At 34.6% G+C, this 65,180-nt stretch overlaps 2 protein-coding genes, 3 non-coding genes and 4 pseudogenes across 7 annotated transcripts; 8 read left to right on the forward strand and 1 right to left on the reverse strand.

The window, feature by feature from the left end:
• The first annotated feature begins 4,691 nt into the window (after window positions 1–4,691).
• LOC120142305 (4-coumarate--CoA ligase-like 7) lies at window positions 4,692–22,399 on the forward strand. 2 transcript variants are annotated; one of them, XM_039157034.1, is made up of 7 exons: window positions 4,692–5,786; window positions 5,925–6,114; window positions 6,972–7,117; window positions 7,458–7,525; window positions 7,625–7,701; window positions 22,136–22,157; window positions 22,260–22,399. In XM_039157034.1, the coding sequence occupies exons 1-7, from the start codon at window positions 4,764–4,766 to the stop codon at window positions 22,375–22,377; spliced, it is 1,644 nt and encodes a 547-aa protein (XP_039012965.1). In that variant the 5' UTR covers window positions 4,692–4,763; the 3' UTR covers window positions 22,378–22,399. The 2 variants fall into 2 exon arrangements, with proteins under 2 accessions (XP_039012965.1, XP_039012964.1); XM_039157033.1 differs by having other exon boundaries at window positions 4,694–5,786; window positions 22,136–22,161; window positions 22,264–22,399.
• A 1,131-nt stretch (window positions 22,400–23,530) lies between these two features.
• TRNAG-UCC lies at window positions 23,531–23,602 on the forward strand. The gene has a single exon. It is a non-coding gene; the product is annotated as a tRNA-Gly (tRNA).
• A 977-nt stretch (window positions 23,603–24,579) lies between these two features.
• LOC120142319 lies at window positions 24,580–29,758 on the reverse strand (annotated as a pseudogene).
• A 3,336-nt stretch (window positions 29,759–33,094) lies between these two features.
• LOC120142312 (probable protein phosphatase 2C 25) lies at window positions 33,095–43,886 on the forward strand. 2 transcript variants are annotated; one of them, XM_039157037.1, is made up of 6 exons: window positions 34,597–34,601; window positions 37,860–37,864; window positions 41,938–42,461; window positions 42,764–43,105; window positions 43,199–43,378; window positions 43,479–43,886. In XM_039157037.1, exons 3-6 carry the CDS (start codon window positions 41,961–41,963, stop codon window positions 43,638–43,640), a joined length of 1,185 nt encoding a protein of 394 aa, XP_039012968.1. In that variant the 5' UTR covers window positions 34,597–34,601; window positions 37,860–37,864; window positions 41,938–41,960; the 3' UTR covers window positions 43,641–43,886. The 2 variants fall into 2 exon arrangements, with proteins under 2 accessions (XP_039012969.1, XP_039012968.1); XM_039157038.1 differs by lacking the exons at window positions 34,597–34,601; window positions 37,860–37,864 and adding an exon at window positions 33,095–33,099.
• On the forward strand, window positions 35,216–38,249 carry LOC120142311 (annotated as a pseudogene).
• On the forward strand, window positions 40,280–40,365 carry LOC120142320. Its single transcript, XR_005517836.1, has one exon. It is a non-coding gene; the product is annotated as a small nucleolar RNA SNORD25 (small nucleolar RNA).
• Window positions 43,887–51,240: 7,354 nt separating the features above from the next.
• On the forward strand, window positions 51,241–54,108 carry LOC120142309 (annotated as a pseudogene).
• Window positions 54,109–56,558: 2,450 nt separating this feature from the next.
• LOC120142314 lies at window positions 56,559–58,809 on the forward strand (annotated as a pseudogene).
• Window positions 58,810–59,145: 336 nt separating this feature from the next.
• TRNAQ-UUG lies at window positions 59,146–59,217 on the forward strand. The gene has a single exon. It is a non-coding gene; the product is annotated as a tRNA-Gln (tRNA).
• Window positions 59,218–65,180: the final 5,963 nt, after the last annotated feature.

Consider the following 65,180-nt stretch of genomic DNA (forward strand, 5'->3'; position numbering starts at 1 on the left):
TCAGTCCAAACGATTAAATAGTTGAATCAATAATGATTTTTTTAATTATATACTTCATTCTTGGTTATACACTTTTGATCAAACTGATCAAATTATATATTTTTAATCGAATCGGTTAATTTAATTTTAACAAATTTAAGAAACGTAAATTTTTGAAAATTTATTGTAAGCAAATGTAATTGCAAAATGAGAAATTTTATTATTATGTCTATTTCACTAAATTTATTATTTATTGATATAATATTGATTTTCAATTTAACATATAAAATTATGTACAACGCACGTGACATTAGAACCTAGAAATTATGTACAATGCACGTGATATTAGAACATGTGTTTTGTGATTTTTTTTATTTGGTTTCCAATATTTTATTTGTTTGACTTTCTAGACATTATGGTTGGAATACACTCCAACAACACTTCTTTTATTTATTTCATATTATGACTCATAACCTGCATGTTTTGAAAAAGGTATAATGTCCAAATTAATCATCAATATTTATTAAAATGGTTCATTATAGTCTCTATTTTTTTCTAAGAATATTTTGACTCCAACATTTCATTTTAGGACAAAAATACTCCTAATATTTGACCAAATAGTCACTTTGAATCCTATTCTTTTTTGCAATTTGATCCTTAATATTTCAATATAGGATAAAAAAAGGTCTATTTTAAAGCGTCAATCATTTTTGTTAACTAATGATTTTTATCATGAGAATACAATTCAACGACTTTTTATTTATATAATATATTTTGTGACTTTTTTATAATTAGACTTTGTCATGAAAATACAATTCAACGACTTTGTTTGTTTATTTACTCAAAAGCTCCTTTCATATTATGAAATGAAAATTTATAAACATGTTATATTTCATGTTTTGAATAATTAATATATATTTTTTAACAGTCGTTAATGGCAATATACTTCCGATAATAATAAAAATTATTAAATATTTATTCTAATAAAAATTTAAACACTTAAAATGAAAATAATATAATTTAAACACTTATTGTTTTAATTAAGGATATATATTATATCAAATTCTTTAATGTCATACAAATAATTTTTTTTTTCAATTTCATATATGAAATATTTCACCGTCAACTCTTATTTTATTCACTTTCGTCATAGTAACTAACATGGCAACAGTTGACTATTCAGAATTTGGCAAGTGGTACTTTTTTCAATGAAAATCTTCGTTTACTTAGTGTACAATAATAAGATTAGTCAATTATCCATATAATAATAATAATAAGATTAGTCCTTAATATTTTACTTATGTTCAATTTCATCTTTAATGTTTAAAAATATAAAAAATTAAATATTTATTTTAAAAATTATAAATAATATTCAAACTAATCAATGATTAACATTAAGGGATAATATCAAGTTTAGTCCTCAAAGGTTCATTATTTTCAATTTTGCGTTCAACTTTTTTACAAGGTCAACTTCATTATTTCCAAAATTTTCAAATTAAGGCCTTTTAATCTTTATATCCTAAAGGTATAATAGTAAAACTAGTTCTCAATATTTAATTAAATTTTCAATTGCTCCGTGTTTTTTTTTCAATTTCAACCTCAATATTTTAAATTTTTTTTTCAAATGAGCCGTTTTTATCATTTATATTCTCTGGGTATAATAGAGAAACTAATCATCAATAATTATTTATTATTATTTTTATTTTACTCTTATTTTTTAAAAGAACAAGAAGACTAATTTGAAAATTTTTCGATATCAAAATTTATGCTAGTAAATTAACATATCAAAACAATTTGTTCTTTGTTAATGAGCGCCACGTGGGTTTTCCTAACCCAAATCACCGTTCCTCTTTTCCCTGGATTTCTCCTTATCACCGCCTGCTTGTAACTAAAATTTGGTAGAATAGATTAAATGGCGATGTTTTACATGCGAGAATGGGATTTCCGCCTGCAAAAGTTGGAAATTTGGATATAATCGCGCGTTTCTATTTTTAATTACTTTTTTAAATAGGAAAACAGATGACTATTTAAGTTAATTTCTAGTTTTAGTTTGGAATTTATAATGTTATTTGATTGTAGTTATAATATGATTGTGGATAATTATTCATTTTTTATATCTTTACATTACGACGTGATTTGACATCAGAAAGCAACCTGAAAAATAGGTATTAAGGAAACGATTAAAGAAGATAATGGAGACGAAGACCGGACAACCATAAACCCAATTAATATTATCTATTTAACCAAAGGAAAAAAAAGAATTCAAGTTTGGTAACCTACTCCAATTTGAGGACCTCTATTTGGAGTTGATGAAATTGTGCTTCAGGAGATGAATCGGATTTGATCAAGTCCATTTTATGTTTTTTTTCTTATTTAATCATATCCACTTAATTTATTGATCGATTATTTCGACTCTGATTTTTTACAGAGATTCATTATAGAGCGGTCCCTCCAATCCAGTTTACTTCATTCGTAAACGTTAGAATTCAAACTCGTGATCTTACTTAAAGATTTAGTGTCTCATTCTGCTAGACTAACTGATTGTTGAAGCAATTATCTTTCCTAGTAGTGAAGAATTTCCAAATCAGTTCTCATATTCCTTTTTAAAAAAATTAAAGGTACAATTAAAAAATCAATAAAATAAAAGATTAATTTTACAATATATATTGAAAATATAAAGAATTGAAAGGATTTATTTGAAATGTTTTAAAAATAATGAGGTTGACATTGCTAAAAATTGAAGGTGAAAATTAAAACAAGTAAACATTCATGGACTAATCTTTTTATTACCCCTAAAACAAATATAGATTTTTTGTTTAAAAAATATCACGTTTATGCCGTGACGGAATTTAAAAAAGGGTAAAGTATATAAATGGTCACTGAACTTTTTAAATTCTTGCATTTAGGTCCCCCAACTTTTAAAACTTACAATACAGTCACCAAACATTTAGTTCGTTTGCAATATGGTCCCGACGTAACGGCCATTTCACTGCCGTTAGGGTAAATTATATAAATGGTCACTAAAATTTTTAGGCGCTTGCATTTAGGTCCCCCAACTTTTAAAACTTGCAACACAATCATCAATTACATTCTAGACCCCAAATTCCAAAATGCTTCAATTACATTCTAAACCTCAAATTCCAAAAATACTTCAATTACATGCCCAAACCCAAATTCATAATTCATTCTCAAAATCTGCCATAACAAATTGAACTTGAAGCATCAACCATAAACCCTCAAAACATAACCCTAAATGCTAAATTTCACCACCAATTAACCCAACATAATCAACAACATTTAGTTCATTTTGGGTCCATAACAATAAGTGATTATGTTAGGTTTAGGATTTAAAAGTTAGATTTAACCAACTATAAGTGAACAATACTCAATTCGATTCGAAAAAAATTATTTTCCGACTTGAATTGATTCAAAAAATTTGATACAAATTGACTTTAAGTTGTAATTTCATAAACTAAACTTAAAAAATTTCAAGTTAAAATTGAGTTATAAAATACAACTCGAATATCTCAATTTTTTTTAGTAATTAGTAGATTATTTTTTAAGTTTGATTCAAGTCCCTTGACTCTGTATGATATATGTATATCACATATGGAAAAAATATGAAGAAATATATGTATTGTATATGGTTAAAAACTATTTAAATTAGAATAAAATAATATTGTAGTATTATAAATATTTATAATTAAATTTAAACAGAAACTCAAAAATTCAATTCAATTTGACTTGATTTAAAATTTATAAACTCAAATAGAAAAAAGTTTGAGTCAACTATTTTATAAACTAAACTGAATTAAAATCAAATAATATTATAATATGATAAATATTTATAATTAAATTTAAACAGAAACTCAAAAATTCAATTTAATTCGACTTGATTTAAATTTTATAAACTCAAATAGAAAAAAAAATTGAGTCAACTCAAATCGAAAAAATATTCAAGTCAACTCAAATCGAAAAAATATTCGAGTCAACTATTTTATAAATTGAATTGAGTATTTAGGTCCAACATAACCCTAAATTCTCAACCCAACATAATCACTTATCATTCACTTATAGTTGATTAATTTTTTCCGAAACAATTATGTTTTGAGGATTTAGGATTGTTGCTTCAAGTTCAGTTTGTTATGGTAACTTTTGAGAATGAATTATGAATTTGGGGTTGGGCATGTAAATGAAATATTTTGGAATATGAGGTATTGAATGTAATTAAAACATTTTGGATTTTGGGGTTTAAAATGTAATTGATGATTGTGTTGTAAGTTATAAAAGTTAGAGGGACCTAAATGCAAGCGACTGAAAAGTTTAGTGACCATTTATATAATTTACCATAACGACATTGAAACGATCGTTACGTCGGGAACCATATTGCAAACGAACTAAATGTTTGGTGACTGTACTACAAGTTTTAAAAGTTGTGGGATCTAAATGCAAGAGTCTAAAAAGTTCAGTGACCATTTATATACTTTACCCTTTAAAAATAACGAGAGTAGCCAATCATTTTTTCTTAAAGGAAAACGAGACTATCCAAAGAGTCTAACCTTGATCCTCGCGTTTCGTGTAAGTTGAAGTTAGTGCCAAATTTGTTCAAGTCTTTTTGTTTATTTCCGCCATTAATTGTCAACTACCCCCACTTGGTGTCACTTCCTCAGCCAGAAATCTTTTGGATATTATTTGTCAGTAACTCCGTTTTGTTTTAATTCATTCCCAGCTTCCAGCTTTCATCATTCCAAAGAATAACAAACAAGACCAAAGATCATATTTTGATGGAGAAATCTGGGTATGGAGTAGATGGCATTTACAGGTCTTTAAGGCCTCCAGTTGTTCTTCCCAAGGAACCAAATCTTTCCATGGTTTCATTCCTCTTGAGAAACGTCTCCTCTTACCCCGACAAAACAGCGCTCATCGATGCAGATTCTGGTGAAACACTCACTTTCTCTCAGTTTAAATCCACTGTCATCAAGCTCTCCCATGCTTTTCTCAATCTGGATATCAACAAAAACGACCGAATCTTGATCTTTGCGCCCAATTCAATCCAGTTCCCTCTTTGTTTCTTTGCTGTAACAGCCATCGGTGCCATCGCTACAACTGCCAACCCAATTTATACGGTCAACGAACTCTCGAAACAACTCGAAGATTCCAATCCGAAGCTTATCGTCACTGTCCCTGAATTGTTCGACAAAGTTAAAGATTTAAAGATCCCTTTGATCCTACTTGGTTCTAAACGTAACCAGAGACCGTCTGATGTAAAATACACCCCCAAAATTATTTCTTTCCACGATCTACTTGATTCAGCGGGGAACGTAACGGAGTTTCCCGCCGTGTCTCGTTCTGTTAAGCAGACCGACACGGCAGTGCTTCTGTACTCTTCGGGCACGACAGGTGTCAGTAAGGGAGTCATTCTAACTCATAGGAATTTCATTGCATCGTCTTTGATGGTGACAAAGGATCAAGAACTTGCTGGGGATATGCACAGGGTTTACTTGTGCATTTTGCCTATGTTTCATGTGTTTGGATTGGCTGTCATCGTGTACGGACAGCTGCAGATGGGAAACACTTTGGTGTCAATGGCGAAGTTTGAATTTGAGACGTTTTTGAGGAATGCTGAGAAGTATAGGGCAACCGATTTGTGGGTTGTGCCTCCTATTGTGCTTGCCATGGCTAAGCAGAATGTGGTTAACAAGTTTGATCTTTCCTCATTGAAGCAAATTAGTTCTGGTGCTGCACCTTTGGGAAAGGAATTGATGGAGGAGTGCGCAAAGAAGTTCCCTCAGGCTGTTGTTATGCAGGTACATTAGCTTTCAAGTACTTTGCAAGTTCATATGGTCCTTTGTATGCATATAAAAGTCGCAGTAAATAGCAATATTGTGTTAATCACTTATCTTCAAGAAGTTTTCTTCTCATCATGTAACTTCCTGTGGTTTCAGGGCTATGGAATGACTGAAACTTGCGCGATTATATCGATGGAAAGTGCCGCATTCGGTGTCCGACATACTGGTTCAGCTGGATCGCTTGCTCCATGCATTGAAGCTCAGATCATTAGTACACAAAATTCAGAGCCTCTTCCTCCAGACCAATTAGGGGAAATATGGGTTCGAGGGCCTAATATGATGCAAGGTAACGTTCTTTGCTTGTACTTTCCCCGAGGAAATAAAAGAAGATTGAATATTTGGTATGAACAACATCCAAGTAGTTATCTTCTGAATACTAAATTGCTAAATTCCTGGATGTATTGAATTGAATGATGATATGCACAGCTACACTCTGTTTATGCTAGTTGCTAATCCTCTTTGATATTATAATAATAACTTCAAGCTATGCATCTCAAATGCAAATCAATAAAATTCTTAATTACCCTTATCTCTTTATGATGTAAGAGTTTGATATATGGTAAAATTATATGTACTTCGCAAACAGTTAAATCATCTAGGCACAAGTATTAACTAGTTAATGGAAAGTGGAGGGTTTTCACATCTACGTGCATGAATGGATGGAGGGTGCTCGAGAGTGCAATCATATCCCCTGAAAATTTCAAATTCCTATATGGTTTAAGTATTTTCTTTGTATTTTTCATTGATGGTCTAATTTTGCACTACTAAATTTTTTTAATTCTGCACCTCATATATTTCTAATATAACTTCCTAAGTATGCACTCATGACATAAAATTTTGTGTTCGTCAATCATGTTGTTCAAGTTAAACATTATTGTTTCGAACAAAGTTTTACCATAACATTCCTTTAGATTGGAACATTGATTCAATTATCGAATCATGAATGATCATGGGTTCAATAGATGCATAGTAATCTATCTATACTTGTTCATTCAGTATGAAATCAATTTCTTTCTATATGAAACAAATCGATAGTTCAAACTAATCCATGTTGGATGAATGTTGTATACTTTTTTTATTTTTTAAAACTTTTCTTACAACTTCTGCTGCTTTCTCTCAGCAATTTCCAGTGACTATTTTCAGGTTACTTCAACAATCCAGAGGCAACTAAACTGACAATTGATGAAAAGGGTTGGGTTCATACTGGAGATCTTGGATACTTTGATGAGAATGGGAATCTCTATGTTGTTGACAGGATTAAGGAGTTGATCAAGTACAAAGGTTTCCAGGTAACTTATTTTCATTGCATTAATAGAAAACTAAAGGTTTTCCTTGAGTTCCATATTCTTTCTCATTCGTTTTTCAGTCGTAATTTCACTGTTTTATTGCTGATTTTCTTCTCAACCACATCAACCTCTTTATATCGATGCTAACCAGTTCTACATGGAATGCTCGTTCTTATGTAACAGTTGTTGTTGCATTGAAGTTTTGATCGAATAGATTGTTCATATGCTGCACTGTTCGTGTTTTTAACAATTTATAACTTTTTTTTTTCTGGTGATCTTTCAAAGTTAACGTGTTTCCCTCTAAACTAAAAGCCTTTGCATTTGCTTTATCAATATTCACCAGGTTGCACCAGCAGAGCTTGAAGGGCTACTTTTGTCTCACCCTGAAATATTGGATGCTGTTGTTATCCCGTAAGTTATGCCGAAAATCCTGTAATTGTTTGCATCATCTAAATCTGGGATCGTAAAGACATCATTTAGAGTTACATTTTTGCCACACTGTCACCACAGATATCCCGATGACGAAGCCGGTGAGGTCCCAGTTGCATACGTTGTTCGCTCACCCAACAGTTCGCTAACCGAAGAATGTTGGATATATGAACTGCAAAACTACACCGTTAGCACTGACTGAAAATATAAACAGTAATTAAGAAGAACAGATTCGTAAACCGTGTCGTGGTAAGAACCACTGCCTTAGAAACGAATTCGCCTCGATGTGTGTAATCGCTGCAGTAGGCGGACCGTCCCCCGAGGTTAACACGGTCGCTCCGAATTCCGTACACCCGAAACCGGAGTGGACTGCTGGTGGTATTGCACTTCTGATCGGAAAGCACTCAGAGAGAACTCACAGAGAGAACTTTAGAAAACACTTTGGTAAGTGAATTGTGAATGTTTTGGAGTGAGTTGAGAAGCTGAATATAGCTCTCTATTTATAGGCTAGAAATAGGGTTAAAGTCGTCCATAAAATTTCAGGATTAAACCTCTTATTTGTAACAGCTGAAATGACTAGATGAACCTGACTCAGAAATAGTCCAGGTTCATTGTATCATTATTCAGCTGTTATAACTCCCGAAATTATATCATGTAACCCCTGGAATTAAATCAAATAACTCCTGTAACTCCTGATATTAACAGCTTGTCTCCTCTGTACAAAGCTGTAAATCAGTCCAGGTACATCTTAACGTTTCTGATTTAATTTAGGAATAAACTGTTTAATTTCTGATAAAAAATAATTCAGCTGTTATTATTTGAAATTCAAACAGTCCTCAGCAGCCTATAAATATCAGTTGATATCTTTCACATTTTCCATTTGTTTCTTTCAAAGAGAAATTCCTCAAGAATTTTCTCTAAAAAGATAGTATCCGCGCGGACGTGTCGAAGACACGTATTACCACGACCACGACCACGACCACGACCTCGACCTCGACCTCGACCACGACCACGACCACGAGCCGAGCCGAGCCGAGCCGTGCCGTGCCGTGCCGAGCCGAGCCGAGACGAGACGGACGGACGGCGGCGGCGGTGCGCGAGAGCCCCCCTTGTTCTCTATCACTCAACAAGGAAGTGGAATGTCAAGCCTTAAATACCATTCCCAATAGTGTTTCCAACACTATGTGGGATTGAGCATTACCAACATTCCCCCACTAATGCGAAAGAAATCTTCTGAAACTCGAAAACAAGCTTTCCAGAAGAGTAATAGCGAGATTAGTTGCTTAAGCACTAGTGAACATATCTGGAACTAGTACATAGTGATGATGAGCAATCCTTCTCTTAGATAAGTGAAACTAGTCTGGAACTTTCTAAGATCAGGGTAAACTCATAACACACAACTAACCCCTTCATCCACCTGAGTCCTCGATGTGTAAGATATATATACAAAAGTATATATTGGCCATCTTACCTCAGGATTCTAGTAAGTGTGCTAGAAAAATAGCCCAACATTTTTCATAGAAGGCGGCTAACCCTTCTCACTTACATAGGTTATTTCATCAAGTTTATCTCAACATAAACCACCCTTTAAAAAGGAATATGAAATAATTAAGAGCTTTTATAATAGCTCAACCTCACAAAGGGTATGGTGACTTTTTTTCAAGTTCATTATAAATGAACCACCCAAACTCTGGGCTAAGAAGTCATTAAGAATAAATATTCAACCTCATTATCGGTAAATTCAATAAGTCCTTCTCACTAGAACCATCCAAATACTTGGATTTGAATTTATTAAGAGTTTAACAAACTCAACCTTTCTGTCAGTAAGTTCATCATTTCCTACCCACTCACTCTGGGTTATGAACTTATTAAGAATAGATATTCAGCCAAAATCGGTAAATTCATCAAGTCTTTCTCACTAAGACCACCCAAAGCCTGGGCTATGAATTTATTAAGAGCAATTAAGCTCATCCTGGGCATGCACATTATTCATCATAGGGATAGGCAGTAGGAATGTGCACTATGAGTCTTTCCATGGTTTCGTTTGACCACATGGAACTTAGATAACTAAGTTGGGTATCCACCATGAATTCCTCAACCAATGGGCTTTAGACCCATCCCCCTCGACGAATCTAGGACCAGCTTCCGACTTAACCCTTTGGTAAGTGGATCTGCTAGGTTCCTTTCCGACTTCACATACTCTAAAGAGAGCACTCCATTCTTTATCAAGTGTCTAACTGATTCATGTCTTATGCGAATGTGTCTTTTCTTACCATTGTAAGCTTGGTTCTTAGCCACACATATCGCAGCTTGTGAATCACACAACAATGAAACTGGAGGAGTCGGTCTTCCCCACAACGGAATATCTGCTAACAAGCTTCTGAGCCACTCGGCTTCTTGCCCAGCTAGGTCAAGAGCTATAAACTCTGACTCCATGGTAGAACGAGCAATACAAGTCTGCTTTGATGATTTCCACGAGATCGCTGCTCCACCCAAAGTAAAAACATACCCGCTCGTAGAGCTTACCTCATCATTATCAGAAACCCAGTTGGCATCACAATATCCTTCCAATACCGCAGGAAAGCCAACAAACTCAAGTTTCCAATTCACAGTACCCTTAAGATACTTCAGTAAGCGTTTAAGCGCAATCCAGTGCTCACCACTCGGATTATGAGTATATCTACTTAGTCTACTCACAGCATAAGCAATATCAGGCCGAGTATAGTTCATTAAGAACATTAAACTTCCGATTAATTTAGCATATTCAGTTTGGGAAACACTACTTCCTTTATTCTTAACTAGATGTATGCTAGGGTCATAAGGAGTTCGAACAGGGACGACATCAAAACTGTCAAATTTCTTTAGCACTTTCTCTATATAATGTGCTTGACATAAAGAAAATCCCTTCTCAGTTTTGGTAATTTTGACTCCTAAGATTACATCTACTTCTCCCAAATCTGTCATCTCAAACTTAGTGGACAAGAAATTTTTAACTTTGTTAATGGACTCAATGTTAGAACTGAAAATCAACATGTCGTCAACATAAAGACTTATGATAACACATTCAGTTTCAAACATCTTCGAATACACACAAGCATCCGAACCATTCACAACAAAACCAAAACTAAGAATAGTTTTATGAAATTTCTCATACCACTGTTTAGGAGACTGCTTAAGTCCATAGAGTGACTTTTTGAGTCTACAAACTTTGCCTTCCATACCAGGTGCCTCAAAACCTAGTGGCTGCTCCATGTAAATCTCCTCATCTAGATCCCCATTCAAGAAAGCAGTCTTAACATCCATTTGATGTACCTGCAACTTATGAATAGAGGCTAGTGCAAATAATGCACGAATCGTTGAGATTTTTGTAACGGGAGAGTATGTATCAAAGTAGTCTAAACCAAACCTTTGAGTGAACCCTTTGACGACTAACCTTGCCTTGTATCGCTGAATCGAACCATCTGGCCTTAGTTTCTTCCGGAAGACCCATTTGTTGGAGATTGGTTTGAATCCCTTAGGCAAGTCAACTAATTCCCAAGTATGATTAGACATTATCGATTCTAGTTCATCATTAACAGCGCTTTTCCAAAAACTAGCATCGATAGATCTTATAGCTTCTTCAAAAGTTTTAGGATCCTCATCTAATAGAAAATTTGAGCTATAGGATCTGAAATGAAGTCTAAATCATTTATCTCAGAAATAAAGGAAGTAATAAAGTCTGGTCCAAAAGAGGTTTCAACTCTTTGCCTTTTACTTCTTCTAGGCTCAAAATCAATTTGTTCAGAAGACCTAGCAGGTTTACTAGAAGAAGTTGATGGAATATATTCTATTTGTGTTTCAATATTTATTCTCGGTTCCTTTAAAGGAAAAGTATTTTCAAAGAAAACAGCATCTCTTGATTCACAAATAGAATAATCTTGTAAAAGCATGAATCTGTATGCAGCACTATTCGTAGCATACCCTATAAACACTGCATCAACGGTTTTAGGTCGATGGTGGACTTCTTAAAGTCTGGCAAGCCCACTTTAGCCAGACACCCCCACACTTTCAGGTATTGTAAATTAGGAGCGTATCCTTTCCACAATTCATATGGGGTAGAATCTAATTTCTTATGAGGAACTCGGTTCAAGATATGAGTTGCCGATAGAATGGCCTCCCCCCACATGTTATCAGATAACCCAGAACTTATTAGTAAAGAATTCATCATCTCTTTTAAAGTTCTATTTTTCCTTTCGGCTATACCATTCTGTTGAGGAAAATAGGGGCTGATGTTTCATGAATTATGCCATTCTTTTCACAAATATCTTTTAAGAAATTAGATCCATATTCACCACCTCTATCAGATCTAACTCGTTTGATTCTCCTATCTAACTGATTTTCAACTTCTGCCTTATAATAAGAAAGAAGTTTCAGCTTCATCTTTAGTTCTTAGGAGATAAACTTTTGTATATCTTGAATAATCATCTACAAAAGTTATGTAGTAGTGTTTTCCTCCTTTACTTTCAGTGTTTCTAAAATCTGCTAGATCAGTATGAATGAGTTCTAACAGTTCAGTCTTTCTATTAGAAACAGTCTTAAAGTGAGGTTTAGTATGCTTAGCTTCTACACAAATCTCACATTTGTTAAAGCTAGTTGTGTCTAGTTTAGGCAGAACATTCATATTTATTAATTTCTTTAAAGCATGAATATTCACGTGTCCTAATCTAGCATGCCACATATCAATGGATTCAACAATATAAGCAGAAGTGGTAGCTTTATTTTCATTAAATTGAGTTTCTATGACAAATAAACCATTGTTTAAAAACCCTTTCCCCACATAATCACCATTTCGGGAAAGTACAAGTTTATCTGCCTCAAAAACTAACTTAATGCCTGCCTTATTCAGAAGCCCACCACTTATCAAATTTCTACGCAAGGCAGGTACATACAGAACATTATTTAAAGCCAGAGTTTTACCAGAAGTCAGCTTGAGTAAAACCTTGCCTTTGCCTAGCACTTCAGAGCTGCTAGAGTTCCCCATGTACACACGTTCACCAGTGTTTCCATCCTCGAACTCAGTGAAAAACTCCTTCCTTGCGCAGAAATGCTTCGAAGCGCCAGTGTCAACTACCCATTCTGAACTGTTCTCCACCAGATTAACTTCTGAGACCACCGCAGCAATGATCTCATCATCTTCTTCTACAACGTGCATCTGTGGCTTGTTGTCATTCTGGCGGTCTGAGCGGTGTTGGCATTGGTAAGCCTTGTGGCCAGGTAAACCGCAGACATAACACTTGAACGTCTTTCCTTCCGGTTTGGCCTTTCCTGACTTCTTGAAGTTGGTAGCCTTCTGTGGTTTCGTCTTTTTGTCTTGATTCCCACGTTTCATGATCTTCTTAAATTTGGACTCAACCAAGTTAGCTCTAAAAGATAAATTACTCATAGAATTAGTAAGCTTATCTTTTAAACGGTTGGCTCTTCAATCTTCATATGACCCACAAGTTCTTCAAGCGAAATGTCTCTCTTCTTATGCTTAAGAGAGTTACGGTAATCGGACCAGGACTTGGGCAGTTTCTCAATGAGTACATTGGCTTGCAGCACCTCACACATTTGCATCCCTTCAGCGATGATGTCAGCGACTAAGTTCTCATAGTCATGGACTTGATCCATTATTGGCTTGTCGTCTGTCATCTGGAATTTGAGCCATTCGCCGACAACGTACTTCTTGATCCCCGCATCATCCGCACCATACTTCTTGTCGAGAGTGTCCCATATTGCCTTGGCACTCTTTTCTCTAAGGAACATATCAAATAGTTTATTTGACATGTGGCTGAGCAGATGTCCTCGTACCGTCTTGTTATCCTTCTCGAATTTCTCGTAGGTAGCGAGAGCGGCGGCGGCAGTTGCTAAGGCATCATCATTGAGGACCGCATCAGCATCATTACCAACAGCTGGGGTTGGCGGCATGGTAGGTGGTGGCTTGAGCAACACGTAATCAAGATCAAGTTGCTCGAAGAATATAAGAATTCTTTGGGACCACCTTCTATAGTTCTTTCCATCAAGTGCATCGAGCTTGGAAAGATCGGGAATGAGTTTGCTCAAAGGTGTCGACATGATTGCAGTTTATGGGAATTCGTTTCTAAATTGTTGGATATATGAACTGCAAAACTACACCGTTAGCACTGACTGAAAATATAAACAGTAATTAAGAAGAACAGATTCGTAAACCGTGTCGTGGTAAGAACCACTGCCTTAGAAACGAATTCGCCTCGATGTGTGTAATCGCTGCAGTAGGCGGACCGTCCCCCGAGGTTAACACGGTCGCTCCGAATTCCGTACACCCGAAACCGGAGTGGACTGCTGGTGGTATTGCACTTCTGATCGGAAAGCACTCAGAGAGAACTCACAGAGAGAACTTTAGAAAACACTTTGGTAAGTGAATTGTGAATGTTTTGGAGTGAGTTGAGAAGCTGAATATAGCTCTCTATTTATAGGCTAGAAATAGGGTTAAAGTCGTCCATAAAATTTCAGGATTAAACCTCTTATTTGTAACAGCTGAAATGACTAGATGAACCTGACTCAGAAATAGTCCAGGTTCATTGTATCATTATTCAGCTGTTATAACTCCCGAAATTATATCATGTAACCCTGGAATTAAATCAAATAACTTCTGTAACTCCTGATATTAACAGCTTGTCTCCTCTGTACAAAGCTGTAAATCAGTCCAGGTACATCTTAACGTTTCTGATTTAATTTAGGAATAAACTGTTTAATTTCTGATAAAAAATAATTCAGCTGTTATTATTTGAAATTCAAACAGTCCTCAGCAGCCTATAATATCAGTTGATATCTTTCACATTTTCCATTTGTTTCTTTCAAAGAGAAATTCCTCAAGAATTTTCTCTAAAAAGATAGTATCTGCGCGGACGTGTCGAAGACACGTATTACCACGACCACGACCACGACCACGACCACGACCTCGACCTCGACCACGACCACGACCACGAGCCGAGCCGAGCCGAGCCGTGCCGTGCCGTGCCGAGCCGAGCCGAGACGAGACGGACGGACGGCGGCGGCGGTGCGCGAGAGCCCCCTTGTTCTCTATCACTCAACAAGGAAGTGGAATGTCAAGCCTTAAATACCATTTCCAATAGTGTTTCCAACACTATGTGGGATTGAGCATTACCAACATTCCCCCACTAATGCGAAAGAAATCTTCTGAAACTCGAAAACAAGCTTTCCAGAAGAGTAATAGCGAGATTAGTTGCTTAAGCACTAGTGAACATATCTGGAACTAGTACATAGTGATGATGAGCAATCCTTCTCTTAGATAAGTGAAACTAGTCTGGAACTTTCTAAGATCAGGGTAAACTCATAACACACAACTAACCCCTTCATCCACCTGAGTCCTCGATGTGTAAGATATATATATACAAAAGTATATATTTGGCCATCTTACCTCAGGATTCTAGTAAGTGTGCTAGAAAAATAGCCCAACATTTTTCATAGAAGGCGGCTAACCCTTCTCACTTACATAGGTTATTTCATCAAGTTTATCTCAACATAAACCACCCTTTAAAAAGGAATATGAAATAATTAAGAGCTTTTATAATAGCTCAACCTCACAAAGGGTATGGTGACTTTTTTTCAAGTTCATTATAAATGAACCACCCAAACTCTGGGCTAAGAAGTCATTAAGAATAAATATTCAACCTCATTTATCGGTAAATTCAATAAGTCCTTCTCACTAGAACCATCCAAATACTTGGATTTGAATTTATTAAGAGTTTAACAAACTCAACCTTTCTGTCGGTAAGTTCATCATTTCCTACCCACTCACTCTGGGTTATGAACTTATTAAGAATAGATATTCAGCCAAAATCGGTAAATTCATCAAGTCTTTCTCACTAAGACCACCCAAAGCCTGGGCTATGAATTTATTAAGAGCAATTAAGCTCATCTGGGCATGCACATTATTCATCATAGGGATAGGCAGTAGGAATGTGCACTATGAGTCTTTCCATGGTTTCGTTTGACCACATGGAACTTAGATAACTAAGTTGGGTATCCACCATGAATTCCTCAACCAATGGGCTTTAGACCCATCCCCCTCGACGAATCTAGGACCAGCTTCCGACTTAACCCTTTGGTAAGTGGATCTGCTAGGTTCCTTTCCGACTTCACATACTCTAAAGAGAGCACTCCATTCTTTATCAAGTGTCTAACTGATTCATGTCTTATGCGAATGTGTCTTTTCTTACCATTGTAAGCTTGGTTCTTAGCCACACATATCGCAGCTTGTGAATCACACAACAATGAAACTGGAGGAGTCGGTCTTCCCCACAACGGAATATCTGCTAACAAGCTTCTGAGCCACTCGGCTTCTTGCCCAGCTAGGTCAAGAGCTATAAACTCTGACTCCATGGTAGAACGAGCAATACAAGTCTGCTTTGATGATTTCCACGAGATCGCTGCTCCACCCAAAGTAAAAACATACCCGCTCGTAGAGCTTACCTCATCATTATCAGAAACCCAGTTGGCATCACAATATCCTTCCAATACCGCAGGAAAGCCAACAAACTCAAGTTTCCAATTCACAGTACCCTTAAGATACTTCAGTAAGCGTTTAAGCGCAATCCAGTGCTCACCACTCGGATTATGAGTATATCTACTTAGTCTACTCACAGCATAAGCAATATCAGGCCGAGTATAGTTCATTAAGAACATTAAACTTCCGATTAATTTAGCATATTCAGTTTGGGAAACACTACTTCCTTTATTCTTAACTAGATGTATGCTAGGGTCATAAGGAGTTCGAACAGGGACGACATCAAAACTGTCAAATTTCTTTAGCACTTTCTCTATATAATGTGCTTGACATAAAGAAAATCCCTTCTCAGTTTTGGTAATTTTGACTCCTAAGATTACATCTACTTCTCCCAAATCTGTCATCTCAAACTTAGTGGACAAGAAATTTTTAACTTTGTTAATGGACTCAATGTTAGAACTGAAAATCAACATGTCGTCAACATAAAGACTTATGATAACACATTCAGTTTCAAACATCTTCGAATACACACAAGCATCCGAACCATTCACAACAAAACCAAAACTAAGAATAGTTTTATGAAATTTCTCATACCACTGTTTAGGAGCCTGCTTAAGTCCATAGAGTGACTTTTTGAGTCTACAAACTTTGCCTTCCATACCAGGTGCCTCAAAACCTAGTGGCTGCTCCATGTAAATCTCCTCATCTAGATCCCCATTCAAGAAAGCAGTCTTAACATCCATTTGATGTACCTGCAACTTATGAATAGAGGCTAGTGCAAATAATGCACGAATCGTTGAGATTTTTGTAACGAGAGAGTATGTATCAAAGTAGTCTAAACCAAACCTTTGAGTGAATCCTTTGACGACTAACCTTGCCTTGTATCGCTGAATCGAACCATCTGGCCTTAGTTTCTTCCGGAAGACCCATTTGTTGGAGATTGGTTTGAATCCCTTAGGCAAGTCAACTAATTCCCAAGTATGATTAGACATTATCGATTCTAGTTCATCATTAACAGCGCTTTTCCAAAAACTAGCATCGATAGATCTTATAGCTTCTTCAAAAGTTTTAGGATCCTCATCTAATAGAAAAATTTGAGCTATAGGATCTGAAATGAAGTCTAAATCATTTATCTCAGAAATAAAGGAAGTAATAAAGTCTGGTCCAAAAGAGGTTTCAACTCTTTGCCTTTTACTTCTTCTAGGCTCAAAATCAATTTGTTCAGAAGACCTAGCAGGTTTACTAGAAGAAGTTGATGGAATATATTCTATTTGTGTTTCAATATTTATTCTCGGTTCCTTTAAAGGAAAAGTATTTTCAAAGAAAACAGCATCTCTTGATTCACAAATAGAATAATCTTGTAAAAGCATGAATCTGTATGCAGCACTATTCGTAGCATACCCTATAAACACTGCATCAACGGTTTTAGGTCCGATGGTGGACTTCTTAAAGTCTGGCAAGCCCACTTTAGCCAGACACCCCCACACTTTCAGGTATTGTAAATTAGGAGCGTATCCTTTCCACAATTCATATGGGGTAGAATCTAATTTCTTATGAGGAACTCGGTTCAAGATATGAGTTGCCGATAGAATGGCCTCCCCCCACATGTTATCAGATAACCCAGAACTTATTAGTAAAGAATTCATCATCTCTTTTAAAGTTCTATTTTCCTTTCGGCTATACCATTCTGTTGAGGAAAATAGGGGGCTGATGTTTCATGAATTATGCCATTCTTTTCACAAATATCTTTTAAGAAATTAGATCCATATTCACCACCTCTATCAGATCTAACTCGTTTGATTCTCCTATCTAACTGATTTTCAACTTCTGCCTTATAAATAAGAAAGAAGTTTTCAGCTTCATCTTTAGTTCTTAGGAGATAAACTTTTGTATATCTTGAATAATCATCTACAAAAGTTATGTAGTAGTGTTTTCCTCCTTTACTTTCAGTGTTTCTAAAATCTGCTAGATCAGTATGAATGAGTTCTAACAGTTCAGTCTTTCTATTAGAAACAGTCTTAAAGTGAGGTTTAGTATGCTTAGCTTCTACACAAATCTCACATTTGTTAAAGCTAGTTGTGTCTAGTTTAGGCAGAACATTCATATTCATTAATTTCTTTAAAGCATGAATATTCACGTGTCCTAATCTAGCATGCCACATATCAATGGATTCAACAATATAAGCAGAAGTGGTAGCTTTATTTTCATTAAATTGAGTTTCTATGACAAATAAACCATTGCTTAAAAACCCTTTCCCCACATAATCACCATTTCGGGAAAGTACAAGTTTATCTGCCTCAAAAACTAACTTAATGCCTGCCTTATTCAGAAGCCCACCACTTATCAAATTTCTACGCAAGGCAGGTACATACAGAACATTATTTAAAGCCAGAGTTTTACCAGAAGTCAGCTTGAGTAAAACCTTGCCTTTGCCTAGCACTTCAGAGCTGCTAGAGTTCCCCATGTACATACGTTCACCAGTGTTTCCATCCTCGAACTCAGTGAAAAACTCCTTCCTTGCGCAGAAATGCTTCGAAGCGCCAGTGTCAACTACCCATTCTGAACTGTTCTCCACCAGATTAACTTCTGAGACCACCGCAGCAATGATCTCATCATCTTCTTCTACAACGTGCATCTGTGGCTTGTTGTCATTCTGGCGGTCTGAGCGGTGTTGGCATTGGTAAGCCTTGTGGCCAGGTAAACCGCAGACATAACACTTGAACGTCTTTCCTTCCGGTTTGGCCTTTCCTGACTTCTTGAAGTTGGTAGCCTTCTGTGGTTTCGTCTTTTGTCTTGATTCCCACGTTTCATGATCTTCTTAAATTTGGACTCAACCAAGTTAGCTCTAAAAGATAAATTACTCATAGAATTAGTAAGCTTATCTTTTAAACGGTTGGCTTCTTCAATCTTCATATGACCCACAAGTTCTTCAAGCGAAATGTCTCTCTTCTTATGCTTAAGAGAGTTACGGTAATCGGACCAGGACTTGGGCAGTTTCTCAATGAGTACATTGGCTTGCAGCACCTCACACATTTGCATCCCTTCAGCGATGATGTCAGCGACTAAGTTCTCATAGTCATGGACTTGATCCATTATTGGCTTGTCGTCTGTCATCTGGAATTTGAGCCATTCGCCGACAACGTACTTCTTGATCCCCGCATCATCCGCACCATACTTCTTGTCGAGAGTGTCCCATATTGCCTTGGCACTCTTTTCTCTAAGGAACATATCAAATAGTTTATTTGACATGTGGCTGAGCAGATGTCCTCGTACCGTCTTGTTATCCATCTCGAATTTCTCGTAGGTAGCGAGAGCGGCGGCGGCAGTTGCTAAGGCATCATCATTGAGGACCGCATCAGCATCATTACCAACAGCTGGGGTTGGCGGCATGGTAGGTGGTGGCTTGAGCAACACGTAATCAAGATCAAGTTGCTCGAAGAATATAAGAATTCTTTGGGACCACCTTCTATAGTTCTTTCCATCAAGTGCATCGAGCTTGGAAAGATCGGGAATGAGTTTGCTCAAAGGTGTCGACATGATTGCAGTTTATGGGAATTCGTTTCTAAATTGTTGGATATATGAACTGCAAAACTACACCGTTAGCACTGACTGAAAATATAAACAGTAATTAAGAAGAACAGATTCGTAAACCGTGTCGTGGTAAGAACCACTGCCTTAGAAACGAATTCGCCTCGATGTGTGTAATCGCTGCAGTAGGCGGACCGTCCCCCGAGGTTAACACGGTCGCTCCGAATTCCGTACACCCGAAACCGGAGTGGACTGCTGGTGGTATTGCACTTCTGATCGGAAAGCACTCAGAGAGAACTCACAGAGAGAACTTTAGAAAACACTTTGGTAAGTGAATTGTGAATGTTTTGGAGTGAGTTGAGAAGCTGAATATAGCTCTCTATTTATAGGCTAGAAATAGGGTTAAAGTCGTCCATAAAATTTCAGGATTAAACCTCTTATTTGTAACAGCTGAAATGACTAGATGAACCTGACTCAGAAATAGTCCAGGTTCATTGTATCATTATTCAGCTGTTATAACTCCCGAAATTATATCATGTAACCCCTGGAATTAAATCAAATAACTCCTGTAACTCCTGATATTAACAGCTTGTCTCCTCTGTACAAAGCTGTAAATCAGTCCAGGTACATCTTAACGTTTCTGATTTAATTTAGGAATAAACTGTTTAATTTCTGATAAAAAATAATTCAGCTGTTATTATTTGAAATTCAAACAGTCCTCAGCAGCCTATAAATATCAGTTGATATCTTTCACATTTTCCATTTGTTTCTTTCAAAGAGAAATTCCTCAAGAATTTTCTCTAAAAAGATAGTATCCGCGCGGACGTGTCGAAGACACGTATTACCACGACCACGACCACGACCACGACCACGACCTCGACCTCGACCACGACCACGACCACGAGCCGAGCCGAGCCGAGCCGTGCCGTGCCGTGCCGAGCCGAGCCGAGACGAGACGGACGGAAGGCGGCGGCGGTGCGCGAGAGCCCCCCTTGTTCTCTATCACTCAACAAGGAAGTGGAATGTCAAGCCTTAAATACCATTCCCAATAGTGTTTCCAACACTATGTGGGATTGAGCATTACCAACATTCCCCCACTAATGCGAAAGAAATCTTCTGAAACTCGAAAACAAGCTTTCCAGAAGAGTAATAGCGAGATTAGTTGCTTAAGCACTAGTGAACATATCTGGAACTAGTACATAGTGATGATGAGCAATCCTTCTCTTAGATAAGTGAAACTAGTCTGGAACTTTCTAAGATCAGGGTAAACTCATAACACACAACTAACCCCTTCATCCACCTGAGTCCTCGATGTGTAAGATATATATATACAAAAGTATATATTTGGCCATCTTACCTCAGGATTCTAGTAAGTGTGCTAGAAAAATAGCCCAACATTTTTCATAGAAGGCGGCTAACCCTTCTCACTTACATAGGTTATTTCATCAAGTTTATCTCAACATAAACCACCCTTTAAAAAGGAATATGAAATAATTAAGAGCTTTTATAATAGCTCAACCTCACAAAGGGTATGGTGACTTTTTTTCAAGTTCATTATAAATGAACCACCCAAACTCTGGGCTAAGAAGTCATTAAGAATAAATATTCAACCTCATTTATCGGTAAATTCAATAAGTCCTTCTCACTAGAACCATCCAAATACTTGGATTTGAATTTATTAAGAGTTTAACAAACTCAACCTTTCTGTCGGTAAGTTCATCATTTGAATATAGCTCTCTATTTATAGGCTAGAAATAGGGTTAAAGTCGTCCATAAAATTTCAGGATTAAACCTCTTATTTGTAACAGCTGAAATGACTAGATGAACCTGACTCAGAAATAGTCCAGGTTCATTGTATCATTATTCAGCTGTTATAACTCCCGAAATTATATCATGTAACCCCTGGAATTAAATCAAATAACTCCTGTAACTCCTGATATTAACAGCTTGTTTCCTCTGTACAAAGCTGTAAATCAGTCCAGGTACATCTTAACGTTTCTGATTTAATTTAGGAATAAACTGTTTAATTTCTGATAAAAAATAATTCAGCTGTTATTATTTGAAATTCAAACAGTCCTCAGCAGCCTATAAATATCAGTTGATATCTTTCACATTTTCCATTTGTTTCTTTCAAAGAGAAATTCCTCAAGAATTTTCTCTAAAAAGATAGTATCCGCGCGGACGTGTCGAAGACACGTATTACCATTACCATTACCATTACCATTACCATTACCATTACCATTACCACGACCACGACCACGACCACGACCACGACCACGACCACGACCACGACCTCGACCACGACCACGACCACGACCACGACCACGACCACGACCACGACCACGAGCCGAGCCGAGCCGAGCCGAGCCGTGCCGAGCCGAGCCGAGCCGAGACGAGACGGACGGACGGCGGCGGCGGTGCGCGAGAGCCCCCCTTGTTCTCTATCACTCAACAAGGAAGTGGAATGTCAAGCCTTAAATACCATTCCCAATAGTATTTCCAACACTATATGGGATTGAGCATTACCAACAAAGAAGACGTTCAAAATTTCATCGCTAAACAGGTACGATATCCAAACAAACTGACGATTTACACTTGATACCTTTAAGTTCATGTTTACTATTTCCCGAAATAGTAAGGCCTTGATTATTTTTCTCCTACACAGGTGGCACCTTTCAAAAGGTTAAGGAAGGTGACGTTCATATACAGTGTCCCAAAGTCGGCTTCAGGGAAAATTCTGAGGAGAGAACTTATCGCCAAAGTACGATCCAAAATGTGAGATTCTGTTTTATGCACATAACTATTGGATATCGACTTAATGTTTCATTACTTAAAGGGTCATTTTGTTTTTGAAATAAACTTAAATCAGTAATGTTATTTTTACTTTTAAATTATACCAATTTTACACTTAAAGTCACCATATTCATAATTTTTTCCCTGGCATTAACTACATTAGAAGATCTATATATCTATAATGTTGTAATTTATATCCTAAATTTGGGATTTGGCATTATGGTTATATTATTTGTTGTCACCCGTGTTAGCATCTAATTAGATAATTAATTCATTGAATTAAATTAAAAATAAGATCAAATTGATATAATGTATAAATAATGAGGATCAAATGTGTAATCATATTAATTTTATTAACTACCATATAATTTCTTTGTCATCAAATATTAATGATATAATTTGATTGGTATCGTTTATATAATTAAATAATTTGATTGATAAAATTAAAAGTACAACGATTAGATTAAATTATTTTATAATTAAGTGGTTACGAATATAATTTATTTATTTTAATTACTTTTGATCGACTTTCTTTCATTGTCACTATCATCAACAAGAGATCTTTAATGTTTACAAAACCAAAATTTTAAGGAGTTATAATAAGAGGATTGTAGAATCGTTCATCAATCGGTCGAGCAATAACGAAATTAAAAATAATCGTGAATCGGTGGACGGAACAACACCAAAAAAAATTAGGATGTAGTAGTAAAAATTAAAAAAAAAATATTATTTTATTTTTTAGAGCTATAGTACACATTTGAGAGACATCATAGTCTATTATGAACTCCACATTACCTTGTTTTTATGATGGATTCATTAAATAGAAAATTAAAAATTAAATCAATTTAAGTTTTAGAATATTAATGATGTTATGCACATAATATGTGACATATGACACTAATATGACCACGTGTGTATTAAATATAGATAGGAGGCCAATAAATTAGACTAAAATGTTTTAACGTGAACATAGACGGGATCCCATGGAATTTGTTTGTCTTTTAGCAATAGCATATGTTGTGATGAATGAAAAGCCAGACGAATCTTCTATATCATACCCTGTTATCCTTGAAGTGTCTATTCTGCTATTAAATATAACAATACGTGATATAAAGAGCATCACGAATAGTAAACAAATGGCGTTTGTAGTCCAACGGTTAGGATAATTGCCTTCCAAGCAATAGACCCGGGTTCGACTCCCGGCAGACGCATTAATCAGTTTTTGTTATCTTTGCGTAGTGAGCTTAAAATTTTGATGAAATCATTTGAAAAGTAGTTAATGTTGGCATCCATCCCGTGTGATTGAGAGAATTTTGTTTTAATAATGGGTGACTATATGCCAAGATTATGTGTGAATCTACTAATCCAAAAAAAATAATAATAAAATTCCTTTTACTAATTGAAATCTTATAATTAAATGTGAATACATAATATACTTTATTAAATAACAATTCAATCAATCAAATAAGATAATAAATTAATCAAATTTGAATGAATAATTTTTTTACACGTTTGTTTATTTATTTATAAATTCATTCATACTTAATTCTTATTTATTAAAAATTTTAAAATTATATTTGTTTATTAAAATTTTTAGGATATATATTTGTATTTGTACGTTTAGTAACTACATGCAAACATATTTACACATACGTGCATGAACATATAATCATGGGCATAACTAGATAGGAGAGTGTGAGATCAATTGACCACACCACACAAAATAATAAGCTTGTAGGTTAACCTTAGTCCATAAATGGAAACTCAAAATGAAATGAAGATCCGATGAGAACAAAATGATTAAACCAGATATTGTCTACCTTAGAAGAACTAGTAGGTTCCCATATAAACATTTCCCCCTTAAAAGGGTCCTACATTAGATAGGAAGACCAAGGCTCTAATCCAATGAACATGATAAAACAAAAATCAAAAGCATTACTTAACAATTCCAACATGATTTTTAAATATAGGCAGCATATTGCATTAAAAAAATCGGCATTCAAGAAAATTGGTAAAGAAATCAGCCTATCCAGCAATAACAACCTTCTTGATTGCAACCGAGAAAAGGAGTGTCTCTATTTACATTGCAAGGTTTAGAAAATGGAGTCTACCAGTCCCCTTCACGCATTAAATTATTGCTATTCACCTACCGGGGGAGGAAAAATATTGAGACGCTTATCAGAATTCCTCAATCATCCTCACCATTGTCTTCGTTATTAGTTTGATTGTGGTTTTGAGCATTATACATCTCAGCCACCTGCAAATATTCACCTGCTCTGATGATGTAGCTTGCTCTGGTGTCTTATCTTCTAGAACACAAACTAAACGAAGAATCCGGATAGATATACCCTTTTACCAAGAATAATTAGGAATTAGATGAATTCATTTTCTACTAACAGAGAAGTTTGATAAACACAACAGTTGCAGGATCGAAACTAATAATCCGCCCACCTCCAGAATTCAGAAATCAAATCATACATACAGGACATTGAGAAATAAATTAAAATGAATAAATAACACTAAAAGACTTCCAACACGTGACAACTTTTATCCCACCTTAGCAGGATCCGCAATCCCAATAGCAGCACAATGAACAGGGCTAATGGTCAAGTCTGCAAATTTTACCTCCCAAACCTGCAAGAAGTTCGAAAGGAGATTTTAAAAAGAAAGGAACCACTGAAATGAATACCAATAGCCTAAAGCAAATACAATCAGTTATTGAATGCAAAAAGGAGATTAGCAAGGTAGTTGCAACGATAATATAGGAACACAAAATCTGGAATATAATTCTTAAACCATTTAGGATCTAGAAAATGTTTGAACTTTTGTAGGACACAACAATAATCATCTCAATCGATTCAACAGAAACCATTTAATTTTTTAATGGGAGACAAAAACTACTGATATTCTATAGAGGAATATTCAGAAACCCAGATTTCAACAAATAGAAGCAAGTACACAATGAGAAAAGAATTTACTAAAGTCCAGGGAATTCAGTTTATAACTATTTCAAACGGTAACAAGAAATGGATCATTGAAGAACAAAAAGCACACTCTACAAACAGGACATGGATGGAGGCAGACAGGATGAATAGTGAACATTGAGCAAAAAATGTGATAACAAATAATGCAAGCATGCACCATGCACCATGCAAAAGAATACTGTAATTGAGAAAGTTCGCCACTCTGATCTAGACTGAGAATTCATTGCGACTGTTTATGACATATTACATGCATAGGAATGGTGCTTTGCTCAATCAGATTAGAGACTAAAGGCACACTTCCCACCAACCATACTATGGAATAGGCTTGAATGTGATCCTAATAAAGCTGTGGCAAGCAGCAAACTCCCAACCAATTGACCAAACCATTCCTTACCTCATTTGATGCATCATGCAAGCCTATTCCTTCCACTAAATAACAGTTTTGTCCATTACAGGAACATAGACATCATGGAACATGCACAAACATCCAAAAAATAATCATAGTGTAATTTTACCTCTGAAGCCTCAAACCATACATCTGGCTTTATCTCACAACGATAGTATGACTGTAACCAATAAGAAAATCGGAATTTTTATGCTTATCAAAAGATAGATTTGCTCACAATTTCCTTTCTTACAACAAAAGACAAACCTTTGGTTCAGGAATCATTTTTGAGCAGAGACTGGCAGAACATTCTTCAAGTTGTGCTTCAGAAAATCCTGTACCTATTGAGCATCAAAGAGAAAAGAAAAAAGGAAGGTTGGACAGCAATCATCAGCTGGAAAGACAACCAATATGTTGAAAAGTTGCAATTCAAGTTTCACCAACCAATTTTACATATACTCTGGAACTCTTCATTACTGTCATCATAACATGCCAAGAGAAAGGCACCCAATAGACACCTAAGGATATAAGGCACCAATAGACACCTAAGGATATAAGGCACCAATTACAGAAAGCATCACAGAAAAACTAAGATGGAAGCAGAAACAATCAGCATAAGATAAACTCTATATGAGCACCAGTCATCAGATATGATATGTAAACAAAAAGGATTACCAGTCCGTTTACCACGGCCATGGAAAGCAGCAATAGGTACTAGATCTAATGTGTCTCCGATACTACATGGAAAAGAGGAACATTAAAAGTTGCATATGCACAAAATCATACCTAATCGTAATTTGCCCCAAGAAGAAAACATATCTAACATCTTACCTTTCCATGTAATCTTTCTTCAATTTTAGCCAGTTCAGTGACCGCTTTGACGGCTCGTATGTAGCATCTCTATCCAATGTTTTGATAATTAAATCCTCACAACTGAAAACTAAGACTAATTAGCATCAATAATATTTCCCTGATTTTCTTTTACAATATTTATTGGGCTCATTCCAGCTGCCAGATAAAAGTTTCCGGAAGAATTAAACAAATACCTTGAAGAAACAGCAGAATTAAGGAAAGCTTGAATCTCCTCAAGATCATTTGATGTTAAGGCTGTTGCAAACTGAAATAATCCAGCTTCTTCCTCAAATGAGTCATAAAGCCTCTGCAAAGGGCAAATAGGAAGAAAACCCTGGTGAATTGAATAGGGCACATGATATGCAGTGAATGAGATAAACACCTCCTCAACACAAATAACACTCCCAATCAGTTTCTTAACCATGAAGGCCAGTCTCCTTGTCACAAATCTTCATCGTGAGTTCTTGGTAATGCTAATACTAATACAATTGAAATTTTGGCATTTGAGATAAAGATGATATAAGCAGTTTACCAATGATATACATTGTTGTAGTGATAGAATCACTTTATAAATCTTGACAAAAATAATTTTTATTGCCAAGAGTTCCAGAACCAAATGTGTTGTAGCTTAACCCATACCTCTCTACGAACTTTAAGTTGTTCATGAAGAAGCGATTTCCCGTTAATATATAAGATGTCAAAAGCATATATGCACACATCAACTTTGATTTCACTCTCAACCACATTTTTCTGTGCTCTTGTACTAAGGATCTGCATATCAGAAAACAAACCGTCACCAATATCACCTTTGATTCAGACAATTTCAGTAAACTTCTTCCATAACGTCCAAAAAGAATTATTCAACAGTTAACAGTGACAAAATATAGCCAGTTTTAATATAAAAAACTAATGCAAACATTTCGGAAATATGTTAATATGAAATGCCTGCTAGTAAGATGTGTTTTGATTGTTGAAGGATCACCAACGTATATATAGTATAGTAGTACTGAGACAAATGAATTTGTACACAATAAAACCAGCAGAACCAGCATTGCACAATAAATTCTAAAGCAAAGTATGCAACAAGTAACCTGAAAAGGTAAAAAAAAAATTGAACTCGATCATAAGCAACAAGCTCACAAACCAAAACAAATGATTTTACGGAGGACTTCTTGAATCTACACAAGAAAGAAAATTTTAGTAACTAAACCAACATTGTAGAAGCAGTAGCATGCCACAACAGTTTGCAAGCACCGAAAAGAGTTTAAGGGACTGTAACTGTATAAACAAATGCATGCTTATCTCAATTGTCAAGCTTCTTATTAGGATTTGTGACATCTACTGTCAATATCTAATTTTGACGTAAAAGTCAATGCCAGTCAAGAAGTTTTCATTAGGTTTTCTTTCGATGATTCTAGCAAGTCTCCTAATTACAACCTGAAGTAGACGAATCAAGTATAGAGGTTCACAGTCAGTTGCAGCAACAAGATGTTCCTTGATACGATTCTTTTTCTTTTCCTGACTATCCTTTCCAGATTCCTGTATAAGCAGACCAAAAAGGAGGAAACCAATAACATTAAATGTATAAATATACACCAACAAGAACCAATAATTAATGCATTCTCTTCTCCACATATTGGGCAAGGTTGTACTGCAGAAGGTCCCAAGAATTATAATTGCATAAGCAATAGCAATATTGGAAACATTTCACCTACTAATGCATGCATGGTGTATACCAAGTGATCAATTTATGTCAGCATGATGCAAGATAAAACTAAGGACTAACAGAAATTAAGAAGGGAACAGTAGATTAAGCAGAGATTGAGAAGAGAGGATCAAAAACGATGTTGTGCACTATATTACATAAAACAACGATGTATTAAACTATTAATGCTACAATTTAAAATGAAACATTGGGTTTAGAAATATTAAAAATGACGTGTATCACAACACAAACGGTGTAAAATATCCCCGGTTACATCAAAATGAGTCCACGTTCAAAGAAGATGGGCACATGCAGCATTCATGTAATGCAAGGCAACTAAACGGCCATTTCAACCATGGATGTCAAGATCAAAGACTAAGGTACAGTTTATTGGAACCAAATGCATCCCTCTAAAAGTAATTCCATTCGAGAAAGAAAATGGTTAACCTTAGCAACTAGCCGAAAGGTGTCAAACACTTTGACAACAGTTAATGGATCAGGCTTGCGCATCATCGATTGAGATGAACGACTAGCTTGTGCAACAAGGCCCAGGTCTCCTCTTTACAGTCAAAAAGTAAATCAACATAATTAAATGGCAAGATCCTGTGTTAGCAAGCTCTAATCAAGCCCCAAAATAAAGAGAAACTTAAAATTATACCTTGTACTGACTCTTGATCTGTGATTCAGTCCTTCCACAGGCCTCGGCCAGGGCCTTGATAATGGAGGCATCTCCAATTCCCAGCTCTACCCCCTCATGCGCCGGAGCAACCATATTTGCAGCCAAGTAAACCGTCGCCACCAAATCATCCCGTGTGGTATCAATAACAGTCCTCAGCATATTACAAACAATACCGGTTATCACAATCCGACCCGTCTCATTCGCTATCAAGTCAAACGCCAGGCTCAGAAACAAAAACGGAACCCTCTCTCCTTTCTCCCAACACACCACCATTTTTGGATCAAAATCCGCCGGCTTCTTTTTCAATAGCCCAATTTTCCCCTTCAACTCCACATTTCTCTCGGAGGCACTCCCTGCCTTTATCTTCTTCAAATCCAGGGGTTTCTTCGTCACATCTAAATTGGGCTTTTGAATTCCATCGCTGGTAATATCTGGGTCGGGTTTCACTTCAGTTGAGTCGATGGTTTTTGTAGGATTAGGATTTGGTGTTGGCGACGGGGATTTGCGTTTCTTGGTGGGCGAAGAAGAGTAAGGGCTCTTTTTTCCCGCTAAACGGCGAGCATTGGACGTGAGAGCATCGAAGGCGGAGGGGCGAGAAGACATATCGGAGTAAGGGTTTAAGGAGGAAAGAGAGGGGTTTGGAGCAAAAGAAGAACACTTAAAAGGGAGAGAAAGGGAATAAGAAGATGGAGGAATGACAAGTTTGAGAGGGCGAGAATGACAAGTACAGCAAAGGAGATGGGATGACCGAAGCTTTAGCATTCAATTCGAAGGGATTGAGGAAGAAGTACACAGAAGCGGATAGAAAGAGAGTGGGGCAAAAGCTTGAAAGATGTGTTGAGAAATTGGCGGGAAGTGGCAATGGGAATCCCACCCTTTTGCGATCCTTTGGGCTCTCTTTTCTCTCTACTTCTTTTTGCTGGGCTGAACAGAAAAATTCAGCCGTTTTAGGACAAAGTGTTTAGGGTTGCATTTCTAAACTAGTTTTCGAGCCAAGTCAAATGTTTTAGCTTCCGACTTTGAAAAAGTATATTTTATATTTTAACTGAAGTACATATTTATCCCTATTTTGTTTATTTACTAAATTATATTTAAAATAAATATATTTTATTTATAAATTAACAAACCGATACCATTAATTAGTGTACACGGAGTATACATAAATAGGTTCTTGTTTAACTAACTTTATATCCATGGAGTTCAGTCAAAATTCAATTTCTATAAATAACTAAGTACAACAAAACTTTTACACTTGTTCACACTTCTCATTGATGAATATTATCTCATATGAAATCAAATATTGTAAGCGTAAACTTTAAAAGTTTAAAATTTTACAAAAGAATTCGCTAACGGTCATAATAAACGTATTTGATAAATAATTGCTTGAGTAAAAGAATTCTTAGATATTTTTCTAAAATAAAAGAATCAATAAAAAAATAGGATATTGATCCAAAAACATAATATAAAAGACAAGTAAACACACTGACAAAAAAATATCAATCTAGCAAACAATCAAAGTAAGAAGAAAGTAATAAGGAATAGACTCTTTGAATCGTCGTCGACCTACCGTCCCTGGTATACACCACCAACTTAATGTGCTCCTCCTGATGTTTCGAGTCGACTGATGTCAAAGTAATTATCATCATCATTGATGTGGTGGGAGGTGGACTGAAGGGAGATTCGACCATTTTAAAAATCAACTTTCTGTCGTTACACATTGAGGAACAACACCTATAAGAGATTTTAGATTTAAACTTTTATTTTAAAAAATTTGACCAGTAGAGCCACCGCACGCGCCTCACACGCTGCCCCCTTCGTGGGAGCATTGTATTCAGCCTGTAGTGCTTATAGAATTGGACTGAATCGATCTAAATCGATCCAAACCAGACCGAGCTATCTTGAGCTGAGTCGAGCCGAGCCTTGTCAAGTCAAGTCGAGCTGCCATTGACCGACCATTGACTGTTGATTAATTGTTGACAATTGACCGACGTTAACTTTGATCGTTGACCAATAGTTGACTTTTTTTAAAAAGTCATATTTTGAGTTTTTCGACCTTTTTAGTCTGTTTTTGGGTATGTTTTGTCAAATTCGAACTCATTAAACTATTATTCAATGTTTTGACCTCCCGATTCAATCCATTTTTTGCGTTTAAGTTTTTTTTTGGGATGCAATTCGTTTTGTCATCTGTTCAAAATATTATGGGGCGTTGAATTCGATTTCAAGAGCAATCGAATGTAGTTTCAAGGTCGATCGATTTAGCTCGAAGTTGAGGTAAAATTTACTATCTTTTGTGTGTTTTACGGTACATGCTGGTAATTGGTTAATACATGAATGAATACGATTGATCTTGAGATTATAGTTGATTGTTTTAAATTCAAACTGAGTGCGAAAATTAGATAGTAAACTAGATAGGACTCGAATGACTTGTAGAATGAATTAGATGATTGGTAAAAAATTCTAGTGATTAATTGATAAAACAATTAACCTCGAAACCTTAAATTTTGATTATTATCGTTAAAAGTTTTAATGCTTGGAGTACTTGGATGAGAAATGACAAAAATACCCTTAAGATATAAAAAGGACATGGATTACACCTGAGGAAATAACCTGATAACTCAACTTAACCTGATAAAACCACTTATACATCTATTACACTATTGATCTATTTGGAAAGTCCTGGTAATATGTTTATAACCTTAAAAATTGCAAAATAATTAGAATTCCTGATTTCTAAATAAACATCTAAAGACCAATTAGTTGGAAGTACTATATATGACTGAATTGACTGAAATATCCCAAAGTACCTAAACGACCTAAATATCCTCACTACCTAGAATAAATGAATGCATTTGGATAAATTCTAAAAATACCAATAAATATAATGTTGTATCGCCACTAAGGGTGTGTTTGGTTGGGGAATGTGAGATTCCCATGGGAATGGAATCCACATTCCCTCGTTTGGCTGGTTGGGAATGGTATTCCCGGTAATCTTACATTACCAATAGTAGATTTTTTGGGTATATTACCAGGAATGTCATTAATTCTTTTTTCTTAGGTATTGTTGGATTATCGACATTTTAGACTAAAATGCCCTTAAAAAAATCTTTCAAAAATATCCTTATTCTGTCATTGAATAATAAAAAATTCTACGAAGGTTAAATTACAAATTTATCCTTAAACTATTTTAGATTTACAAAAAATATATATATAATTAAAATTTTATATGAAGTTCAAGGGTAAAATAAAATTATAAAATTTTACTCTTTCATTAAACCTTTTTATATTTTCAATTTTGTAAAAAAATTATATAAATTTTATGAATTTAATTTTTTTAAAGAAAATATATAAATATTTTCCAACTTGTTAAAAAACAGATATATAATAAGGACAATTTGGTCAAATATACATTCCAATAATCTTTTATTCTTTTAACCAAACACGGTAATCTTGCATTCCTGCTAAACTAACCAAACACAAAATACAACATTCCCAGTAATCTTATTCTCTGATAATCTTTTATTCTCACTGATAATTTTACATTCCGTAAACCAAACGCACCCTAAAGGTTTTGGAGTATGACCTAAGTATATCCTTTATTCCTGATATTGTTACAATATTTGAATAAAATAAATATTGTATGAATACATGTTTCTCTCCTCGAGATCCATTCAATGATGATTTGGGAATGTGATTTGTTCAACAATATCATGCAGTTGATTATAAGAAATGAATATATGTGAAGTGTCTTTGTCCGAATACTTGGTTTGTACCACGTTATTGAGATATATTTTAGTTTCCACTGAACTTGAAAATCTGACAAGTCGTCATAAATCTTGAATACTACAAATCATTATTTACCCTTATTTAGCTTAATTATTAAAAATTTCTCTTGGATTCAAAATGATTAAAATGCCATGTAGGCTTAATTAATAGGATCAATCCTAATATATCTGAATGTTAAATCCTAAATGATCCTGATGTATCAATTCTCAAAGGTCCAAGTTGAGTCGTTAGTTATTAAACCCCTCTTAATAGTAATCTCGTTTATGAAATTCAAATTGAAATTGACAAAAATTATATGTTCCCTTTCTTATAATTATCAAGTACATCCGAAAAATAAATGGTAGTGTTCTTGATGTGTATATTACACTAGTTGATAGGTTCAACCTATGTTACTCTTAAGCACCTATCTATATGTCTAAGAAAATTGAAGTTTATTTGCATGGACTTGTGACACACACATATATATAGAAGAATAGATATTACAATTAGTTACATGCCTTTTTTGTTACTTGGCATTTGGTCGACAAGAGCAGATATGGAAGAATAAAGAGGGTGGCTAATAATGTATATCTACTTTATTATTCCATCCTAACTAACGAATAACCCCCACCAACCCCGCCGACGCCTCTGCTACTCTGCCTTTCACTTTCGATACATGACCATATGATAAATTTATGTATTTAATAATAAAACCTGTCCATTATTCTTTCCATCGTCTTAAGACTTAATATATTGTTTTAGCCCTCTCATTCTTTATTCTTTGTTATACCGTTCCACTTGAACTTAGGTTGATTACAAAAAGAATATTTTTTTATCCCATAAAAGAAAGAAAAAAACATCCGAATTTAGTTACCATTAAATGATTTTATCTTCATCGACACGATATCAATAATAATAGTTCGTGATAACATAAAAATCCAATGTTATTATAATTTATATACGCTGATAGTTATATTTAAAATTGACCCGACTTTAATAATTCCTATTGAAAACTTTTTCCGATGAATAATAAATTCATATTTAAAGCAGTGCTACCCTTAGTCGAAGGAATTATTAATGTCGTGTATTCATCTTTGCTTTCAAAACCTCCAATTCCGAGTGACCATCTATTATTGGTTTTTTATTTTTAAAAAATGTTAACCACAACTCACAGGATGTGACATGATAATTATTCCAATTATCCTTTAGGCATATGATTTAAAATACAGTTCTCGCTTATGAGAATCAAATTTATTCCAAATCATTTATTTATCTATTTAAAAATATTTACGGAAAAATTAACCATTATTATCGAAGAAAGAATATTTTAATTTAAAGAGAGAAAAAAATGAACGTATATAAAAGTTCAACCCCGCATTAGACATTTTAACAAAGTACAAATATTACTAGTAACTAGTTTGTCTTATGAGTTAAAGATACTATATCCTTTAAGCAAAATCAATGATTTGAATCATAAAGTTTATGAATTGGGCAAATTAAATTGGAAGGATTGTCTTCGCTTCAACAGTACCCAATTCGAATTAGTCGATTATTAAATCGAAAATCGGTGGTTATATAAAAAACAAAGTATAAATTTATATAGAATTAATAACATTTTAAGTTAAAACTATTCACAATGTAGCATTCAAAGCTGTAACCGGATTTTTTTAATTGTATTATCTTTTAGAATAGATATAGTAACACTTTAGGTTAAAACTCATCATAAATTAGTATTAAATTTCTCCTCTGCACAATAAAATTACCGAAATCTTTTTTGTCTATGTAAGTTCAAATTTTAATTAGAGCATTTTTTTATAATATAAGGTGATTATAAGATAAAATTGTTCATAATCTTTTTTAATTATTGACAATGCACACACACTGCAAATATAACCGTTAAAACCCAATAGCTCAAGGGGAGACTTTAGAATATATGGGACACTATTTTTAATAAGTCTAGAACACAGTACTTAAAAAAAATAGATCTATATTATTTTAAAAATAAATTCAAAATATAAACCATAGCTCGGGGATGTAATGTACCAGAAAAGTTAGATACAAAATTTGTCAAAAGTAACATTTTTAAATTTCTATTGTCTAATTGCATCTTCTTCGTCTTCTTTATTCTACTCTTCGCTGTTAAACCCACTTTAAACCTATAGTATAAATGCAGCCTGCTTAGCCAAAAGTTACGATAAATCCAAAAGTTAAGCTAAGCTCTCACAGTCAAAACTGCCATCGAATCGGCCAAAAGTAGTCGAAAGCAGCCAAAGAAACAGAGTCATCTTCCTCCCTCCACCCCCCGCAGTTTACCCCCTTACCTTTTCCCTTTCGCCTTCTTTTTCACCCCCAATCACTATCACCCAAACAACAGTTTTGGGCATTCCGTCCCTCCTTTTTTTACAAAAAGCATCTGTCTCCTTTCTTTCCTTCTCCCTTTCCCAGTGTTATAAACCAATTGTTTCTCTCTCTCTCTTTCTCTCTCTTTTGGTTGGTTGATTCACGTCACAGATCTAATGTACTAGAAAAGAAGCAAGACTAGATGATTTTTTCTTTAAAAAAATGTTTGATCTAGATATTTAAAGGTGTTTGGATTTAGGGTTTTGAACCTATGTTTGGATCGGAAATGGAGTCGAGAATGAAGAAATACAGGCAAGTGAGTCCAGAAAGAGCTAAAGTTTGGACTGAGAAATCACCCAAGTACTATCAGCATAACCGGAAAGTTCCGGTTGTTTATTATCTCTGTAGAAATCGCCAGCTCGAGCATCCTCATTTCATCGAAGTTCCTCTCTCTTCTCCTGATGGACTCTATTTGAGAGGTAATTTTAACTAGACTTTCAAATTTGTTCATTCAGCTACTTTTTTTTCTTGACTGATTGATTTTTAATTTTTGTGCTCTGTAGATGTGATTGAGAAGCTTAATAGTCTGAGAGGCAGACGAATGGCATCCTTGTATTCTTGGTCTTGCAAGAGGTAACAAAAGATTTTTTAAAATAGAATTACAAAGAAATTAAATGCTCTTTGATTGCTGAGAAACCGCGGGAAAATAATAGATATAGTACTTTAAAAAGTAAATGAAAAACAAAGAAGGCTATTTTTTTCCTGTTTATTGATTCCTTAGTTTTTGGAGTATTAATTGTTGCAGAAGCTATAGGAATGGATTTGTATGGCATGATCTTTCTGAAGATGATTTAATACTTCCTGCACATGGAAATGAATACGTTCTCAAGGGCTCCGAACTATTTGAAGAATATAACTCAGGTTAATATCATTTTATGATTAACTTGTATTATATTTAATAGGAGGAGAAAAAGGAAATGTAAGCCTAAAGGGTTAATGCTAGTGAATTTTATGTTCAGATCGCTTTAGTCCAGTTGGGAATAGCAGTAGATTGCAAACTCTGAAGCAATTACCTGAACCACCCTCTTCTTCTAAAAGCCAAGATGATTCTTCGTCCTCTTCCAGTATGAATGGGAAGAGAACAAAGAATTCTCAGGATGATGAACTCTCTTCTCCGATTAACCGTCCAACTCCTGGCTCCTCCGGTGCATCACCGGAATCTAGATATGGAAAGAATTCTTCCTGGGGTTGTTCACTTAGTTTGACTGAGTATAAGGTTTGTAAAAGTGAAGAATTAGCGGATGCTTCAACACAGACTGAGGAAAACACGGACAGACCTAAGACACGGGAAACTTGTTCAAGGGGTATTTCAACTGATGACGGGTCATTAGAACCTGGAGGCAATGAGAATTTCCAGAAACACATCCCTAACCCTCGTGTGAAAGATAATTCAGAGATATGCAGGAATCCAGTTTCTCCACCGTCCATTTCTAGTGCATCATCTACTGGGGGAAAACTGAAACATTGGAATCTCTAATCCGAGCAGATGCAAGTAAAATCAATAGTTTTAGGATTCTTGAAGAGGAAGAAATCCGAATGCCAACCAATGCTAGGCTCAAGGCAACAAGTATGTTGATGCAGTTGATCTCATGTGGGTCATTATCTGTGAAAGACCATAGTTTTGGCTTTGTTCCAACCTATAGGCCTAGGTTTTCCCATTCGAAATTTTCATCACCATTGTTCTCTACTTCAATCATGTTGGGAAAGCTTGACTGCTTATCAGAGAATCCAAGGTTGATGGGCCTGAGATTGAAAGACAAAGAATATTTCAGTGGTAGTTTGGTTGAGACAAAAATGCTCAAACAAGGACATCCCTCTCTGAAACGGTCTTCTTCATATAATGATGATCGGTAAGTTTGTGTATCAATCTATTTGTGTTGGTTTATTAGGGCGAAATGAATGAACTATTTTGCTACCAAATACAAAGCATTTAATTGGTCAAACGTGCTCATGAATCATAATTGTTTACAGTTGTGACCACACTAATTCTATAGTACGGCAATGGGAACATAGTTCAAAATAACTATGAGCTTAGCACACTGAGATTCAGTCCAATTGCTTCAGATCAGATCTTTTAGACCTTTTATATTGGAGAGTCTGAATGCTTATGATTTATGAATGTAGCAAAGACCATGCATCCTCCTCCATGTATGTCTGTAATCATCAATGTAGAATTTGAAAGCGTATATGAATATTCTAGGTAATACTTGCATCTTCTTTGAGAATTGGGCACATAGGCATTGACTGACTGGTTTAGGCTTCTTTAGAATGAAATGTGCTTTGTTTCGTATGTATAATGTAGCGTCAGCTACATTTCTTTTGTAGCTCATGCTAAACTCATGAAACTAAGTTGAATTATAGGACTTGTAAGGAGCTGGAATCAGCTGAAGAAAAAGAAGAGACAAATTCAGAACACACAAAATGCATCCCCCGCTCTATCAAAGCTTCACTAAGCAAGCAGCCAAGGAGCGAGTCAATGAGATCTCCTATTTCTGATAAACCAAGAAACTCCTCTGACGGGATCGACAACCCGCCCTCTGAATCGAGTAACACATCTGCTGTTAGCAGTAGAAGAATGACTGAGCCTGTTGTTAATCACAAGCAATCAAATAGGTTGGATTCATTCAGAGAAGAGGAGCAGGTGATAAAAATTGAAGAAAGTTAAGTATAAATCCCTCCATTAGAACTTTCAGGACGTAAGATCAAGTTTTTTTTTTCCGTATGACTTTTCTTGTTTCATATTGGTTGACTAACACATGGTTTCCCTCAACAGGCTTGCTTCAGGAGCTCGTGTCATAATCCAATCCAAGGCACCTTGTGACACCGTTGTTGGTTGCTCCTAGGGGAGCGGCATGTTAAAGGTAAAGATCAAGCCTTAGATTCTTTATGAGAAATCTCGTTCAATGTAATTCAAATTGGTTTTGAATTTCAAACAGTGATATGTTAGATAATATTGGCGGGGTCAAATATGATGATTCTGTATATCTGAAAAGCTACAAAAAAGAAAGAGAAAGGTTTATATGGCTCCTGATGGAAGGAGTGAATTTTTGGTTCAGCTTTCATATATGAGATTCTTGCTTTTATGTAACTACAGTTGCACTCATGCTTTTTGCATTATTTATTTTACTTTTACCACAAGAAACTGCCCGTTTTTCGTATAACATAGCTAGTAACTACGTTCAAAGGAAATATTGGTCTTGAATGCGAGTCAGGTTGGCTTCCTAGGATGCTGTTACCTTTGAGGCTATGCTTGGAGAATGAGGTACAGTGTTGTGAGCTTAGAATCCTATGTAGTTCAGTTTCTGAGATTAAGAGCCTTTTTTGTTTGTATGTTTGTTTTGGAGAGTAAGGTCAAAGCAAAAAGACTCGAACTTCCACGTAGCTTTGCTGAGTGGGATGGCTCCACATTCGAGCTTCATGCATGTTGTTTTTCTTTAGTGGGGGTGTCGTTATCACTTTGTCAATGCAAAGTGCCTTTATTGTTGAATTTGAAACCAGCAGATTGACCCCAGTATTCTAACATTTGTCAATGCAAGGATTGAGGGGACCAGAGTGTTGAAAATATAACGGTAAAAATGAGGTGTTAGCATTGATTGAATAAATAAACAAATAAATCGGAAAAAGAATCAACAAACATTGTGTCGTGGTAAATCATTGACTTAGAAGTAAATTTGTCTTGATTAGAGTGATCATTGCACTAGACGACTGTGGTATTCCTCTTCTCAGAACAGAACTAAAAAAGAATTGGAGATTTCACCACAAAATACACATACAAATACACTTTTTGCTTAAGAAGAAGAAATCCTTAAACCGATAAAACATAATGAACGCTCACAAGTGTTTATAAGAAACAGACGAAGATTTTAAGTACGAATATGAAAAAATTAACTCCTGAATGTTGATGATTGCTTTCTTGATATTGTTGAAGTCCTGGAACTTGTATTTATAGCCTCTAATAAATTTCTAATCGTTAAAAGTAATTGTGGAAGTAAAAAGAGCACTTGAAGACATGAAACAATAACATTTAAGAATTCAAACAACAAGTATTGATACTTTTAAAAGAAGATTCATACTTTTGAAATTTAATATTACTAATACTATAAGTAAATTATCGATACTTGAAATAAAATATTAATACCTTAGGGATGATATTGATATTCAAATTATTTTTTCTTTACATCAAACTTGAAAATGGTATAATACAAGGATAATGTATCGAAATCTATGAAAAGGTATCAATATTTTCAAAAGAATATGGATACTTTAATTTTTGTTCAAATTTTCAAAAAAACCCAAAGTTTAAAATAATACAAATACCAGTTGAGGATATCTATACATAGGTCCTAATATTAATAGCCATGGAAGGTATCCATATTTTTAGCAATGTATCGATTTTACGTGATAAAAGTGGGAAAAATGTTTCGTAAATTAAAAATGATTATAAATGTTTTGAAAATTGATTTTAAAATATTGTATACATTAGAATTAAGTTAGGCAAACAATAACTAAATACATATCCAAATTGGCATTTAATGCCTAGGCTAATAACAATGAATACTTTTATATGGCATTAATACTTTAATAATAAATAATTTTTTAGATTTGTAGATTCAATTTGAAATATAGAGTATAATTTAGGGATGTAAAGTTGAATATCCCCAAAAAAATTAATTTAATCATGGTTTGCTAATCTGTGAAATAGCCCGTTTGCCAGCAACAAAGAATTCAAAGGCCCAAATTAGAGTAACCTAACAATAGCAAACCCGATAAATGGAAAAGCGCTGCCGAAATTAGGGTAAACTAGCCAATTCTACAGCGCCTCCACTATATAATTTACCCCCGTCCACCTCTTTCGTCATCCTCGTTCGCCGTCAAACCCTAGGGTTTTAATTGCGATTCAGAAAATAAAGAAAGAAGTCCTTTCCATACCTATTCGTTTTGAAGCTTCGCTATCTGGTCAGTGTGGATTCAATCCGTTCCCATATGACTCGTTCCCTTGAAGCGATATTCATTGTGTTGCCCAGTTTTTTTCATCTCCATAAATGTATTTCTCTCGGCTTTAGGGATTACAGTTGGGCAACTATATTTTTAATAATTTGTTTCTGGGAGTCTTCTCATCTGAAGAGCAGTGATGATTTATAACAGACCTGTAATGATTTGCGAATATGATCGCAGATTCTTATGAACATCTAAGGGACTGAATTCTTTTCTGATAAATACGCTCCAAATTTCCTTTTTTTTCCCCCTTCTGGTTTATGTCTAATTGACTGTCTTCTTTTTTTATTTTTTAAAACCCGATCTTAATTATGCTAGAATTTGGGTTTTAGTGATAAAAAAAGGAGCCTGAAACGATTGTTCTCCTTGTCCAATGCCTCTATTATGAGGACGGAGAATTACTTCGACAATTTTAGATTTTAATTCAATCTGGGATTTGATTCCATAATTTATGAAGTTTCTAATAAAATGTGGGTTTGTTTTAACTAATACGATTAAAATTTAACATCGGAATCTTTTTATTGAATAGCGATCATGTTTATAATTTAGATTCCAATTCAATATTTCTTGGAAAGAAATTACATTTCCTGATGAAGTTTTGTTGATAAGATCAAGATTTTGAGATTTTTAAAATTTTAACTTTATAATTTGACAAATTTTATATCTAATCTTAATTTAAGAAAATTTAAAAAAAAAAGAGACTTTAGAAAAAGGAAAAAAGTATACCTAGAGGGTCTTACTCACTAACGTTCACCGTCGAACGTATTATTTTTGTGATCACAAAGTGGAAATCTTTTCATTATAAATTTATGCTGGAAACGTTAGACGCTTCCCTAATTGTAGGGTCAATATCCTTCCACCATCATCATCATTATTATTATCATTATTATTATTGTTTTTATTATTATCATTATTAGTTTTTAATTCTTCTTATTATTATTATCATTCATTATTATTATTATTATTATTATTATTATTATTATTCATTGAATCATAATCGACTCAAGTTTTTCTAATGTTTTTTTTTTAATTTACGATCTCAAATATATTTGAGATATCTCATCTCAAGGTGTTGGGATAAGATGCTCCTCAATCGCCGAGTTGAGTTCTCTGTATACTGTTTTCAAAAACAAAACAAAAAATGAGTTCTCTTTATGCGTAAACATTTAATGTAATATGGTCATGTCTACCTCCACGTATAATTGAAAAAAATTATTATTATTTCAAAATTATAAAGAGTAAATATAATGAACTTTCTTATATCCTATAAATTTGATGTTTCATCAAATCTTTTCTAACATCCTTAAAAAATTATATTTGCAATAGAGATTACGAAAGTTACAAAGATCGTCAAAATTATTATATCTCTTTAATAATTTTGTCCTATATTCTAAAGGTTAAGAAATCTATATTTATAAAATCAAATATTTGATATCAACTAATTTGATTATATAAGAATATTTTTTTAAATAAATTTAATTATAAAATAATAGTTTATATCAAAACTTTAATTTAACAATCAATTATAATTTAAATCAATAAAAATATTAATTAATGTCTATTAGTTATTAAATTATTTATATACTATAATTGATGATTTTTTTTTTTTAAAAAAAAATTAATCGATAGAAACGAAGTGTCCAAAACTCAAGTCCCAAAGTCAAAATCTGTAAGCCATAACCACTCCGCCATTAGCAACCTAAGCAAAGGTCTTCGTTGAGTACAACTTCCCTATATATACACCACGGAAAAGAAACAAACCCCAAATTCGAAAGTTGCAAAAGAAGAAAAAATACAAAACAAAACGATGTCGTGTTCCGTTGCTGTATCTAACTCTCCGGTGTTTTCTTCGTCGTCTTCTCTCTTCTGTAACAAAACGTCGACCCTCTCTCCGTCGGCAGAAGCTCGGAATTTAACGTTGACCCACCTCAAACATTCGTCTTCCCCAGCTTCTCCGTCTGCTTCTCCTTTCAGGCTCCGCCTTCAAAAGCCGCCGCCTTTGTATTTGCTGTCATCTTCTTCTGCGGTTGCTTCATCAACGCCATCGCCTTCCTCGGGTTCCGGCTCATCTGCTAGTCTGGAACCGGGCTCGGTTCCGGCAATTTTGAAGAGGAAGAGGCCGGCGAGGCTGGATATACCGGTTGCGACGCCGGCTATGTGTTTGGGGATGCCGGCGACGCCGTGTGAAACAAGGAGAGAGTTGGAGAGCGAGGGAGATGGATATTCGGTTTATTGTAAAAGAGGGAGGAGAGAAGCCATGGAAGACAGATTCTCAGCTTCTGCCGAACTCCAAGGAAATTCCAAACAGGTAAATTTTACAATTTATAGCATTTTTTAATCTTTGATTTCTTTATCATTTACAATTTTAGAGTTCTGTAATCTTTGATGGACCTATATTAGAGGAATTGTACGACAAGGAGATGTTGAGATATTAAAAAAAACAGATCCAGATTGACCTGTTCCAAAACAACCGGATCTACTTTTGTTTTTGACATAAACAGTGGTGACTGAATTTGAACTGAAATGGATTATTTGGCCTAAAATTCTGAATTTGATTTAGAATGAGTTTCTTAAGTTGGTGAGAGTAATGGTATTACATGATAATTGCAGGCATTTTTTGGTGTTTTTGATGGACATGGAGGAGCTAAAGCTGCAGAATTTACAGCCCAGAAATTGGAGAAGAACATTTTAGATGAGACTGTTAGAATGAAAGACGAAACCACTGTCAAGGAAGCTGTTAAACAAGGTTATTTGAAAACAGATGCTGATTTTTTCAAGGAAGATGCCGCTGGTGGTACATGCTGTGTGACGGCTTTGATTCGAAACAGGAACCTCGTTGTATCTAATGCCGGTGATTGCCGTGCCGTATTGAGCAGAGGTGGTGTAGCTGAAGCTCTCACCTCCGATCACCGACCTTCGAGGGAGGATGAAAGGAACAGAATTCAGAGTTTGGTAAGCGATTTTACGATAAATACATGACCCATGCCAACGAACTTGATAGAACCCCGAGTGATAATAATGCATGGTGTGAATTTGTTCTTTCAGGGTGGCTATGTGGATTTATGCCGTGGTGTTTGGAGAGTTCATGGTTCTCTGGCTGTCTCCAGAGGGATCGGAGATCATCACCTTAAACCGTGGGTGATCGCGGAGCCGGAGACAAAGATTGTTCATATCGAACCCGAATGCGAGTTCTTAATATTAGCCTCTGACGGCTTATGGGACAAGGTATGCGGCCATTTTCATCTTCTTAAGTACTTACAATCTTTACGATGGATGACTTTTCACATGAATATAAATGTACCCTTTCTTCCTTCTGCTTTTCCAGGTTGGTAATCAAGAAGCAGTCGACATAGCTCGACCGTTGTGTACCAGAATCAGTAAATCGCTTCCATTGTCTGCCTGCAAGAAACTCGTCGACCTTTCTGTTTCACGAGGCTCGTTCGATGATATCAGTGTGATGCTGATTCAGTTGGGCCACTATATTTGATTTACCTAAATACCAATTAACTCTTGGGATTGACAGTATATTTAGATCTAATTGTTGGAGGTGTTTCTGAGACAAGTAGAGGTGGAAATGGGTTGTTTTTGTTGAGCGGTAGGGTTTAGTCTTTTTATTGACCATTCTTTGTGGGGACTTTTTATGATTCCCAGCCTCATTGTTTGTATATTTAACATTCATTGACACTTGGAGAGGTAAATTAGGGTATTCTTAAAAATAAAATAAAATAAAAAACTATCAAATTATTTATTTCAATGACGCCATCTCATGAAACGTTTTGATGATTTTTCAAGATCTTCCTTATACTGGTTAATAACTTATTGCCAAAGCATGATTCTACAATTGGTGTATTGAGTTGGTTTTGGATGGAGTCCTTCTTAACATGATTATGTTATATCATTACTTTGTTATATCACATCAATAATTAATAATAACTGTTAGTAAATTAACGGTTTTCATTCCATCAAAAAAAATATTTTTATTTCAGAATGAAATGTAAAGAATTTAAAATTAAAATAATAGTCAAAGTAATTATTTAATTAAATACTAAGGATATTTTTTAATATAACTTTTTTATAATTTTGTGTTTTTTGAATAGGGACATATCGGATTTGACAGTGTTTTTTTAATCAATAAATCTATCAAATCTGTCAAATCTGTCGAAATCTGGGATTTGTGTATGCCGTGGGAATATGGATTTCAAAGAAACTTTCAATGCCGAGTATTGATTTAGATCTTTAAGAATAATTTGTTGTGTTTTATTTTGAGATATATTCAGAGCAATAGAAGGTTTATGATAATGGTTATGTTCAGAAATGAAAACATCATCTTATGTTATAAAAATAAATTTTAAAATTTTATAGATAAAAATAAATTATTAATAATAAAAAAAAATTTAAAACATATAATAATTTAAAATTTTCAATCATCTTCATCAATACCCTTCCCATTCATCCCAATAACGACAGTGTAAATACATTTTGAACCAAATGGAAGAAGTAAGCATCAACTTGTTGACCTGGAATTGAATAAGATCTCGTGGGTCAACTCAGTATATGGATCGTTGACGGTGTCAACCATCGTTCTTCTTCACTGTTCATTCTTTTTTACCATGTCTTAACTATGTGCTGGATTCATCGTACAAAGAGCAACAATCATTAAATGAACCGATAGGATGACAAAAAATTGATGATTCAACATATCTTTATCACAGGAAAGAATAGAAGTATATATTAAACCTAAATCTCGACCAATAAATAACACTCGAGGTTGAGAACGACCAAAAGTCACAACTTCTAAGCACGTTACCAGAGATAAAGGTCTTTGGTACAAGAGCAACTTGATTTTGGTTTGATTGCAATCCTCATCTAATCGTTATAGGTGAGTATTAGATCAAGTCGAGCAAAAAAGAAATAGTATTCGAGTTGAGGAGTCTTATTTAAAATTTTAAGAGTCGAATTGAATTTATAAAACTCGAGTGGAATAATTTGAGTTTCTATTCAAATATAATTGTAACTTTTATTTTTGTATAATATTATGATTCTTAAAATATTTTTAAGTGTCTAAATTATACCTTAAATTGATTTTTGGTGCCTAAAGAATTTTTGCGCTAAAAATAAATGCTTAATATTTTTTTCGTTACAATTTTAGGTGACAATGTTCCAATGTTATGTTGCTTTGCTATGGTTTTAGCGTTTGGGAGTGTTTACGATGTGGTGGCTGGGATTATGCTGTGTTGTGGCTCCTCCTAGCATCGTTTTTTCGCATACTTTGGTGGCATTACTTTGAAACAGAGCGTAAGAGTAGCGCAGTATCATGTTTAGCTCTTGTGTCGGTTTTGCGCTGCTTGAGATTGCGGTTTTGTGAGAGAGTGAAGTTTAACGTTTTTCTCTTTGAATTTGGTTTTGGGAGTGTTGTGGACCGTTTGTGCAGGTGCTCAGGTAGTATTCGGCCGTTTCCATTAGTTCTTTCTGCTGTACCCTGAGTGCATGGACTAGTGAATTGCTCTTGCGGTTAAGCCTCTTTGGTGTTATATCTATGTGCTTAGAAAGGGCAGTTAATGTGTCTGTAACGGGTGTGGTTAGATTTTGGTGGTTTGTGGCTTGGCGGGCCAGATCTCGGCCCCGATAGTTGCCGTGGGACGAGTTCTTCATCCTTTGTCATATGTCCTGAATTATGATTCTTCTGTGTTTGCCCGGTTTATTGTGGCAAGCGCTCACGCGAGTAATTGTTTAGTCGTGTGTCTATGGTGTACTATTTTCCCTCCCATTAGGTTTAGGTAGGTTTTTTTTAATGAGACTCATGCGTCGCACTCTATTTTGTATTTTGTATGAATCAATAAAATCATACAAGATTACTCCTTTAAAAAAATGTATAAATATACAAATTTATTTAATTGTCACATTAACTCCTTAATCAAATGTTCACGGCATACGACTTGATTGACATACTTTAATAGGTAGATGGTTTGATTGATAGAATTAGAAAATCGATTATCAAAATAAAAAAAGCAATAATTAAATGATGATAGCTATAATTTAACTAAGATCATCTTTTATGAATTCTATTTATAGCGATATTTATAATTTTATATATAGAAAATATTTAAGATTACGTGTAATACTAAAATCATTTATATGGAAAGGAGCAGCATGATGTGGTCACCTAGTAATGTTTAGGATAGTTTTTTAATTGACATTGAGAAGACACATAAAAGATGGAATCTGTTGAAGGCACAAGTTGGTGTGTGGGATATTACACAAACTCCGTTCTTTTATTTTAATTTGACAAATACCATACGCATGTATTCTTATCCATTAAGATATGCTTTGTTGATAAGAAACAAATTCTAATATCACTCATTAAAATTAATCTCTCTTCCTAATATCACTCATTTCAAATATTAAAATTAATATTCATGCATGATATCACTCACGTTAAGTATCATAGATATCATTCACACATAGTATCACACAACATCAAATATCATAAATAATATTCATACGTTATTCGCACAAACATATCAATGGTAGTAAGATATATGATACCACTTAGCATTGAATAATAAATAAGAACGAGTTATCTAGCATCACTTTGCGTTAGAAAATAGATAACAATGGATTACTTGATATTACTTAAGGTCAAATAATAATCATCAATAATATATGATATCATTAAAACAATCAGATATGGATGATAAAGGTGGTACATGGTTTCACTAAAAAAAAATTACTATCATTCACCTATTAGGATACTTTTAAATTAAATTAAATAATATATTATATTCGAATTGATACATATAATTTAAATTATTATTATATTGAAACGCTCTTCTTTGAATGTATTTACTTATGTAAAGTTGAAATGTCTCCGTCTATACTACCATAAAAATGTGTCTACTAATGCAAACATGGAGCCTACCTAGACTCTTAGTAAGCTACAAAGTGTTGAAAGTGATACCTTGTCTCAAGTATAGTTGTCTTCACTAATTGCTATGTTGAATGCCCCCATTCTAGGTGTTCATCGAGCCGTCTTTGCTAAAATTATTTTCAAGGCATTGAAATTCTCCATCAATATGAGGTCGAGTATCTATTTCTCAAACACTTAGTCACTCAAATTAAAAAAAACCGATTCATAATATTATCTCAAAAGGATCATTTTATAACTTTTCTTCAATTATAAGTTATCGTATGATCTTATGGATATGAAATATATAAAATTATGATCTATCTCATGAAAGAGAGATTTCTCATTCAAACTTTATTTTTATTCCTTTTTCATTTTTTTATCGTAAGTAAAATTGTCTGAGTGTCGACACTTTAATCACTTCTGATTCGCATACAACAATAATCTATTTAAATTAAAAAAATGAACAATAAAAAATGTTATAATCTTAAATTTGGGGTATTGTTAGCCCAATGCTTGGTAATGCTAATATTTGGGGTGTAGTTAGGGTGGCAAAGGATAAGGTTGTTTGGCATAGGCTAGTGTGGCATGATTTTCATATCCCTAGACACACTATAATTTCTTGGATGGCCAATTTAAATCGGTTGCCCACGAGAGATAGACTTGCTTCTTTTTGGCCTTCAACTGGAGAGGGAATACGTTTTGTGTGGAGGTGAGCAGGAGAGTGGGGATCACATTTTCTTTGGTTGTCCATTCTCTAAGAATGTGTGGACTGAGGGTTTGAGAACTTGTAATATGCGTCGTGGGATTATGAGTTGGGAGTTGGAATTAGATTGAGAGGTGAGGAGGCTGAAGGGGAAGTCCCTCCTTACAATCGTGCTCCAACTGGCGTGGAATGTAGTAATTTAGATGGTTTGGAATGAGAAAAACCTCATAATTTTCATGGTCGACAGTCTCTTGAGCAGGCTTTGGTTCATCGGATAAGGGAGGCGGTTCAATAGAGTTTGCATGGGAAGGTTGAAGTTCTCAAGACTAGCAATGTTATAAATAGTAGTCTATGTAGAGGCTGGAGATTGATTTAGCTGTTGTTCTTAGTTGTTTTGGGGTAGACTTGGGTTTGCTTTCTATTTATTGTTTTGGTTTTTGTTCGGTATGATATTATTTATTTATCAACAATTATTACCTTCCTGGATAAATAAAATCAATGTATTTATAAAAAAAGTTATAATCTATATTTACAATATTACACATCAACAATTTAAGATTTTTTTTTTGTTAATTTGTTACCTGCAAATCTTGTAATTTTTTTTGGTTACACAAATCTTGTAACTTTGAACATGCTACAAGTATAACAGCACTTGGCAATTAGGTGACCAACACAAAAATAGTCAACACTGAAATGGAAATACTCGTTTCTGGCAAACGCAAGCAGATCGGGTTAGGTGGCAGTGCCATAAATACTCCATACCTCATACTGAATCATTCCACCCCTTTCCAGCACTGCCATTACCTTCAAAATCAGATTAAACGTTGATTAAAACAAAAGTCAAATAAAAACGTTGACCTAGTGGTTTGGTTGCTGTGAGCTGGCGTTTCCCCCGCCCATGCGTTCTCATTAGTACACACCCACACTCCCCTTTTTATCCCAAGGTCGCGACCGGACCAACCAACACCTATCCAAAGTCTCTGCCTTTACCTGCAAGTGTTTCCCTTTCCATTTCGTCTTGGCCTTTCTCCTCAGCGATTCAGTTACCGTTTGAATTACTTTTCTGGGTTCTTGAAATTGAGTGTCGTTTCGTTACATGTTTTCTTGCTCAGATGTTTTAGATTTGTCTTTTTACGAGTGAAGTTTTTTGTTTTTTGGGGTTTTACTATCTTCTTTTCAGTCTCGTTATGATTTTCTTCTTCTAACCAATGACGAAATGCGTGTTCTAATAATGGAATTACCAGTACATAATCTTTGTCTTTCAAGTCGGGGAACAACTGAATTCTAGTCTTACAGTTTGATTTGATGGAGTGGAACGCATCAATTCAATCATTCATTTTATTGGTTATTTAATAATGTTTAATTACCATTATCACAAGAATTTGATTCGATGTTTCATGCGTTGTTATCTTCCTATGCTTTGCTTCATAATGTTCGGTTAATGCTGGTCTGTAGTAGGGGAAGACTTTGTTAATGCTGTCAAATACTTCTTCCCAGAGTCTAATATTCTTCCTGCTTTTAATTCCATCATTATTGCCTTGATTCCAAAAATCCAGAATCCTAGCAAAATTAAGGATTATAAATCTATCTCTTATTGCTCGATTGTTTACAAAACCATAACTAAAATCCTTGTCAAAAGAATGACTATCCTCCTTCGTGACCTCATATCCCTCAATCAAAATGCTTTTGTTAGAGGTAGATCTATTATTGATAACACTCTTCTTGCTCAGGAATTAGTGAAAGGCTACGGTAGAAAAAATATATCGCCAAGATGTGCTCTCAAAATTGACTTACAAAAAGCCTTTGATTCTCTTAACTGGGAGTTTATCTCCACCATTCTTATAGCCATAGGTCTACCTTCTATTTTCACTAGATGGATTGATATTCCATTGCTTTTAATGGTAGTCTAATATGATACTTCAAGGGTCAGAGAGGTATTAGACAGGGAGACCCACTTTCGCCTATCCTTTTTGTGATTGCAATGAACATACTCTAAATTTTTTTTAATCTTGCAGCAACCAGAGGTATATTTGGTTACCACCCAAAGTGCAAAAAACTTGGTATTACTCATCTATCTTTTGTTGATGACCTCTTGATCTTTTGTAAAGGAAACCTTGATTCTATTGTTGGGGTTACTAGTGTGCTTAATCATTTCTATGTTTTATCTGGTCTGAACCTCAATGTTAGCAAAACTGAATTTTATTCTGTTGGTATTTCTACTAGAACTCTGGACTCCATTAAATCTGCTACTAGTTTCAAACAAGGCTTTTTGCTTGTTAGGTTCTTAGGAGTCCCTCTTGTCACTCGGAAACTCACTGAAAAAGATTGTCTTCCTCTCATTGACAATATTAAAAATAGGCTTCATCAGTGGTCTGGAAAACTTTTAAGTTACGCTGGGTGTCTCGAGCTTATTAAAACTGTTCTTTATAGTGTTGTTAACTTCTGGAGTAGATAATTTATTCTCCCTCAGAAAGTTATTAATCGGCTTGAACAACTTTGCTCTCGTTTCCTTTGAAAAGGAAATGATATAGCTGCTAAAGGTGCTAGGATTAGTTGGGATAGACTTTGTTGTCCCAAATCTAAAGGAGGTCTCAGGTTGAAGAATATACATTCCTGGAATAAAGCCTGCATGATTCAACTCACCAGGAAAATCTTGGCCAGAGAGGGTTCTTTATGGGTCGCTTGGATTCATTGCTATATCATTAATAATAACGATCTAAGTGATATAAATGTTAACTCTACCTACAGCTGGACCATCAGGAAACTCATGAAAATTAGCAGGGAAATCCTTCCTAATTTAACTGTTGGTGACACTAAAACGAAAGATATTTGGGAAGATATTAGAGTTCATAGAGACAAGGTTTCATGGCATAAAGTGATTTGGTTTCCTCTTCACATACCCAAGCTCAACATTATCACTTGGATGGCCATTCTAGATCGTCTTTCTACTAGTGATAGACTTATTAGAATGGGAATTGATTCCAATAGTCTTTGTATTTTGGTTAATGAGGATCATGAATCCAGAAATTACTTGTTTGTTGAATGTAATTATGCTACTTATCTCTGGAATTCTATTATGAATCTATCTAGCATGCGAGATACTCACATGTCTTGGGATTCAAGGATTGAATGGGCTGCTAAAACATGGAAAGGTAGATCTCTACTTTCCACTATATTGAGGATCGCATGAACTGCTTTTATTTACTTCATTTGGGAGGAAAGAAATAGAAGAATTTTCAACAGAGGATCACGAACAGCAGATCAACTCCCCACATCTATAAAGGAGCTAGTTCGATTCAAAATCAGAGACAAGGAGTTCAATAGACTTGATTATGTAAATTCAAGAGTTTGTAATTATTGGAATATTGACTAATCTTTTTGTTTGTACTTATGTTTTTCTCCCAATTGGGAGGATTGTTGTACATTGAACCTTTTTATTGGGTAATAAAATCTACTTATCCAAAAAAAAAATGTTCGGTTGTGTAGGTTGAATAGACTAGGAATTATGCAACTGATATCTGCACTATTTCTCTGAACACAAGTCTTTTGTACCTGATTCTGATAATCTCACTTCCAAACACCTTTAAGTATGGCAAATTCTTCGGTAAGGAATTGAAATTGACCCCTTTCTTAAGCATTGTGATTGGAATCAATATTACAAAATGTGCTTGTAATCTTAACCAAATCGAAATTCAATTCTCAACAAATTGTAACTTTTAGAGAAGCCGGTGTCTTCTGATATTGAGTGATTCTTTAGAACAGGGGGATTTTATGCTTATAGGGCTAACTTATAAAATTTTAAGGGACATAATAGATTATCAATAAAAAATACAAAGAAAATATCTATATGAGAATTTGAAATTTTCAGGGGCGACCACACCCATCGGCCCCCTCCTCGCTCCATCTATACTTTAGACCATTTTGCTTTGCTGGCCAAGTAACTGTTATCTCATTATGTCCTTTCAGAACTAGCACCAAAATAACATCTTTTGTTATCTCATTATCATTGTACAGTGAAGATCTTCTCATTATCATTGTTTTCTTCTCTTGTTAGTCTCAGCTAACTAGAAGTATGAGGAGAATAGAGTCCAAAAAGTCACATTCATGGTGGTGGGATAGCCACATCAGCCCCAAGAACTCAAAATGGCTTGCAGAAAATCTTGAGGGTAAGTAAGATGCTGCTATATATATATACTTCGAAAGGCGTTTTGTCGAAGAACATATGGTATATCAACGTGCTTTTTGTTATTTAGTTTGTTGCAGCTGAAATGAGATGTTATAAGAAAATGGGTTTAATTCTTATCTTTCTCCCGTGGTTCCGTATTGTTGCTTGCTTTCCTTTCTTGTATGTGCATAAAGAGCTAAATGTTCTAATGATGATGATGATCTCACTATCTGTAAAGTGAAGATGTTGTTTATGTTCTTAACGGAGCAAGTGTTACTACAAGATAAAGGCGTGGTAGTATAATATTAGCTAATCTACTGCTTTCTCCGTACTCTCATACGGTGTTTGTTTCTGAAATAATTTGAATTGTGTAAATGTCAAACAAGAGAAAATAACAGTGAGATTGCTGACTACAGAAATGGATCGTAGAGTCAAACAGATGCTGAAGCTGGTTGAAGAAGATGCAGACTCCTTTGCAAAAAAGGCTGAGATGTATTATAAGAAGAGACCGGAACTTATAACTCAAGTTGAGGAGTTCTACCGCATGTATCGTTCTTTGGCGGAGCGTTATGATCATCTGATGGGAGAATTGAGGAAGGATATGCCGTTAGACCTTCAATCTCAGGGTTCTGGAATCTCTGAAATTGGCTCTGATCTTCCCTCCAGTTGTCCCTCCCCGGATCAAAGCCCGAGTCCTCGTAAGTCTGGTCGTAAATCTGGCCCACGTGCTGCTGGTTTTGATATCTTCCTTGCTTCTGGTGGGAACAGCTCTGATGTGTACCCAAAAGGAGATAAGCCATCTTCTTCAACTGATTCTGAATCGGAATCTGATGATTATTCAGTTTCATCAGGGAATGAGGGTGATCAAGTTGCAAGTGGGAAAATGGCTGACTTGGAGATTGAGCTCCATGAAATGAAAGAGAAGCTACGGATGCTAGAGGAAGAAAATACTGAAAGGGGAGCAAAAATTGATAATTCGGATCTTCTTGCCAGAATTAGAGAGTATGAAGAAGAAATGAAAATTGCTAATGAACGAATACAGCTTTCCGAAGAGAAAATCATTTCTTTGAAGAATGAACTCCAAAAATACAAACAACTCGGAACAACTGGCTCAGAATCATTGATAGAAGAAAGTGCGGAGACGGACAAGCCTGATCGAATTGAGGTTAATGAAGCATTAGAACTTCAAAATAGGATCATTGTACTGGAGAAAGAAAATCAACATGTGATAGCAAGGTGCATGCATTGTTGGAAGAGTTAAGTATTACTAAAGAAATGCTCGAGAGTTCCGAGAAAGAAAAAGCTAGTTTGAAGCAGAAGCAGTTTTATGATAAAATTCAAGATTTGCAGTGTCAGCTCGATACAGCCCAAAGAGAAATTGTGGAGTTGAAACTGGAGCTTGCTGAGAGAAGCAATTGCATTAAAGTCTTGAATGAAAGCCTTGAGACTTCAAAATCGGAGAGCAACAGGCTTAAAATTGAGGTTAATCAAGCATTAGAACTTCAAAATAAGATCAATGTACTGGAGAAAGAAAATCAACTTGTTGATAGCAAGAGGCAGGCATTGTTGGAAGAGTTATGTATTACTAAAGAAATGCTCTAGTGTTCCGAGAAAGAAAATGCTAGTTGAAGCTTCACGAGAAGCAGTTTTATGAGAAAATTCAAGATTTGCAGTGTCAACTCGATACGTCTCAAAGAGAAATTGTGGAGATGAAACTAGAGCTTGCTGAGAGAAGCAGTTGCATTAAAGTCTTAAATGAAGACCTTGAGACTTCAAAATCGGAAAGCAACGGGCTTAAGAGCAATATGTATTCACTCGAGACCAAGGTTAGTTCAAGGGAAGTTCGGATTGTTCAAATGGACATGCATCTTCACCAATTACATATGGAACATGTGAAGCTACTTGCTAAAGCTGAAGGAGCACAAAAAATGGAGGAGGAATTGCAATCAAAGTTAAGGAACTTGACGATGAGATCAAGAAGCAAAGAGTAACGATGCTCGAGGAAGAGGAATCGAAACGAGAAGCTATAAGGCAGCTTTGCTTCACTCTTGAGCACTACAGAAACGGGTATCACACGCTTCGGCAAGCATTTATCGGTCACAAGAGAATTCCAGTTTGACAACTTGAGAAATATGCAAATGATACTGTATCAATAAGATGTGTAGATGTGCCATCAGCTTTCTTCCTCCATGCTTTGATGTAGTTTCATGTTTCAACACTTTCCCTTTTAGCTTATGACGGATTGATGTTGCCATGGTTTCGGTTTTAATCTTGCATTTAAGGTAAGATATATGTGTCTAATAATCTGATGCATAATGCAAGTATTCTTATAATGGCAATTACCAATAAAATATTCAGAAAATAACACTGTGTACATGCAAAACTCATTATTCACATTTTAAATAAGTCTTTGCAGCTTATCTTTAAAAGTCGCAGTGAAGGATGAACACAAGATTTTATGTTAAAGAAATTAATTTATAAAATTATAAAAGGTAAAAAATTATCCATATAAAATACAAAGAAAACATTAAAATTATATAAGAATTCGAAAGTTTTAGGGGAGCAACTGTCATCGTCAACCCCTCGGCCTATCCATGTTTGCAGCTTCATTAATAACTTCACAAGGCCTTAATGAAACTCATAATTGGGCATACGCATCGATAAAACTTCTTTATGAGTTTTCTTGTAGTTTTCCATCAGCTTTGCTATACACAGATAATTAGATCAATTTATGGTCTTGCTCCCCTTACTATGCTTAAATTTTGATTTTATCCCTATAATCTTAGTTTTGCATAATTTGATCTCTGATTATTATTATTATAATAGTTAGTCCAAATTGTTAACATTACTAACTATAATATTATTAGATCAATGCATTTTGCACGAAGTATTAGTATCTATCACTCTTATTTGATATTTAAATACGAGTATACGACCCCTAAAGATCATCTAAAAATATAGAAAAACTTGAAATATATATATATATATATATAACAATGCCTAGGGAAGAGCAAAGAAATCAAATAAATTGAAAATTAATATTTAACGGACAATGATTTATAAATTTAAAAACCGTTATTATAGGAACTACATGGAGTTCTATATTTTATAATATAAAAATAAATATGTTATATCACAAGTAGAAAAATAACTTAAAAATACTATACGAAAATTATTCATTATTTTATTATTGTTGTTCTTAATTAAGGATTAAAAACATACAATTCAAAAAGTGAAAAAATTAAAAATAATAACATTTAAAAGAAATAAAGAAAATTATACTATTTGTCTAACTATACGAAATATGTCAAGTTATATATATCAAGTTACCAATTATTATTATTATTAGTATTAGAAAAATACATCAAATTATTTAACAAAATTAACATAAACAATACATTTTCGGAAAGTGAAAAGATTATAAATAATGACATTAAATTAGAAGGATAAAACATACAAAGAACCTTTTATAGAATGTGACCCACAATGAATACCAATGTTCCCCTTGTCTCTGGGCATATGCCATTATCTTCCCTGTTCATTAGGGTACCCATTCATTTATGATCTAAAGATGGTGATGGAAACATGTACCCTGTGCAAATCTAGGGTATCCCTTAAACTAAAGTTAATCTGTGCAATAAATTAATTGATTGCCTCCGGGGTGTTTATCTTTATATATTAATCCCAAAGTTGAGCTACAAATTCCAAGTCCTTAAAAGCCTACACATCATTAATCTGATTCAACCACCCCTGAAAACTAAACTTTGCCTTCTCTCATATTTTTCTCCTTCCCCTGCTTCAATAATAATTACCCTTTAGGTCTAATCATGATTTTAGTCCCACTGATACACGAGAATCGAGATTTAATCCATCTACTTCAATTTATCACAATTTAATCCCTTTATGTTTATAAATAAGTCCAAATCGATAACACTATTAGTTGTCACGGTTAATGGGGAAAAAATCCAAATAGACCAAAACATGTCAAAAGTAGAGGGATTACATCCTGAATTTCAGCATAGTAGAGGGACTAAAATAAGAGTTAGACCTAAAAATATTAAAAAAGGAAGAGAAATATAACATCTACAAGAATAAATCTTGATAGACCCAACTTTCTTTTCTTTTCCTAAAAGAAACGGAGATGCATGTGAACGTAAAAAGAAGGGAACACCCTAAAGTAAAATTACAACATTTATTCTGGTAAGCTGTAATAATCAATACTTTATTCTTCTTTTTCCTTTAATTTTACCCTTCATTCTCAAGCAAACCCCAGCCAATTGCAATGTAATGTAAACATAGGATCTAACACTTGGAATGACAAAGGGTTTGACAAAAGTAAAGGGACTATCTGTAGAGTTAGACAGAAAAGCAACTTCAATATAATGTGTAGGAATTATAGAATGGATTAAACAACAGGAGTCTAAAGGTAAATTTGACCAGAATTGAATGTCGCACCTAACATGGCTTGCAAAGGACAACTACAATGCAGTAGCCACTTAATTTAGTGCCACCAAGCTCATGCAAATACCACACATCAGCCTTAGCTAAGCAGCTAACCCTAGCTTGCTTCAAAAGTAATTATAAAAGGTGAAAAAGATTATAGCAAAATCAATCTATGCTCTAACTCCTCTTCATCTCGTCATCCTTTGATGAAAGCAGAGGAGAAAATGCCACTCCGAGACGACGAATCAGGGCTCCGTCAACCGATCAGCCTCCTCAAGAAACAACTCGAGGCTTCTTTGTCTATAAATGATTCATTGGTGAAAGAAAATCAAGACCTGAAACAAGAGGTAGCTCGTTTGAAAGCACAGATCAGTTCCCTCAAGGCACATGACAATGAGAGAAAATCATTGCTTTGGAAGAAGTTGCATAACTCGAAGGACAACTGTGGTACGAATGCGTCGCAGCAGAAATCAACGGAGTTCTCCGGATCGGAAAATGTATACCCAAGGCCGAGTTTCCAGGAATTGTGTATGAGAAAAGAAAGGCAATTAGAAGCACCAAAACCGCCATCAAGGTCTTCTCATCCTTTATCTCTATATCTCCAAAGGAAGTGAGTAAAATCAAAGATAAAGAGCCATCGGTACCGGCACCACCAGCGCCACCATTGCCATCAAAATTGTTAGCCAGCTCAAGATCGGTCCGCCGTGTACCTGAAGTCGGGGAGCTTTATCGTTCTCTAATGAGGAAAGATGCCAACATCGAAAACAAAACCAACATGACAACAACCCCATTGCTTGCATTTACTAAGAACATGATAGGCGAGATTGAGAACCGATCAACCTACGTTTCAGCTGTAAGTACATTTTCCTCTCACATTTTAAATCCAAAACCCACATTTTCTTACTCTCTTACAAAATGTCGATTTCGATTAACAAACAGATCAAATCCGACGTCGAAAAACAGAAGGAGTTCATAAATTGCTTAATCTCGGAGGTCCAAACCGCGGCATTCAAAGACATGTCAGATGTGGAAGCATTCGTGAGATGGTTAGATCAAGAACTATCTTCCCTGGTGGACGAGAGGGCAGTTCTGAAGCATTTCCCGCATTGGCCGGAGAGAAAAGCCGATGGTCTGAGGGAAGCTGCGTTTAGCTACCGAGACTTAAAGAACCTGGAAGCCGAAGTGTCATCGTTCAAGGCCAACCCCAAAGAGCCATTCAATTCGGAGTTTAAAAGGATGCAAGCATTGCAAGACAGGCGAGCATGTATAAACTGAGTTACTTTTTACAAACTTGGATACTTTGAATCAATAGTATAAATTAACTGCATGATGAATTTGACAAAACTTGCAGGTTGGAGCAGAGTGTGAGCAACATAGAAAGGGTGAGAGAAAGCAGTAGTAAAAGATACAGAGATTTGCAGATCCCGTGGGAATGGATGTTGGAAACTGGTTTGATTGGTCAGGTAGGTAGATCCTATATTCAACTATGAAGTGCATGTAAAGGGATCATCCAACTAATAAAATTAAACTTAGCTAATTTGATGGAAACAAATTTAATTCGTCGTTCATTATGGTTTAAATGAAAAGTCATGTCGATTAGAGTCGTTGGCTTGTGTTTGAAGTGTTTGAAGGAGAGAAAAAGTAAATTATCATGAGAAAAAAGAAAGAGGGTCGGTCGGGTATAGACTGTCCATCTCCTTTTCAATCTCGATTGAGACATTTATAGTGATATTTAGTATTTGTGTCAGCCGTATGGTCATGATGACTATTTATAGACTGATAAGATTAAAAAGACCTAGTGGTCAGACCTTAAATTTCGTACTGGTAAATCATGTGGACTCGTTAGGAGTATTATTTGTTCCTCGTCCATGCGTTGTAGTTGACTTGAGGGCTTGTGTTTGAGATACGTGAGCTTTTAGGGACTTCGATAAGTAGAGAGGTTTGTGTGAAGATAAATTGTTGATAAAGTGTGGAGAGATTCAGTGTAATGTAGATTTGGAGATTTCTAGAAGAAATCTCTGAAGATATAACACTAATAAAAGTAGGAGATTCATCATATGTTCCTTTTCGGCATTGCAGATGAAAATCAGCTCATTGAGACTGGCGAGGGAATACATGAAAAGAACAACCAAAGAACTGCAATCCGAGCAATGCTCACAAGAAAACAATCTCTTTCTTCAAGGAGTTCGATTTGCGTACAGAGTTCACCAGGTAACCCTTCAAAATTCTCGACCAAAATCCAATTTCATCATCGTTTTGCTTTCTAAATTCTCTTTTCTTTAAGATTTCAGTTCGCAGGTGGTTTTGACGCAGAGACCATTTGTGCATTCGAAGAATTGAAGAAGATAAGCAGCTTTGGTGATCACAAGCAATAGCCACATACATGTTCAAGTCCAAATGTATTTTTGATGGCTTGTTAGTTATAGTTAATTAGCCTTGAAAACAAAACTGCTAATTAGTATTATTCAGTATTTACAAATTACAAGTTGCTTAGTTCATAGTTTACACATATAATTACAATTTGATTTTGGTTTACTGAATAAATTTAAATGATCAAAACAAATCAAGTAGTAGCTTCATCAAAACGATATCCTTAAACTATGGACTAAATTTTAAATTCATCTTTGAACTTCAAAAATGTTCTAATTTAACCTCAATCTAGAATATTGTTCCAATCAAATCATTTCCGCAATCTAATTGTTTTAACATCAAAATTGTCTGCTGAATTGTTTATTTAAAAAAAATTAGGAGCTTACTGATCACCATTCACCAATGGTTCCATGGTGTACTGGTTAGCACTCTGGACTTTGAATCCAGCGACCTGGGTTCGACTCCCGGTGGGACCTAACCGTCTGATTTGTCGGCCTGACTTTTAGAAATTTTGAACGCAAAGCTCAAATCCCACCACCTGTTTGCTGTTTTGTCCCACTCTTGCGTTTGCTGTCTCGCTGGCAGCAGCTGGCTTCCGGCTACCACCCGGGTGGGAAAAAAATGCATTATTACATCATCATTTAATAATTGTCTTTATACAAAGATATATATATAGTGTACCATTAATCATTCAACTTTAGATTATATACCATTAAAATTTTAACTTAAAACATTTCAATTTTAATACTAAACTTTAGCTTAGGTTTTAATTAAGTTATTAAATTGTTAAATCACTAACAATGAGATGATTGTAGTATTTTGATGTTGATGTGAAAGTTAAAAATTATATTTCATTTCACTTCATCTTTTTTATCAAAATTAAATTTTTTTCTCTCATTTTCGGTTGTTACAGAAAACTCGTCTCATCATCTTCTACTACTTTATCAATTTGATTTTTTTTAAAACTTCTTTAAAACTAATAAAATTAAGGGTAAAGTATAGTAATAGTCACTGAATTTTTCTAAATTTTTTATTTAGGTCCTCCAACTTTTAAAACTTGCAATATGATCCTCCAACATTTAGTCCGTTTGCAATATGGTCCCCGACGTAACCGGCCATTAACGCTGTTACACTGCAGTTAGTACGTTTGCAACATGGTCACTGAACTTTTCAGGCGCTTGTATTTAGGTCCCCCAACTTTTAAAACTTGCAACACAGTCCTCAATTTCCATAACATGTAAAAAATCCAATTCGTTCACGATATATCAGTCCCATAATCAACATGAACTTATTAAAAAGAATACGAGCTCACAGGACGCCGAAAACCATAGGTCGGATCAATACAATTCAAGTAAACTAGTACCAGCAGTCTCTCGGATTGAGCCTGACGATTTCACAATTTCGATACTCACAACCAATTCCCTGATTTAAAGAAAAACCAAACAAGAAGATAAAAAATTTAGCCTAAGACCCTCTTTCACTTCTATTCTGATGGACTGGATATCTTTCATAAGGAGTACTAAAAGTTTTGATTAAGAAGAAAGAAAGAAAATTAGATGGTTTTGGTTCAAAACTAACAATGAATATCCAGATCATTGACATGCAGTTCCATAAACATACAAAATTCAACAAAAAACGCACAATACGAGCTGAAAATGGGAAAGTGCGAAAGAGGAAAAATTTACTTCCGGATAGCCTAAAAGAAAAAATAAATACCTTTTTGCAAGTGAGGGGAGAGGCTAAGTTCGGTGTTGCGTTCCAACAATTCTTCCTCCATTTTTTCTTTGTAAATAAAAAGCTTAAAGACATAACACTGCTTGGGTTTACAATTTTACATGGGGGAAAATTGAAAAACAAAAACCAAACGAGAGTGCATGTGAGCGAAAGAGACTGAGAGGTGAATGCGTTGTTTGGGATTTCATTATATTTGATCATCTGTTGGAAAATCTTTAACCACAAGGATTAAACGAAGAAATTATTATATGACATTTATATAAAATAATTTCAGCTTTGTTGGTGACTTTCAACAATGACACTTAGTTCATCTTAGTAGTATTTGTCAACTCTGCATTTTTAACCCCATTTTTTTCTAACAAGAATTTCATTGAACATCTATGCTTCACCTGAGATGACATGTATCTAACATTACAGCTTGAATCGTTAATGATCTCGATACTCAATTGGTCGGGTCTTCTCTTAATGGACCCTTATTCAAGTCAACACCTCTACATAATTCAAAGTTAGATTAGAATTTCCCATGCATCCCCGACATAAAAGTTACGCTGGAAATGAGAAGAGAGAAGCAAAAAAGGAAATTAGATATCGAAAAAGAATTTGGGGTTTAGAATGAAATTGAGGATTGTATTGCAAGTTTTAAAAGTTGGGGACCTAAATGCAAGTTCCTAAAAAGTTCAGTGACCATATTGTAAACATACTAACGACAGTGTAACGACGTCAAACAGCTGGTTACGTCGGGGACCATATTGCAAACAGACTAAATGTTGGAGGATTGTATTGCAAGTTTTAAAGTTGAGGGACCTAAATGAAAGCTTTAGAAAAATTCAGTGACTGTTACTATATTTTACCCTAAAATTAAATATAAAGATCTATTAATTTTGGGGTTTAAGGTGTTTGTTTGAAAATTTGAATAATGAGAAACATTCTTTCAAACCAATCTATTTTTTATTCAAACTTATTTTTAATTTAATATTTTATTGAAAAATATTTTCGAATTATAAATTTACCCTTATATGATGTCAAGTTTTCTGACAAGTGTAAATAACAATGTTTTTTTTTAACTTATAGAGAATCCAAAAATAAGATAATATCATAATTTCAAGTTTTAACACATATATCATCGAACAAAATTCGTCTGAATTTACACAATTTATGATAGTTTCATTAATATAAGCACGCAAGCTAAATTATTGTATACAAATAAAATTTAAACTCTAATAAAATTTATATTATCTCAATCAAATTTATATTATAACTTAAATTTTTAGATAATATATTTTAAATAATAATAGAGACATCATAAACATAGCATCAGTAAAAATATTAAAACATTAATTACATATGTTTAATACTACCTAAGTATTAAACTAATATAAAATAAAAATATGTAACAGGCTTATACCTAAAATAATTAATCATCTAATTAAAAATATATGAGAAATATACTAATATAAAAAGTTCATTATTTTAAAAGTAACATTACTTGTCCTGACTTGATGAATACGTAAATTTTTTAAAATTCTTGTTGAAATATTATTTGATTTTAATATAGTATAAATTATTAAATGATTAGATTGCTAAAATCTACATTTTAAGTAATATGAAAGAATTGTCATAGTATATTTTCATGTGATCTTATATTTGCGAAAAATAGTTTTTAAGTATTTTAAGTCATCCTATAATTAAAAAAATATTTAAGGTTAAAAAATAATTTTTTTTGCAAAAAAAAAAAAATTGTTAACCTTCAGTTTCGAAAACTAAAGGCCAGTATGGATAATGTCTATTCCAAAGTACTTTTTAGTTTCAATGTCAAGGCCCTGATGTCGATATTGAATAATGGATTTTTATACTTATATATCAATATCGATATGAATGGTCAAACGATTATGAATTTCAAATAGAGAAAATAACCTCAGTGACCAAAAATCTTAGATAATATACGATTTTGATCAATTTTTTTAGATTTGTGAAAATGACCAACAAAATCGCAATGCGATCTCTAATTCGCATTACGATCTCCAGTATCGCAAATTCGTGTTGCATTGCGCGTTGCGATAGTCTACAGTGTGGTTGCGATAGTTAAAAAAAAGATTTTGTTTCTAAGAATTTTCTCTAAAAAGATAGTATCCGCGCGGACGTGTCGAAGACACGTATTACCACAACCACGACCACGACCACGACGCGAAATTTGAACAAACATGGGAAAGTGGTAGAATTATATACGACGCGAAATGGAAAATCGCAACGCGAATTTGCGATACTGGAGATCGCAATGCGAATTAGAGATCGCATTGCGATTTTGTTGGTCATTTTCGCAAATTCAAAAAAAATTGGTCAAAATCGTATATTATCTAGGATTTTTGGTCACTGAAATTATTTTCTCTTTCAAATATTGGTAATTAGGTTTCATACCCACAAGTTGATATCAATTAAGTTACATGTGAGCATTTAATGATTAAATTAATGCTTCCAACGGTTATAATCAACCTGCAACGGTCCCAAATAATAAAGTACCGTTCGGTTCACAGGAATCTCTTAAAATTAAGGGGAATTAAAATATAATTCTACCACTTTCCCATGTTTGGTTCAAATTTTCAAAGGGAATTGGAATCCTAAGGTACTGTAAATTTTATCAAATGAGAAAAGTAAATTTCATCATTTCATGAGGGAATTGAAATATTTGGAGGAAAGAATATGAAATTTAATCATACTACTCTCATTAATCTTTTGGTAACTTATTAACATATTTTGATCGGGTCGGGTTTTTTTAAGTGTGATATTCGGATCAGTCGGGTCGGGTTTTTAAGTGATATTCGAGTCGGTCGGGTTTTTAAGTGTGATATTCGGGTCAATCGAGTTTTTTGAGTGTGATATTCAGGTCGGGTCGGGTCTGATTGTTTAAGTGTGATATTCGGGTCGGGTATGGTTTTTAAGTGTGACAATTGGGTCGGGTTTAGGGTGAAAAATACCCGACCTGAAAAGATATATATTTTACCTTATATATTTAGGAATAACTACAATAATATCCCTATATATATAATTTTTATCAATTAAGTCATTATTTTTATGAATAAAATTTTTTTTCGAGTCGGATCGGGTAAAACTTTATTTGGTCGGGTCGGGCCGGGTCTCGGGTGGAGGTTCCCTTTTTCTCGAGTCGGGTCGACTGGACAAAAATCCGACCCTGGCCATCCCTAATTGGGATGATTTTAACTTATGATGTTTATTAGTATGATTTTTATAATTTATTGAAATGAATAATCAATCAAAAATAAATTTTAATATTTTTTAAATTTTATAATATATTGTTACATGTAAGTTATAAAATAAACTAAAATTAAGCAAAAAAAGAAAGGTAATTCTGTCATTTTACATTACTAAAATCAAATTCATCTGACATGTCTGCAAACCAAACAGACTATAGAATTGGATTCCAATTCAATTTCCTGCAATCAAACAGGTTTCAGATTCAGATTCTAATTCCTTCACAGACTCCAATTCTCTCAAAACATTCAACGAACCAAACGCCACTAAGAATGCTTTAGAAACATAAAGTGACTAAGAATTAGATGAAGACCAACTAGAAACAATATTTAAAGAATATACCAAAGTCAAAAGAGTTTTTGAGTACTTATTTGTTATATTTCATTATAAACACGTGAACTTTATTGTTTATTTTATTCAAGTGTAAATTGAGTTTTTGATTGTGTGAACTTGTTTACCTTGTAAGATTTTCTTGTGTTTCTAATTTATAACTCCTATTTTGGAGCTAGTGTAAGAAGATATTTTAGTAAAAATCTTGAAGTATTATAAGATTACAATCGTCTTCAAAGATTAGTAAATTCAAAGGATTTGAAAATTCTTAGTGTGAATGTAGGCTAAGTTCATAAGTAAACCAAAAATCAAGCACGAAACATCAATCAAGCTATAACAGAAAGAAATAGCACAGCTAGTAGAGAAAGAAACGATCTCACCATATGGAAGAGAAAACCGAATCAATCGAACAGCAAAATTGGTGACGAACGCCAATGAACCCTAATCAACTAAATCGATACCTAAATTCCAGCAGAAGCTTCGAATTCGGCGACAGAAAGAACTGAAAAACACTCTGATACCAAATAGAATCCTATCAATGACCCAAACATCATAAGCAAGATGAACTAAAGCTATGAAACTCAGAAAATGAACAGAGATGTAAAGAGGAAGACAATAATGAACTATTTCTTTATTATTGAATATTGAAGAGCATACCCAAAGACTTTACAAACAGTAATACTTATAGCCCAATACAAAGCTAAACGGTTACAACGGCCCAGCAGATTGCAACCGACTAACCTTCAGCAGCTGTTACATTAATATTATATTACTCTGATATAATCAAACTTGTTAAAAAAATCAGCAGCAATTATTTAACCATAAAATGCAAAATTCGTCATATTTCAGCCCGTTATGTGGATCAAAACTTTAAAATATTGTAAGCTCGGTAATGCAGATTGAATTCGGGATATTCAAGTGTCAGCATGTTAATCTTTATTAAATGATAATAATAATATATAAATAATACGTCTTGATTATACCGAGCTGCAATTTAAGCTCACGAATTTATTCATCGCCAATTACGGTGCAAAGTCACATCAAGTCGAAGATTTAAAATATTAGCGCTTGATTATCAAAGATAAAAACAGATCTCGGCTGAAGATTT

This window comes from Hibiscus syriacus, unplaced genomic scaffold (genome assembly GCF_006381635.1).
Source record: "Hibiscus syriacus cultivar Baekdansim isolate YM2019G1 unplaced genomic scaffold, ASM638163v2 tig00110824_pilon, whole genome shotgun sequence".
In the NCBI taxonomy this organism is placed as follows: Eukaryota; Viridiplantae; Streptophyta; class Magnoliopsida; order Malvales; family Malvaceae; genus Hibiscus; species Hibiscus syriacus.

Excerpts from the sequence above, each read along its gene's own strand:
- LOC120142305 (XM_039157034.1), top strand. The coding sequence starts at position 4,764 with ATGGAGAAATCTGGGTATGGAGTAGATGGCATTTACAGGTCTTTAAGG. Across the intron at positions 5,787-5,924 it reads CTCAGGCTGTTGTTATGCAG|GGCTATGGAATGACTGAAAC; the intron begins GTACATTAGCTT and ends CTGTGGTTTCAG. Across the intron at positions 7,526-7,624 it reads TTGGATGCTGTTGTTATCCC|ATATCCCGATGACGAAGCCG; the intron begins GTAAGTTATGCC and ends CTGTCACCACAG.
- LOC120142312 (XM_039157038.1), top strand. The coding sequence starts at position 41,961 with ATGTCGTGTTCCGTTGCTGTATCTAACTCTCCGGTGTTTTCTTCGTCG. Across the intron at positions 43,106-43,198 it reads GGAACAGAATTCAGAGTTTG|GGTGGCTATGTGGATTTATG; the intron begins GTAAGCGATTTT and ends TTGTTCTTTCAG. Across the intron at positions 43,379-43,478 it reads CTGACGGCTTATGGGACAAG|GTTGGTAATCAAGAAGCAGT; the intron begins GTATGCGGCCAT and ends CTGCTTTTCCAG.